Raw genomic sequence first — 72,089 nt, forward strand, 5'->3', positions numbered from 1 at the left:
GGGCTATCGGTGTGAAATCAACTGTCTACAAGGGGCAATATTGGAAAGGAATTACCCAGTTCATAGCTATAAGAGGGGAGACACAGACTGCTTGATACAAACATATAATGGGCGGGAGTAGGCCACTCGGCACTTCGAGCCTGCTGCAACATTCAATAAGATCATGGCTGATCTGAATTCAACCTCAACTCTACATTCCAACACATCCCCGACAATCTTTCATCCACTTGGTTATCAAGAACCGATCTACCTCTGCCTTAAAGATTTTGAATCCACTGCCTTTTGAAGAAGACACACAACCCTCAGAAAGAAAAGAAATCATCTTCATTTTTGTTTTCTACATTTAAAATATGACCCTGTACTTTCAGATATTAATATAGGGACACAAGCTGCATTCAAATAATAACTGTGGTACAGTTAACTATGTCAAAGTGCTTCACATGAACATAATGAGAATTCCTTTAAAAATCACAAGACGGGAGCACAGATTAGGACAGGTGACCAAAGACTTGGTCAAAGGGACAAGTTTAGGGCAATCCTTTAAATAGTTTCAATTTCCCAAACATCAGAGGACAAAGACGTGAACAGCAAACACAAAGTAGCAAAGAATAGGAAAAAACAGTGTAGTCATAATGTCACAGGATGTGTAATCCAGGGAACATGAGTTCAAATTCCACCACAGCAAGAGATGAGATGTGAATAATTCAAATCATAAATGGGGAACACAAAGTTAGTCTCAGTATGGTATCGATGGCACTGACGTCAATTGTCCTAAAAACCCATGTTCACCAATGTCCTTTCAGGAGGGAAACTGCCATCCTTGCATGGTCTGACTTACATGTGACTCCAGACCCACAGCAATGTGGTTGACTCTTAAACTGCCCTCTGAATTGGCACAAGCAAGACACCTTTCACTTTGGGATTGATAACAAACATCAACCTTGTGAAAGTGTCATAACAGAAATGGCTGGAGAAACTCAGCCAGTCTGGCAACACCGGTGGAGAGAGAGAGAAAGAAACAGAAATCAAGAAAAAAAAATCAAAAAAAAAAGAAACTCAAATCCTGGCTTGAGTCCAGAACAGTTGTAAAGATGGGTCACAGCACTTGAAATGCTAACTCTGCTTCTCTCTCCACATGTGCTGCCAGTCCTATTGAGTTTCTCCAGCATTTGATGCATTTTTGTGTTTCAGATCTCCATCATCTGCAGTCCTTCATTACACTGACTTCGGGAAGCTCAAATCCCATAAAAGGGTAGAGCAGAAGGGCTGGAATTACTCAGCAAGTCTGGCACCAGCTATCGAGATAAAAACCATTAGTACTTTGGGTCATTGAATGAACTTATATCAGGGACAAACTTTTGGGGAAGCTGCAAGAGTAAAAGGCACTGGTGTAACTTCAACATCTGGGAGAACTCTCTCAGCCTTGGGGGTCAGGCTGACTCAGCATTCTGGTCCTGCTCATTACCTGTTAAATTATCCATTTGTTTTTCTTGTTATATTTCTACATTGTTGACACATTCCTATGTTTTAACATGAATTTACAAGCAGACAAGAATTTTCCATGTAAGTAATCATACATTAGAGGGTTTGGAACGTGAATGTAACTTTTAAACAGAAAGTATTTATTCATGCATGGGGTGTGGGCATCGCTGGCAATGCCAGCATTTATACCCATCCTTAACCACCCTGTGGTTGGTTGGAAAAGTGCATGAAGGTGTCTGAGATTGTCTTGATCAGCAAAGATGGGTGTGCTCAGGTAGAAGTACCCTCCACTCCCACAGCCAAGTCTGCATTCACTTCAATTATAGATGCCATCTAAACCTCCCAGGAAAGGGCAGCATGGGATGACAATCAGAATAAAGCTTCCTCTATTCTTCAATTGCAAGTGAAGCTACCTCAACACTGTCCCCAACAAACACTGCCAAGACAGAAACAGCATTGGGTTAGAGACAGAGTAAAACTTCTTCTCCACTTCCCCATTCATACAGTCCCAGGAGAACGACAGCAAAAGGTTAAATAAACAGTCGAGCTTCTTCCATTCTGACTGACACTTAGTCCGTTCTACACCAATTCTCAAGGAAAATTCAGAACTGAGACTATTATCTGGTACTCAATTCACACATCCTAATGGGAATGACAGCAACAGAAAATCATGTCGTGACACACAGATAAAACACACACAATGTACAACAAAACTAGACTGTTATTGGGATCAAAGACATAGTCCCTGCAGTGATCCGAATGCGAGCTGAACAAACTTCACACTTGAACAATATTCTATGGGAATGCAATGTCCACCTCACTGCTGTCTGTTCAGTTCCTCTGCTCTCGTTCAGGGCTGAGTTGCGGCTGACCACATTGTGGCGTGGGGGTCAAGAGGTTGGACAGTTAAGGTCAACTTGGATTGAGGGCATCCTTTGTCATGGCAGTGAGGTCGAGGGTCGCTCATTTACTCAACTTATAATCGGGGACAAGGGGATGTCAGGCTGGGCTTGTATCAGTTTGAGTTTAGAAGAAACAGATGATCCGATTGAGCTGTACAACATCTGGAGAGGACTGAATGTAAATGTAATGTCAACTCAATTCTAGCCAGAGACTAGTCTCTCATTTAAGATAGGAGAGTTTTGTTTTTCTCACAAGGGTTCTCGAGTCTTTGAAATTCACTTCTTTAGAGAGCAGCATGTGGTGGTGGCGCGGTGGTTAGCACTGCTGCCTCACGGCATCAGTGACCTGGATTTGATCCCACCCTCGGGCCGACTGTCTGTGTGGAGTTTGCACATTTTCCCCTTGTATCTGCGTTGGCTTCCTGTGGTGCTCTGGCCACCTCCAAAGGACGTGCAGTTGAGGGTGGTTTGACCATGGGAGATGCAGGGTTACAGGGATAGGGTAACGAACTGGGTCTGGGTGGGACGGTCAGTCAATGTTGACTCGATGGGCTGAATGGCCTACTTGCACGCAATTGGCCTATATCAATCAATAGTATGCATTTGCTTTATGGTTACCGACATCAAATTACATAAGTGGTTTTCGTTATTTCATCTCTTACGTTATCGTATTCAACCAACTACAGCATCGAGAAACTTGCTTAATTACAATATCCAATATCTGCAGAGTACTTTTTCTTTTTGTCACGACCATTATCTTGAACTCTGACGTGTGACCTCCTCATTGCTGTCAAAGTTCTTTATTTGTCTCTACATTGTCATGTTTTTACTTTGTCGAATGTCTTCCTGGCATTTGCAGTTAAGACCCTATATTCTGCCCTTGTCAATAATTTCCCCTTACAATTCTCTACTAAGGATTTCATGAAAAACCTCAGAGTGTGGTGAGACTGCGGAACTCACTACCATAGTGAATACTTGGTTTGGAAGACACTACAACTAAGGGTAAGCACCCCAATACAAATGAATGTCACTGTCACCAGATTCACAACACTGAAATTTAAACATGCAATGTCCCTCAATTTCTCAACTCTCCCGAACCAGACTTGATGAAGAACAGATCTTGCACATCAACATTATAATGTAAACAAAAACCAACAATTATAAATATGGCAAATTTTCTAGGGCAAAGTTAAAGAAGATAATCTCATTAATAGTAATGATTTAAACACTTTGATCAAGTCACCCACCATCTCAGAGACAGAGACTTAAGCGGCAAATTAAGAAAGAAGTTTTTTTATACTTACCAATTCAAGCAAACAGTTTCCAACAATGGATTGCCAATCCTTTGTGCAATTTTTGGACTATGACTGTTTTACAGACACGTAACTGTAAATCTAATTTAAAAGTCACTGCTGAATGTGAATACACACCCCAGTATTCAGCCGTTTCTTACAGTCTGGGACTCATTCCCAGAAAGAGCCAACAATTCTTTAACTGGACAGTAGAATCTAGAGAGAACAGCTCCTAATCTCAACGAGCAGCAGCGCCCACTGGAAGCAAAGTTCCAGGGGTGGGGGAGCACGATGGCATAAAACAAAAAAAACCGACCGACTCTCCCACGATAAGCACTGTCAGAATGTGTAGGGGTTCAGTCCTCGCAGTGACCCACAGCAGCTTCACCAGCAGAATCAGATTGTTGGGAGCACTGGTGTGCCCGCTGGTGCTTCTGCAAGGTGCAGAATGATGAGATCCTCCGGTTCCACTCGGTGCAGGTGAACGGCCTCTCCCTGGTATGGACCCACCTGTGCCTCAGCAGGTGGGAGGAATTGCTGAAGGCCTTCCCGCATTCTGGGCAGGGGAAGGGCCTCTCCCCCGTATGGACCCGAAGTGGGATGCCTGGGTAAAACCCTTCCCGCACTTGAGGCAGGAGAACGGGCTTTCCCCGGTGTGGACCCGCTGTTGCCTCAGCAAAGCAGAGGTATCGATGGAGGCCTTCCCGTACTTGGAGCAGCTGAAGGGCTTCTCTAATATGTGGACCCGGCGGTGGATCAGTCGGACGGAGGAATAGCTGAAGGTCTTCCCGCATTCGGGGCAGGAGAATGGCGTCTCGCCTGTGTGGACCCCCTGGTGCCTCTGCAGAAAGTAGGAACTGCTGAAGGTCTTCCCGCACTCAGGGCAGGAGAACAGTCTCATCCCGGTATGACTGCGCCCATGAGTCTCCAGGTCAGATGGGAAACGGAAGCCTTTCCCACAGTCGCCACATTTTCATGGTTTCTCCACGGGACGGGATTCCTTGTGTTTCTCCATGACCGAAGCTTCAGCTACACGCAAACGCGTGTACAGCACCTCCCTGCCGTGAATTCCTCCTCCCAGTCTGTATAACTTTTACTGGCTCCACAATCAGAGTGCTGCAACAGTAGGGTCTCTCTTCCAGTCTCACTGATGCTGAAAACGTACTGAAAGAGGAACCAAAAAGCTTGGTTCCTTCTCACAGAATCATAGTCGATAATTGTTATAGTCCCGATGGATTCAGTGACTGCCAGACATTGACGTGAAATTGAGGACTGCAAATGCTGGAGAGTCAGAGTCAAAGCACAGCAGATCAGGCAGCATCTGAGGAGCAGCAGAGTCAATGTTTCAGGCAAAGCTCTTCATCTATTGATATTTAAACGTCCGTCTTCAGATCTTCAAATAATCTGTAAAAAGAGATTACAAAAGTTATTACTGTCAGTCCAGGTTAGAAATTCCAAACAAGCAATTCTACTTTCCGCAGAACATTCTTTTCTTTTTCTTCAAAATTTAAAGCACCATCCCACCCCCTCTCACCCCTGTATTCTCACTCCGCTCAAACTAATTCTCCCAACGGTGCTGATCCAGGATCTTACAGCGACCGAAAAGTGAAAACATGAAGACAGACACCTCTGAATTTTGGATACCTCCACCTGAAAGTTAGTATCTTTCACGACATCTAGGAGTGAGTAAGTCTGATTTTGGGAAGCAAAAAAAAGTGTTAATTCAGGATGAACCTTCAATGCAGCTTCTTGAGAAACAACCAGACACGAAATGGTTAACATCTGGGGAGGTGGAAGTGGGGAGATGGAGGAAATGAGATATCAAGGCATTGACACCGACACCAGACAGAAACTGAACACACAGGCAGGGCAAACATTACAGGCAAGCCAGAGTCAGAGTGATACACAGCACAGAAACAGGTCCTTCAGTCCAACTCATCCGTGCCGACCAGATAGCCTAAATTAATCTCGTCTCATTTACCAGCACTTGGCCCATGTCCCTCTGAACTCTTCCTATTCATATACCCATCCAGATGCCTTTTAAATGTTATAATTGGACCTACATCCACCACTTCCTCCGGCAGATCATTCCTTACACTTGCCTCCCTCACCCCAAACATATTATCCTCCTGTTCTGGACTTCTACCATCCCAGGGAAATGACCTTGTCTATTTACCCTGTCTATGCCTCTCATGATTCTATAAACGTCTGTAAGATCACCCCTCAGCCTCTGGTATACCGGGGAAAACAGCTGAAGCAATGCGTTTACTTTTAGCTTCACACGCACTGAACTTTACTCCCGTGTAAAACATTGTTTCCCTCCCCCACACTCTCCATGGGAAATGTCAAGAGTGCTGAGACTCTGAAGTTGGGGGAATGCCACGCAGATTTCCTGCAATGTGGAAACACGCCATTCAGCCCAACAAGTCCACACCGACCATCCAAAGCGTAACCCATGCGGACACATTCCCCTATCCCATTCCACTACACTTACTGCACACTATGGACCCATTTAGTATGCCCACTTCTGCCGAAATTGCACATCATTAGATTTTGGGAGGAAACCAGAGCACCCGGGGGAAACCCAGCAGACACGGCAGGGAGAGTGTGCAAACTCCACACAGACAGTCGCACCAAGGCTGGAATCGAAAGCGAATCCCTGGCGCTGTAAGGCAGCAGTGCGAACCACTGATCCATCGTGCGGCCCATGTGTGCAGAAAGAGTTAGGGGCTGGGAACTTTGTTAACTGTACTACACAGTGGATTGTTGAGTAAGATTAAATCTCGCGGGGTCCAGGGACAGCTAAACAACTGGGTACAATATTTAGAAGCGCGTTGTTGTGGATGCTGGAATCCTTCCTGAAAACAACAAATGCTGGAGATCACAGTGGGCCAGGCAGCGCTGTGCTACTCTATGCCTGGACAGTGTGGACGTGGAGATGATGTTTCCACTCGGAGAAGGTTTGAGGATGCCAAGTCATTGAGGGCATTTAGGACAGAGATAGGTTCTTGATTTGTAAGGGGTCAAGGGTTAAGAGGAGAGGGCAGCAGAATGGGATAGAGAAACATATCAGCCATGATCGACTGGTGGAGCAGACTCGATGGGCCAAATGGCCTCATCCTGCTCCTGTGTATTATGGCCTTAAAGCTGGGCAGATGACTTAAGGGGTTCTCACAAACTATTTCAGAATCCCGAAGAGGAGTTGTTGGACTCGAAACTATATCTCTGCTTTCTCTCCACAGATGCTTCCAGTCCTGCTGAGATTTTCCAGTGTTCTCAGTTTTTGTTTCAGATTTCCAGCATCCACAGTTCTTTGTCTTATTTATCAAATTCATTTCTTGCCCTTCCCAAGTGTCTGGAACTTCATCTCCCTGATCTACAAACTGTTCACTTACCCTAGAAATGACCACTACCTCCTTATCAATGTAGACCCCTTTGTTGCAAAATGATTGTTCAATTCTGTGACCAAAATTATTGCATTCGTAATTACTTACACCAGGGACTCACAATATCTCAGTCCAGAACACAGCTAGATTGTTTCTGACAGTACATTTATGTGATTTGATACAATTCCCTATTCCCGACTTTACCAGCGTGTTGCAGGGAATGGAGGGTTTGAGTTCAGAAGAATCTGTGACATTTTTCCAATGGAGCCGAGGAAGTTGACAGTTAACCTTATAGAGATTTTTAAAATCAGAAGGGGTATAGATAAGGTGTCATTCCCAGGAGGCTTAGAATATTTTATTGCTCCAGAAGGTGTAAAAGGGGGTCAAAGCTTCAACAGAAATCGAGCAGAGCTGAGAACAGACAACATTTAACTCTGTGGGAACACCTCCCCAAATGCATTTTAAAAGATGCAATCGTACTAGCCTTCACCACTTCCTCTGGCAGATCATTCAATAAACGTACTATCCTCTGCGTGAAAAAGTTGCCCCTTAGGTCTCTGTTGTATCTTTCTCCTCTAACACGAAACCCATGCCCTCTCGTTCTGGACTCACCCACCACAGGAAAAGACTTTGTCTATTAATCCTATCCATGCCCCTCATGATTTTATACATGTACAGTTACAACGTTTAAAAGACATTTGGATAAGTACATGAATACGAAAGTTTCGAAGGTTTATGGGCCAAACACTGGTAGGTGGGCCGAGTTTAGTTTGAGAACATACTCAGCACGGACTAGTTGGATGAAGAGTCTGTTCAGTGCTGTCAGACTCTGTGACTGATCTGTACTGGTCTTAAAACCATTTTCTTACCTCCCCCGATAAGCATCCACTTCTTTGTTGTTCAAAACTCAGATGAACTTAGCCTTGAATATGTTCAATGACCCCACTTCTGAACTCAATTCCTCTTCGTAATATACTACCTGCCTTGCTCATTGCCTGCTGCATCTGCCCAACAACTGGCATTGACTGGTGTGGAGGGACTCTGAGACCCCTTAGTACATCCATACATCATTCCTGATGAAGGGCTTGTGCCCGAAACGTTCATTTTTCTCCTCCTCAGATGCTGCCTGACCTGTTGTGCTTTTCCAGTGCCACATTTTTCGACTTTCACCTCCAGTCCTCACTTTCTCCACATTCCAATATGTCACCATTTCAACAATGCACTGATTTTTTTTTTTAAACAGCAAAGGCTATAACTTCACATTGCAGCACTGCACTTGCCATGTGTTTGCCAATTGAGACACAGACCTGGACCAACTTCGGGAAGAGGCAAAACACTGAGTTCTGAACAAAAACCGTAGCACACTCAAAACGTCGGCTCTGTTTACCTTTCCACTGATGCTACTCGACCCGTTGGCTTTCTGCAGTATTCGCTGTGTTTGTTCTACACAAATGCTGTTTTCCATTAAAGAACTGCAATCCCTGTCCTCTGGTAACTGACCCTAGTCAGTGGCAATAGGTTCTTCTGATCATTAAGGGAAAAACAATGACTGCAGATGCTGAAAACCAAATACTGGATGAGTGTTGCTGGAAGAGCACAGTCGTTCAGGCAGCATCCAACGAGCAGCGAAATCGACGTTTCGGGCAAAAGCCCTTCAACAGGAATAAAGGCAGTGAGCCTGAAGCATGGAGAGATAAGCTAGAGGAGGGTGGGGTAGGGGAGAGAGTAGCATAGAGTACAATGGGTGAGTGGGGGAGGAGATGAAGCTGAAAGGTCAAGGAGGAGAGGGTGGAGTGGATAGGTGGAAAAGAAGATAGGCAGGTCGGACAAGTCAAGGAGACAGTAACTGAGCTGGAAGTTTGAAACTCAGCAAATGTGGCTGTGGTACCGAGTTTGTTTCACAACATGGTTGAAGACCTTCAGAGCAGAGGAAATGACCTTGGAGTTGCAGTGGGAGAGGGACTCCCTGACATTCTTGTAGAGAGAGGAGGAAAACCTCTTCAAGGCAGGCATCCTTGCAAGAGGATTCGCAGTAGGGTTAAAATCAACAAGGTAAAAACAATGACTGCAGATGCTGAAAACCAAATACTGGATTAGTGGTGCTGGAAGAGCACAGCAGTTCAGGCAGCATCCAACGAGCAGCGAAATCACCACGTCTTCTCTCATCATTGACAAAAACCCCTGGAAATCTCCAGTTAACATTCTTTGCTCCAAAGAGAGCATTTCCAAACTTGGGAATGTCTCCAGAAAATGGAAATTGCTCATCCCTGGACATGATGCAAGTGTGACAATGGGGAAGAGGTTTTGGCAAAATATTGTCAGTTAGCAGGTGGAAAAAATGTTCAGGAAGTAAAACACAAATCCCAGTCTCCAGCTTTGTGAATCTTTAGAAACTCTTTGGGAAGTGGAATTAGAGGAGAATGAAAGATGAACTGTCCGACTGAGCAGAGACAGTCCAGACACCGTCCCCTTGTTTAAGAGGCTGATTGACTCTGATATTCTCGGGAGATGAACTGACCCGAGACATTGAAAAAATTCTCTGCACATCAGGAATTCAAACCCATTCTCGGCTCGGGGCCAATGAGAAAATTCGGGAAGAGGCAAAACACTGAAAGGCTCGAAGGGCGATGGCCCCGGTGTAGGAGAGCTCGTTCCTCGTGACATGGATGTGCCTGCAGATGGTGGGATCAGGCTGTCCCCATGTCTCCATAATGAATGTCCAAGGCTTTATTATGGAAAAGTAAAACTGATAGAAGACAATGGTAATTGTGGGCGGGGCGGGTTGAATTATGAATTGAATAGTAGGTTCCTCAAAGTCACTCTGGGCCGGGCGCTCGGGTTTGTCTCTGTGGTGCAATTGGTCAGCGCGTTCGGCTATTAACCGAAAGGTTGGTGGTTCGAGACCACCCAGGGACGGAGTGTTTCTTGTTCTCGCTCCTACCGCTTTCTTGGCTGCGAACGTGCACGTTTTTAATGGTTTCAGGAAAATGTTTCCCAAACGGAAATCTTCTCCACTGAGGCAGCACAAAGGGGTTTCTGAATTTATTGAATTTCTAACGTAAAGGACTGCGGATGCTGAGAATCCGAGACAGAAAGCGAAACTGCTGGAAAACCTCAGCAGGTTTGGCTGTACTTGGATGAGGCAAAAAACGAGTTCTGAAATATTGTCTCTGATTCTCTTTCCACAGATGCTGCCTGACCTGCTGAGTTGCTCCTGCAATTTCTGTTTTTGACTGAACGTCCATTTCATCTTTCGGGATGAAACACCCAGACTCGCCATTTGCAGATATTTAATCCTTTCAAAACCTGTGAAGTGATTGGATTCAAACAAACTCTGCAATGATTTACTCTTTCGCAGCTCCACAGGCAGATAGACCTGGGAAATGAAGCTGTCAGTGTGGTTCTGTATTGGTGGGCCGAGTGGTGAATGCGATGGACATGAAATCCATTGCGGTTCCCACACGCAGGTGTGAACCCTGCCGACTACAGTTGAGAAACGACATCAAAAGAAAAGGGAGATTGCTCCACGGTTTTTTTAAAAATGCAATCAGTGGACGGGTTGAAATATTTCAATCACATTGGGACTGGTCGGGAATCTGCAACCCACTGCCTGTCAGGGTGGAACAAGCAGATACCCACAGAGCTGCGCTTGAGGCGATGAGCCAAGTGTTTGGAAATGAGACGAGAACAGTGAGGGGCGTGAAGTCGTGATCGAAGTTAAGCAGGCACCTGAGGACAAAGGTGTTTGATTTGCCAGTGAAAGATACTGCTTCACAAAGTTGGGACTGTGGAAGGGAATCAGTGACGGTGATTATCTTTTGTTGTTCACATTGTGAATGTTCCCATTGCTGCGCATGTCCGTGTTAACGTCAGAACTCTGCAGCATGGCGGTGTCAGGTCCGCACAGGGCCAAGGGCGCAATGGATGACGCATCTGACTCCACCGACCTGTTTGAAATGCAGCTCACAGCTTCTTCACACACCCCAATTAATCTTTCTCATTGTCCTGAAGCCGGCTTATGGTTTGAATTCCCGATCTGCAGGAACGAGACTCTTTTCACTGTCTCGCGTCAGTAAGAGTCGCTGAGAACATCAGAGTCAAGTCACAGCCCTGTCAGAGGAGGGGAAGCTGAAATAGTCCCACACGCTGCTCACGGGCACATTTCACTTTCCCCAACTCAACGCCCCAACCACTGCGGCTCTTGTGAGTGGAAAGGAAACAAACACCAAAACCCAGTCTCAGCTTTGTAAGTCTTCAGATTATAAGAAAACTGTTCATCCCTTCGGATCTTCCATCCTGGGCTGACAGCGTTGATTTTAAATGGCTGTCCAGTCAGTGCCGATTCGTTTTGGCTGAAAAAAATCTTCCTTATCTCATCCCAGCATTTCTTGCCAGAGAGACCTGTGTGGCAGAGTTCATGTATATATTTCCCTGTATGGTATTTTGTAAATTACATTCGTTTGCTGGTTGTTTGTATCGGGTATTTCAGGTTCATTCGCCGCTGTTCAAGTGTGTTGGCAGGTTTGTGGGCGACCATGATGCTGAGAGGGTTTAGTTGTCTGGACATCATTTCACAGATGTCTTTAATGTAAAGTAATGTGCTAGGGTTTCTGCAGACGTTGTGTCTGCTTGTGTCAGTTTGTTGATGTGAAATCATCACACTGGGTTTATTGGGTAGGCAAAAGTTAGGACTGCAGATGCTGGAAACCAGAGTTTAGATCAGAGTGGTGCTGGAAAAGAACAGCAGGTCAGACAGCTTCCGAGGAGCAGGAAAATCGACGTTTCGGGCAAAGGCCCTTCATCAGGAACAGATGCAGGACGCTTCCAGGGGTGGCGAGATAAATTGGGGGGTGCTGGGCCAAAGGGAGCAAAGAGTACAATAGGTGAATGGGGGTGGAGATGGAGGTGACAGGTCAGAGCGGTGGGTGGAGCGGATAGGTGGGAAGGGAGATTGACAGGTCCTGAGGACAGCGCTCAGCTGGAAGGTTGGAACTGAGGTAAGGTGGGGGGGAGGGGAAATGAGGAAACTGGTGCAGTCCACATTGATGTCCTGGGGTTGAATGTATCCGAGGCAGAAGGTTGGGGCGTTCTTCCCCCAGACATCGGGTGGGGAGGGAGGAGCGATGGAGGAGGCCCAGGTCCTGCATGTCCCTGGCAGAGTGGGAGGGGAGGTTGAAATGTTGGGCCATAGGGCGATGGGGTTGATTATTGCGGGTGTCCTGGAGATGCTCCCTCAAACGCTGTGACTTGACTCTGCGATGGGGCTCCAGTCTCCCCAATGTAGAGGAGACCGCTTCGGGAGCAATGGAGACAAGAAACAACTTTGGTGGAAGCCTTCGAACTGCCGTGACCCGGGTTCGATTTCCGGACAGGGAAGCAATTTTCAGTAGAGCTGTCGAACTTCACTGCCGTCTCCCTGGTGGTCTAGTGGTTAGGATTCGGCGCTTTCACCGCTGCAGCCCCGGTTCGATTCCCGGTCTGGGAAGCAACTTGCAGTGTATTCTTTTGGCTGCCCATTCTCCTTAAATGCGCTGTAGAGTTACTTATTGGTCTTTGTAGTCACTGGGTGCTGCACTGTGTTGTGGTTCGTTGAAATAGTGCCCTCGTTCAGATTTGTTTGTATACGAAGGGATGATTACTTCTGTACCTAAGTACTTGGTTCGTGTGTGTGGCTTTCCTGCAGAGGCTGTTTTGAATTTATCATTGACTGTTCGGTCTACTGTGACAACTGGAAATGGCACTTTGTTGTTGTTCTCCTCTTTTGTGAATTTTATGCCAGGAAGGAGATTGTTGATGGTGTTGTAGGTTTCCTCTAATTTGTTTCATTTTTTGATGACAGAAGTGTTTCATGGGCGTTTCGTTGATTTGTTTGTAGGGCTTGTTACTGAATATGAAGTGGGTGATAAGGCACAGTTCCACGAGGTTGACAGTGTTATCTTTGCTGCTGAAGTTGGTTCTGTGTTTTTGTCTTTAGTTCTTCGAGTCGTGTCTTCAGTTTTCTTTGGCCACGTTGATGTTAATGGATGTGAACAGGGCTGTTATGTCAAAGGACAACATTATTAAATCCTCTTCTATCTTCCTGTCTTTGGTGTTCAGTAATTCTTGGATGGAGTAAATGGAGTGGCATGAATCTTCGACTTGGTGTTTTAGTCCTCAGTGGAGGCCTTTGACTAGTCTGTATATTGGTGTTCCAAGTAGTGAGACTATGGCCTGAGGGGGGCTCCTAGTTTGAAAAAGAGGAGAACAACAATAAACTGCATTCTTCGATGTCACAGTAGAGCTAACAGTCAATGGGGAACTTCAAACTAGCATCGACAGAAAAAACAACACACACAAACCAAATACTTAACCACAGAAGCAATCATCCCAACACCCACAAACGAAGCTGCATCAGGACATTATTTCAACGAGCCACTGCACACTGCAGCACAAAGAAACTACGAAGATCACAAGAGAAATACGTATATAGTGTATTTAAGGAGAATGCGTCCCCAATAAACCCATTCCGCCGATTTCTCAGTGATGCTTCCAAGCTCACTCTCAAAAATTCGGTTTGTCCCTCCATTCTTTCCTGTTTGTTTTGTGTGGGTTTTGAAAGCGTTCCCAAACCTCTGACTGAGTATTGGAGTTGGGAAGGTAAAAACAATGACTGCAGGTGCTGGAAACCAGATTCTGGATTAGTGGTGCTGGAAGAGCACAGCAGTTCAGGCAGCATCCAATTAGCTTCGAAATCGACGTTTCGGGCAAAAGCCCTTCGTCAGGAATAAAGGCAGTGAGCCTGAAGCATGGAGAGATAAGCTTATCTCTCCATGCTTCAGGCTCACTGCCTTTATTCCTGACGAAGGGGTTTTGCCCGAAACGTCGATTTCGAAGCTGCTTGGATGCTGCCTGAATTGGAGTTGCGAAGTTATGTTGTGGCTGTACAGGACATTGGTGAGACCACTTTTCGAATATTGTGTGCAATTCTGGTGTCCCTCCAATCAGAAGGATATTGTGAAATTTGAAAGGGTTCTGAGGCACCAATGGGTCCATAGAGGTGAAGAGGCCCTTCTGCCGCCCTGAGTGTGGGAAGGCCTTCAGTGATTCCTCTATCCTGCTGACGGACCAGTTGGTCCGCACCAGGGAAGGTTGTTCTCTGGCCCCAAGTGCGAGATGGCCTTCAGCAGTTCTTCCCATCTGTTGAGACACCAGTGGGTCCACACTGAGAGGCCGTTCTTCTGCCGCAACTGTAGAAGGGGCATTGCTCTTTCCTCCGATGTACTGGCCCATTGGTGGATCCACATGGGGGAGATGTCGTTCAGTTGCCCTATGTGCAGGAAGGCCTTCAGCAATTCCTCGGCCCTGCTGAGGCACCAGTCTATCCACACCGGGGAGAAGCCATTCTCGTGCCCCGAATGTGGGAAGGTCTTTACCTGCTCCTCATAAGTGCTGAATCACTAGCTGGACCACACGAGGGTTTGGGGGGGGACAGTGGCGGAGGAGGGGAGGCCATTCTTTGGCCCTAAGTGCGGGAAGGCCTTCAGCAATTCCTCTGCCCTACTGAATCACCAATGTGCCCATACCGGGGAGATGCCCTCCAGCTGGACCGAGTGTGGGAAGAGGTTCATGTTTTCCTACAACTTGCAGAAGCACCAGCGGGGGCACCAGCTCTCCCAGCAATCAGATCCTACCAGTGATGATGCCTTCAGTCACCTCCCAGGACTGAACCTCCTGCCAGTTCTGACAGTGGGTGCAGTGGGAGAGTAGGTGGGCTGTTTTAGTCTTCTGCTGGACTGCAATTGCCTTCCCGACACCCCACAATCACAACTCCATGGTGGCTCAGGGTTAGCACTGCTGCCTCATGGCACTAGGAACCCAGGAATAATTCCACCCTTGGGTGTCTGTGTGCAAATTAAGGAGGGTAGGAAAATGGATCTGAGTGCGTTAGTTTTCGGAAGATCAGTGCAGATGTGTTCGGCTGAAGGACCTGTTTCCACATTGTGGGAGTTCTATGATTCTATGAGCTTTGCCTTCAGTGGACACTGTTGCTCATTGAGCCCGGGACTGCACATTGCCAATGAAATGATCCAGAGAAACCTAAGACCGCAAGACCATCGGAGAAGAAGTTTGGCCTTCTCTGCCATTCGTTAGTAACAAAAGTATTGGATGAGATTAGCTACAGTGTGGAAACAGGCCATTTGTCCCAACAAGTCCACACCGACCCTCCGAAGTGTAACCCATCCAGACCCATTTCCCTCTGACTAATGTACCTAACTCTATGGGCAATTGAGCATGGCCAATCCACATGACCTGCACATCTTTGGTTTATGGAAGAAAACAGGACCACCCAGAGAAAACTCACTCAGACATTGGGGGAAAGTGCAAATTCCTCACAGACTGCCACCCAAGGCTGGAATCAAACCTGGGTCCCTGGCGCTGTGAGGCTGCAGTGGTAATCACTGAGCCACTAAATATTGCAACCCGAAGTTGGCAAGCCGGGGTTGGGAGAATACAGCAAGCCAGGCAGCACCAGGATGTGGAGTAGTCAGCGTTATGGGTATTAACCCTTCTTTATGACTGAAAGAGTGACTTATCTATGAGAAAAGATTTACATGAATGTTGCTGGGGGTTGGAGGGTTTGAGCTGCAGGGAGCGGCTGAATAGCGTGGGGTTGTTTTCACTGGATCATCGGAGGCAGAGAAGGGACCTAATAGCGGTTACAAAATCATGAGGGGCATGAACAGTGTAATAGACAATGTCCTTTCCTTGGGTAGGGGAGTCCAGAACTCGAGGGCATAAGTTTAGGGTAAGAGGCGAAACAAATTAAAGGGACAACTTCTTCATGCAGAGGGTGGCATATGTATGAAATGCGCTGCCAGAGTATATGGGTCAGGTGCTGTCAAATGGGAGTAGATTAATATAGGATATCAGGTCACCGTGGACAAGTTGGACCGAAGGGTCTGTTTCCATGCTGTACGTGTCTCTGACTACTGGTCCTGATGTAAGTTTAAAATAGAGTCCAAGTAACTTTGAATAGTTCAATCTTGTTGAGCTCACCTCCTGAAAATTTTCAGATGAATCCCTCTGAGAGATACTGTTTAAACATGCTGAGTTGGACAAAGTATCCCATCAAGTTCAACACAAACCCAAAGTTGAAGAAGTCAGAACTAAGAACACCAAGGGGACCAAAACTGATCACAATATTCCAGGTGCAACCTCATCAACGTCCTGTATAACTACAACATAACTTGCCAACATCTATACTAAATTCCCTAACTGATGAAGGTCAGTGTGCTGAAACCTTTCTTCACTGCCTTGTGTACCGATGTAATCAGAGATATAGGACCTACTTTAAACTGATCCACGATCCAGCTGCTGGGAGCACAGAAGTAGAGAATTGCTGCGAGAGTGTGCTGGGTAGATAACCCAGAGGTCGATGGGTAAAAACCATGTGATTCTATTGCTCAATGTCTCTGTAAGCTGCTTTCATATACGAAGGTTCTCTGTTCTGCGTCGATCCTTTGCATCTGCTTCACAAAGCTTCTTCAGTGGAGGCGTGGCCGCTGGAGCCCAGGAGTTCAACAACCCCCCGGCGCTGGAGGATGGTCCAAGCTCCAAGAGGCGAGGGGGGGGTGGCGGGGGTAAGGCTGAAAGCTGGATTTTCTCAATGCTTGTATTTTTAACTCATTTAAATGGTACCTAATGTATGGGGCTATGGTTTACATTAAAACCGAAAAATCATATCAGAGTGTTTATATTTAGCAGTGGTAGTTGGTGAAATGCACACTCTGGGGGAGCACTTTCTATGATGCTGCATTTCTCGCCTTCTGCCCTTCCCCCATTTCTTATCTCCCATCTTGATTTTATATTTTTTTTGGTCAAATTTAATTTCAGATTAATCAGACTTGCGATTCACTGTGTGCTATTAATTTGTTTGTTCGAATATTTCAAGTCAAAATTAATGCTGTAATTTAATTTCTGATGTCAGAGTTTGACATTGAATGTGCAGGTGTGAATACCATTAAGTTGTGAAAATAAATCAAGAACTTGTGGTTTTTAACAAAAAGAGCAGTTCACTGATATTCATGGCATCGTCTCATTTGGGAGTGATGATTCAAATCTGACCAACAAACCGTTTCATGCAGTCATCCAATTGAATAAAAATTTTCTTTAATTTAATAAAAGAAAATAATTCTGGCAGGCTAAGACTTATGCAATTATTTATAAGATTATGTACATTGCTCGCAATATGGTCTCAACCACATTGGGGAAACTGGATGCCAACTAACCGAATATTTCAGGGAACAACTCTTGGACTCTAAGTCTAACCGACACACCGCCCTGTGGCTGAACACTTTATCCCACCCTCCTCTTGCTTATCTCTCCACGCTTCAGGCTCACTGTCTTATTCCTGATGAAGTGCTTTTGCCCGAAACGTCGATTTTGCTGCTCGTTGGATGCTGCCTGAACTGCTGTGCTCTTCCAGCACCACTATTCCAGTATTTGGATTTCAGCATCTGCAGTCATTGTTTTTACCACTTTAACTCCCCCTCCCATTCCACCAAGGACATGCAAGTCCTGGGCCTCCTCCACTGCCAACCTCTTGCTACCCGACACTTGTAGGAAAAACACCTCAACTTCTGCTTTAGGACCCTCCAACCACATGGTATCAATGCCGTTTTCATCAGTTTCCTTATTTCCTCTCCCCCACCTTGTCCCAAATCCAACCTGCCAATTCGACACCAACCTCTTGACCTGTCATACCTGTCCACCTTGCTTCTCACCTATTTACTCAACCCTCATCTCTGACCTATCACCATCAATCCCTCCCTCCATCTAACTATTGCACTCCCAGCTGCCTTCCCTCCAGCCCCACTTCCTTCCCATTTATCTCTCAGCCCCCTTGGGCCACCCTTTATTCCTGATGATGAGCTTATGCTCTAAACCCAGACTGTGATGAAGCAACATCCTCAACAAGTAGGAAATAGCTCCCAAGTCTGATTTCATTCCCTCTTCTGTTTCCCAGTTCTTTCAGAAATAAGGAATGTCTTTTTCTTCCACTAGAAAGTGGTCTTCCCCTTTGCGCTGTCTGAAGTGTTATCCCTCACCACTCCTTCAGACACCTTTTAAGAATCCTTTCAACCTGTCTTCCTAACAATTGTGGAGGTGACCAAAAGCAAACATTTCACTTCTCCTCAATGTCCCATTTCTCCTCCTATGAGCCATTTTGTCATGTTGTCTATGTTACAAGCAGCCGAGTGCACTTGGTTTCTGAATTGAAATTTGGCCATTGAAGTGAACAGGATTAATATTTATCGATGGCTAGCTGTGTTTGCACTAACTGTAATTATCCACCAATACGATGTCTTTTGTTCCACCAAAACTGGAAATAATGATCTGTGTTTATATTGCAGTCGGATGTAGAAAATCATCCCAGCGATCTTCACGTTATTATAGTTTACTGAGGCCATAACATCATTACGTGGCAGTTTGATGTTACTAAAACCTGGATGGAAATCTCTAGATTATGTTGTAAAAATATCGGTATAATGTTATTCACACCCCGCGGTCACCAACTGAACGAACCGGCTGTGTCTTTAAATCCCGTGATGAACAGTTTGTATTCGACTTCTCACATTGCGGGGAGCTGAGCATTTACCCAAACAATGGGCACACCGCCTCCCTCACACAGTGTTCACAAATCAAACTGACAGCAAAGATTCACATGTGATCGAAAGTTTCCGCAAAGAACTTTCGATACAACGTACTCCTTCCTTCATCTGAAATGTTAGACGTTGATTGCAGTGAGCTTGATGTGACTTGAACACGCAACCTTCTGATCTGGAATCAGACGCGCTACCGTTGCGCCACAAGCTCACGGATGGACCATGTGCTCTATTCATGCTTAAGGGAAGTGATCGCACTACAATGATTTTACGTTCATGTCTGTTCTGTTTCTCCCCCTTCTCCTTCTGTCTCTCGAAACAATTTCCAACTCTCTCTCACTAAAAATCTGAAAGAACTGCGGATGCTGTATATCAGGAACAAAAAACAGGAGTTGCCGTTGACCCTTCCACAGAACAGATGGTGATTGGGAAAATGTCGTTTAAATGCAGGAGATATTGTGGGAGGAAGGCGGAGATCAGGACAGAGCCCAAAGCGAACGAAGAACTGTTGGACAGAAAAAGGAGTTGATAACGAACTGCGTGGAGTGGGGGGGGGGGGGGGTGAATAACTGTTAACGGACACTGTTCGTGGTTAAGTAGTGTGGAATGACAGAATATGTGATTACTGGGCTTGGCGTGTGCGGCAGGGAAGAGGATACCATGGAATTCCGGCCCTAGAATTATTGAATTCGATATTGGGACCGGAGGGATGCAATGTCCCCAAGTTTAATATTCGGTGCTCTTCGTTCTGCTGGTGCTGAGCTTCGCTGGAACATAACAGCAAACCTGAGACAGAGATGTTGGACAGGGAACAGGGTGGGGTGTGGAATTGGCAGGCAACTGGAAGCTCAGGGTCTTTTTTGCAGGCAGAACGTAGATGTTCTGTGCAGCAGTCATCCAGTTTACGGTTCGTTTTCCCCAATGTAGATGAGCCCATATTGTGAGCAGCAAATGCAGTAGACTGGGTTGTGGGTAGTGCAGGTAAAGTGCTGCTTCACCTGGAAGGTAAGTTTGGCCTTTTGGATAGCGAGGAGGGAGCAGGTAAATCGGCTGGCGTCACACATTCGGCACTTGCAGGGGAAAGTGCAACTCAACCTGCAAGTGTACTTTGAGAAAATCCTGGACTTGAACTCCCAAGTCTCTTTGCATTTCGGATGTCTGCATTTTCTCCCCATAATCTTCTGTTCAAACATTGACTATCTATGTCAGGGCAGCACCAGTGATTTCCTGACATATGGATTGTATTTGGGGATATCAAGGAACGTCAGGAACTGTGAGTACCTCAGGAGCAATCGTTATTCCTGGGGGAGGCAGAGAGGAATGTGGTGTGGTCCTGTAAACTCCAGAACTTTGAAAACTTCATGAGTCAGCAATAACTCTTTCTGGACCAAGAAACGAAAGGGCCAATGAGAAACTGCTACAAGGGTGTTAACAAATAACAGACATTAACTATCGCTGGGAAGGAGGAGGCAAAACAATGAGCTGTTCCTTTGGGCAGATGAGATAATGGTGTTTAATAACTGTGTGACAGAAGGACAATTAATTCTGCCTGTAGAAGGAACGCCTTGGCATAAAGGGGTTAATTGCAGGACAGGCTGTTTCAAACAGGTGGAAAACCCTCAAAGATAAGAAGGCAAGCTACAGACCTGAGGTCTCCAGAGGTGTGGGGAGGTGGTCTCAAAATCTAAAGCCCAGCACGCCCACGCAACACTATTCTGGTTCTCGGCTCTCAGCAGCTGGATTCTGCATCAGTTTAAAGTAGGTCCTATATCTCTGATTACATCGGTACACAAGGTAGTGAAGAAAGGTTTCAGCACACTGGCCTTCATCAGTTCGGGAATTGAGTATAGATGTTGGCAAGTTATGTTGTAGTTATACAGGATGTTGATCAGGCCGCACCTGGAATATTGTGATCGGTTTTGGTCCCCTTGGTGTTCTGACTTCTGACTTCTTCAACTCTGGGTTTGTGTTGAACTTGATGGGATACTTTGTCCAACTCAGCATGTTTAAACAGTATCTCTCAGAGGGATTCATCTGAAACTTTTCAGGAGGTGAGCTCAACAAGATTGAACTATTCAAAGTTACTTGGACTCTATTTTAAACTGACATCAGGACCAGTCGTCAGAGACACGTACAGCATGGAAACAGACCCTTCGGTCCAACTTGTCCATGCTGACCTGATATCCTAAATTAATCTACTCCCATTTGACAACGCCTGACCCATATACTCTGGCAGCTCATTTCATATAAGTACCACCCTCTGCATGAAGAAGTCGTCCCTTTTTATATATTTCGCCTCTCACCCTAAACCTATGCCCTCTAGTTCTGGACTCCCCCACCCCAAGGAAAGGACATTGTCTATTACCCTGTCCATGCCCCTCATGATTTTATAACCGCTATTAGGTCACTTCTCTGCCTCCGATGCTCCAGTGAAAACAACCCCACGCTATTCAGCCGCTCCCTGCAGCTCAAACCCTCCAAACCCCAGCAACATTCATGTAAATCTTTTCTCATAGATAAGTCACTCTTTCAGTCCTGAAGAAGGGTTAATGCCCAAAACGCTGACTACTCCACATCCTGGTGCTGCCTGGCTTGCTGTATTCTCCCAACCCCCGGCTTGCCAACCTCGGGTTGCAATATGTAGTGGCTCAGTGGTTACACCTGCAGCCTCACAGTGCCAGGGACCCAGGTTTGATCCCAGCCTTGGGTGGCAGTCTGTGAGGAGTGTGCACATTCTCCCAATGTCTGCGTGGGTTTTCTCTGGGTGATCCTGTTTTCTTCCATAAACCAAAGATGTGCAGTTCTTGTGGATTGGCCATGCTTAATTGCCCATAGAGTTAGGTACATTAGTCAGAGGGAAATGGGTCTGGATGGGTTACACTTCGGAGGGTCGGTGTGGACTTGTTGGGACAAATGGCCTGTTTCCACACTGTAGCTAATCTCATCCAATACTTTTGTTACTAACGAATGGCAGAGAAGGCCAAACTTCTTCTCCGATGGTCTTGCGGTCTTAGGTTTCTCTGGATCATTTCATTGGCAATGTGCAGTCCCGGGCTCAATGAGCAACAGTGTCCACTGAAGGCAAAGCTCATAGAACCATAGAACCCCCACAATGTGGAAAAACAGGTCCTTCAGCCGAACACATCTGCACTGATCTTCCGAAGACTAACCCACTCAGATCCATTTTCCTACCCTCCATAAATTGCACACAGACCCCCAAGGGTGGAATTATTCCTGGGTTCCTGGTGCCATGAGGCAGCAGTGCTGACCCTGAGCTACCATGGGGTTGGGTTTGTGGGGTGTAGGGGAGGCAATTGCATTCCAGCAGAAAACAATAACAGCCCACCTACTCTCCCACTGCACCCACTGTCAGAACTGGCAGCAGATTCATTGCTGGGGGGTGACCGAAGGCAGCGTCACTGGTGGGATCTGATTGCTGGGAGCGCTGGTGCCCCCACTAGTACTTCTGCAAGTTGCAGGAAAACATGAATCTCTTCCCACAGTCGGGCCAGCTGAAGGGTCTCTCCCCAGGGTGGACACACTGGTGCTTCAGCAGGGCGGAGCAATTGCTGAAGGCCTTCCCGCACTCAGGGCAGCAGAATGGCCTCCCCTCCTCCGCCACTGCTCCCCCCCATACCCAAACCCCCGTGTGGTCCAGCTGGTGATTCAGCAGTGTGGAGGAGCAGGTAAAGACCTTCCCACATTCGGGGCAGGAGAACGGCTTCTCCCCGGTGTGGATAGACTGGTGCCTCAGCAGGGCCGAGGAATTGCTGAAGGCCTTCCTGCACATAGGGCAACTGAACGACCTCTCTACCATTTGGGCACAACAATGGGCCAGGACGTCGGAGGAAAGAGCAATGCCCCTCCTGCAGTTGGGACAGAAGAACGGCCTCTCAGTGTGGACCCACTGGTGTCTCAGCAGGTGGGAAGAACTGCTGAAGGCCATCTCGCACGTGGGGCCGGAGAACAGCCTTTCCCGGTGTGGACCAACTGGTCCGTCAGCAGGGCAGAGGAATCACTGAAGGCCTTCCCACACTCAGGGCAGCAGAAGGGCCTCTTCCCCTCTGTGGACCCATTGGTGCTTCAGAACCCTTTCAAATTTCACAATATCCTTCTGATTGGAGGGACACCAGAATTGCACATAATATTCTAAAAGTGGTCTCACAAATGTCCTGTACAGCCACAACATAACTTCGCAACTCCAATTCAGGCAGCATCCAAGCAGCTTCGAAATCGACGTTTCGGGCAAAAGCCCTTCGTCAGGAATAAAGGCAGTGAGCCTGAAGCATGGAGAGATAAGCTTATCTCTCCATGCTTCAGGCTCACTGCCTTTATTCCTGACGAAGGGCTTTTGCCTGAAACGTCGATTTCAAAGCTACTTGGATGCTGCCTGAACTGCTGTGCTCTTCCAGCACCACTAATCCAGAATCTGTTTTCCAGCATCTGCAGTCATTGTTTTTACCTTCCCTACTCCAATACTCAGTCAGAGGTTTGGGAACGCTTTCAAAACCCACAAAAAACAAACAGGAAAGAATGGAGGGACAAACCGAATTTTTGAGAGTGAGCTTGAAAGCATCACTGAGAAATCGGCGGAATGGGTTTATTGGGGACTTGTTCTCCTTAAATACACTATATACGTATTTCTCTTGTGGTCTTCGTAGTTTCTCTGTGCTGCAGTGTGTAGTGGCTCGTTGAAATAATGTCCTGATGCAGCTTCGTTTGGGGGTGTTGGGATGGTTGCTTCTGTGGTTAAGTATTTGGTTTGTGTGTGTTGTTTTTCTGTCGATGCTAGTTTGAAGTTCCCCATTGACTGTTCGCTCTACTGTGACATCTAAGAATGCAGTTTACTGTTGTTTCCTCTTTTTCAAACCAGAAGCCCCCCTCAGGCCATAGTCTCACTACTTGGAACACCAATATACAGACTAGTCAAAGGCCTCCACTGAGGACTAAAACACCAAGTCGAAGATTCATGCCACTCCATTTACTCCATCCAAGAATTCCTGAACACCAAAGACACGAAGATATAAGAGGATGGAATAATGTTGTCCTTTGACATAACAGCACTGTTCACATTCATTAACATCAACGTGGCCAAAGAAAACTGAAGACACTCCTCGAAGAACTAAAGACAAAAACACAGAACCATCTTCAGCAGCAAAGATAACACTGTCAACCTCGTGGAACTGTGCCTTACCACCCACTTCATATTCAGTAACAAGTCCTACAAACAAATCAACGAAATGCCCATGAAACACTTCTGTCATCAAAAAATGAAACAAATTAGAGGAAACCTACAACGCCATCAACAATCTCCTTCCTGGCATAAAATTCACAAAAGAGAGAACAACAACAAAGTGCCATTTCTAGATGTCACAGTAGAGCGAACAGTCAATGGTAAATTCAAAACAGCCTCTGCAGGAAAGCAACACACGCGAACCAAGTACTTAGCTACAGAAGTAATCACCCCGACACGGACAAACAAATCTGAAAGAAGGCACTATTTCAACGAACCACAACACAGTGCAGTACCCAGTGACTCCGAAGACCAATAAGTAACTCTCCAGCGCATTGAAGGAGAATGGGCAGCCAAACAAATACACTGCAAGTTGCTTCCCTGACCGGGAATCGAACCCGGGCCGCAGCGGTGAAAGCGCCGAATCCTAACCACTAGACAACCAGGGAGACATCAGCCAAGTTTGACAGCTCTACTGAAAATTGCTTCCCTGCCCGGAAATCGAACCCGGGTCACGGCAGTTCGAAGGCTTCCACCAAAGTTGTTTCTTGTATCCATTGCTCCCGATGCGGTCTCCTCTACATTGGGGAGACTGGAGCCCCGTCGCAGTGTCAAGTCACAACGTTTGAGGGAGCATCTCCAGGACACCCGCAATAATCAACCCCATCGCCCTGTGGCCCAACATTTCAACCTCCCCTCCCACTCTGCCAGGGACATGCAGGGTCTGGGCCTCCTCCATCGCTCCTCCCTCCCCACCTGATGTCTGGGGGAAGAACGCCCCAACCTTCTGCCTCGTATACATTCAACCCCAGGACATCAATGTGGACTGCACCAGTTTCCTCATTTCCCATCCCCCCACCTTACCTCAGTTCCAACCTTCCAGCTGAGCGCTGTCCTCAGGACCTGTCAATCTCCCTTCCCACCTCTCCGCTCCACCCTCCTCTCTGACCTGTCACCTCCGTCCCCACCCCCATTCACCTATTGTACTCTTTGCTATCTTTGGCCCAGCACCCCCCAATTTATCTCTCTACCCTGGAAGCGTCCTGTCTCTATTCCTGATGAAGGGCTTTTGCCCGAAACGTCGATTTTCCTGCTCCTCGGAAGCTGTCTGACCTGCTGTGCTTTTCCAGCACCACTCTGATCTAAACTCTGGTTTCCAGCATCTGCAGTCCTCACTTTTGCCTACCCAATAAACCCAGTGTGACGATTTCACATCAACAAACTGACACAAGCAGACACAACGTCTGCAGAAACCCTAGCCACATTACTTTACATTAAAGACATCTGGGAAATGATGTCCAGACAACTCAACCCTCTCAGCATCATGGTCGCCCACAAACCTACCAACACACTTAAACAGCCTCTAATGAACCTGAAATACCCGATACAAACAACCAGCAAACGAATGTTATTTACAAAATACCACACAAGGAAATATATACATGAACTCTGCCACACAGGTCTCTGAGGCAAGAAATGCTGGGATGAGATAAGGAAGATTTTTTTCAGCCAAAACGAATCGGCACTGACTGGACAGCCATTTAAAATCAACGCTGTCAGCCCAGGATGGAAGACCCGAAGGGATGGACAGTTTTCTTATTTCCTGAAGACTTACAAAGCTGAGACTGGGTTTTGGTGTTTGTTCCCTCTCCACTCCCAGGAGCCGCAGTGGTTGGGGCGGTGAGTTGGGAAAAGTGAAATGTTCCCGTGAGCAGCGTGTGGGGCTATTTCAGCTTCCCCTCCTCTGACAGCGCTGTGACTTGACTCTGATGTTCTCAGGGACATTTCCTGACGCGAGACAGTGAAAAGAGTCTCGTTCCTGCAGATCAGGAATTCAAACCGTATGCCGGCTTCAGGACAATGAGAAAGATTATTTGGGGTGTGTGAAGAAGCTGTGAGCTGCATTTCAAACAGGTAGGTGGAGTCAGATGCGTCATCCGTTTCGCCGGCGCCATGCAGCAGAGTTCTGACGTTAACACGGACATGCGCAGCAATGGGAACATTCACAAGAGGAACAGCCAAAGATAATCACCGTCACTGCTTCCCTTCCATAGTCCCAACTTTGTGAAGCAGTAAATTTCACAGGCAAATAAAACACCCTTGTCCTCAGGTGCCTGCTTAACTTCGATCACGACTTCACGCCCCTCACTGTTCTAGTGTCATTTCCAAACTCTTGGCTCATCGCCTCAATAGCAGCTCTGTGGGTATCTGCTTGTTCCACCCTGACAGGCAGTGGGTTGCAGATTCCCGACCAGTCCCAATGTGATTGAAATATTTCAACCCGTCCACTGATTTGCATTTTAAAAAAAAACCGTGGAGCAATCTCCCTTTTCTTTTGATGTCGTTTCTCAACTGTAGTCGGCAGGGTTCACACCTGCGTGGGGGAACCGCAATGGATTTCATGTCCATCGCATTCACCACTCGGCCCACCAAAACAGAACCACACTGGCAGCTTCATTTCCCAGGTCTATCTGCCTGTGGAGCTGCGAAAGAGTAAATCATTGCTGAGTTTGTTTGAATCCAATCACTTCGCAGGTTTCGAAAGGGTTAAATATCTGCAAATGGAGAGTCTGGGTGTTTCATCCCGAAAGATGAAATGGACGTTCAGTTAAAAACAAAAACAGAAATTGCAGGAGCAACTCAGCAGGTCAGGCAGCATCTGTGGAAGGAGAATCAGAGACAACATTTCAGAACTCGTTTTTTTCCTCATCCAGGTACAGCCAAACCTACTGAGTTTCTCCAGCAGTTTCGCTTTGTGTCTCGGATTCTCAGCATCGGCAGTCCTTTACGTTAGAAATTCAATAAATTCAGAAACCCCTTTGTGCTGCCTCAGTGGAGAAGATTTCCGTTTGGGAAACATTTTCCTGAAACCATGAAAAACGTGCACTTTCGCAGCCAAGAAAGCGGTAGGAGCGAGAACACGAAACACTCCGTCCCTGGGTGGTCTCGAACCACCAACCTTTCGGTTAACAGCCGAAAGCGCTGACCAATTGCACCACAGAGACCACCCCTGGCACCGTCTGCACAGTGTCTTTGAGGAACCTACTATTCAATTCATAATTCAACCTGCCCCGCCCAAAATTACCATTCTCTTCTATCAGTTTTACTTTTCCATAATAAAGCCTTGGACATTCATTATGGAGACATGGGGACAGCCTGATCCCACCATCTGCAGGCACATCCATGTCACGAGGAACGAGCTCTCCTTCACCGGGGCCATCGCCCTCCGAGCCTTTCAGTGTTTTGCCTCTTCCCGAATTTTCTCATTGGCCCCGAGCCGAGAATGGGTTTGAATTCCTGATGTGCAGAGAATTCTTTCAATGTCTCAGGTCAGTTCATGTCCCGAGAATATCAGAGTCGATCAGCCTCTTAACTGTCTCTGCTCAGTCCGTCAGTTCATCCTTCATTCTCCTCTAATTCCACTTCCCAAAGAGTTTCGAAAGATTCACAAAGCTGGAGACTGGGATTTGTGTTTTACTTCCTGAACATTTTTCCACCTGCTAACTGACAATATTTTGCTAAGACCTCTTCCCCATTGTAACATTTGCATCATGTCCAGGGATGAGCAATTTCCATTTTGTGGAGACATTCCCAAGTTGCAATGATGGGAGAAGACGTGGTGTGAATGGGAAGGTTAATGATCAGAAGAACCTATTGCCACTGACTCGGGTCAATTACCAGAGGACAGGGATTGAAGTTCTTTAATGGAAAGCAGCATTTATGTCGAACAAACACAGCGAATACTGCAGAAAGCCAACGGGTCGAGCAGCCTCTGTGGAAAGGTAAACAGAGCCGACGTTGTGAGTATGCTAAGGTTTTTGTTCAGAACTCAGTCTTTTGCCTCTTCCCGAAGTTGGTCCAGGCCTGTGTCTCAATTGACAAACACATGGCAAGTGCAGTGCCGCAATGTGAAATTATAGCCTTTGCTGTTAAATAAAAAGCAGTGCATTGTTTAAATGGTGATATATTGGAATGTGGAGAAAGTGAGGACTAGAGGTGAAAGTCGAAAAATGTGGCCCTGGAAAAGCACAACAGGTCAGGCAGCATCTGAGGAGCAGGACAGTGAACGTTTCGGGCACAAGCCCTTCATCAGGAATGATGTATGGATGTACTAAGGGGTCTCAGAGTCCCTCCACACCAGTCAATGCCAGTTGTCGGGCAGATGCAGCAGGTAATGAGCAAGGCAAGTGGTATATTACGAAGAGGAATTGAGTTCAGAAGTGGGGTCATTGAACATATTCAAGGCTTAAGTTCATCTGAGTTTTGAACAACAAAGAAGTGGATGCTTATGGGGGGAGGTAAGAAAATGGTTTTAAGACCAGTACAGATCAGTCACAGAGGCAGACAGCATTGAACAGACCCTTCATCCAACTAGTCCATGCTGAGTATGTTCTCAAACTCAACTCGTCGCAGTGTTTGGCCCATAAACCTTCGGACCTTTCGTATTCATGTACTTATCCAAATGTCGTTTAAACGTCGTAACTGTACGTGTATAAAATCATGAGGGGCATGGATAGGATAAATAGACAAAGTCTTTTCCCTGGGGTGGGGGAGTCCAGAACGAGATGGCATGGGTTTCGTGTTAGAGGGGAAAGATACAAAAGAGATCTAAGGGGCAACTTTTTCACGCAGAGTATGGTACGTTTAGTGAATGAACTGCCAGAGGAATTGTTGAAGTCTAGTACGATTGCAACATTTAAAAGGCATTTGGGGAGGTGTATGAATAGGAAGGGTTTGGAGGGATATGGGGCCGTGTGCTGTCAGGTGGGACAAGATTGGGTTGGGATAGTTGGTCGGCATGGACAAGTTGGACCAAACAGTCTGTTTCTGTGCTGTACATCTCTATCTCAACGTTAAACATACTCAGTGACCTGGCCTCCACAGTTTTCTGTGACAATGAATTCCATAGATTCACCACTCTCTGGCTAAAGAAATTTCTCCTAATCTCCATTCTCCCTTTATGCTGAGGCTATGCCCATGGGTATTAGTTTCTCCTCCCAATGAAAACATCTTCCCAATGTCCATTCTGTCCAGGCCGTTCAATGTTCTGTACGTTTCAGTTAGATCTCCCTTGAATGTGGGCCTGTTAATCAGCATGAACCAAACACTTCAGGATGAGGACATCCGTGATTAGATTCAACAAAGTGAGAATGGAGGGTTAGAGTGTGGGATGGAGATTTTCAGCTTTGAGGGAATAAGGTAGGAAAGAAAGTTTAATATAAATTATAATTGATCAGATGAGCCGATGGGCCAAGGAGTAGTGGATGGAGTTTAATTTAGACAAATATGAGCTGTTGCATTTTGATGAGGCTATTAAGGGCAGGACCTATGTGGTTAATGGTCAATTAATGGAATTCTGTGCTCAAGGAAGCAGTAGAGGCAGCTTCATTAAGACACTGTTGGATGGGTTTTCTGCGTGGTAAGGGACTTAAGGGTAGTTGGGATAATGCAATTAAGAGGAGCTGAGACGATTGATTGATCCGCTATGATTTTAATGAATGGCGGAGCAGGGTCGATGGTCCAAATGGCCTACTCCATCTATTACTTTAAATCGATAACCCTGCGTTTCCCATGGCTAACCCACCTGACCTGCACATCCCTGGACACTAGGCCATTTAGCGCAGCCAATTCAAATCAAGGCCAGTGAGCAATGTAGTGATTTGGAAACCAAATACCAGAGAATGATAGAAAGGGACAAGGAGAATAAATGTACTAGCAATCAAAACTGGATTCTAACCATCACAAAAAATAAAACTAAAAGCTCAGTATGTGAATGTGTGCTGCATTGTTACAAAAGCGACTTAATTGACAGCACACATTGAAGAGAATAATTATGATCTGAGACTCCTTACAGAGATGTGGCTTCAGAATGACAAGGATTGGATCCGGAATATCGAAGGGATACGTGGCATTCAAGTCGAGTGAGAAGCTCAGTAATGGTAGAGGGTGGGCACTGCTAATCAAAGCACTGATAGCATTGTAGTCTGGTGTCAGCTCGGATTTCAGGTCCTGATTTCTCTGTCCTCTGATCTCCCTGTTCCCACAGAGTTAAATGTTGTCTGTTCTCAGCTCTGCTCGATTTCTGTTGAAGCTTTGACCCCCTTTTACACCTTCTGGAGCAATAAAATATTCTGAGGCTCCTGAAAATGACACATTATCTATACCCCTCCTGATTTTAAAAATCTCTAAAGTTATCTGACAACTTCCTCGGCTCCATTGGAAAAATGTCCCAGCTTCTTCTTAATTCAAACCCTCCATTCCCTGCAACACGCTGGAAAGGTCGGGAATAGGGAATTGCATCAAATCACATAAACGTACTGTCTGAAACAATCCAGCTGTGTTCTGGCCTGAGATATTGAGATTCCCTGGTGGAAGTAATTACGAATACAATAATTTTGGTCACAGAATTGAACAATCATTTTGCAACAAAGGGGTCTACTTTGATAAGGAGGTAGTGGTCATTTCTAGGGTAAGTGAACAGTTTCTAGATCAGGGAGATGAAGTTCCAGACACTTGGGAAGGGCAAGAAATGAATTTGATAAATAAGACAAAGAACTGTGGATGCTGGAAATCTGAAACAAAAACTGAGCACACGGTTAAAACTCAGCAGGACTGGAAGCATCTGTGGAGAGAAAGCAGAGTTAAACTTTCGAGTCCAACAACTCCTCTTCAGGATTCTGAAATAGTTTGTGAGAACCCTTTAAGTCATATGCCCAGCTTTAAGACCATAATACACAGGAGCAGGATGAGGCCATTTGGCCCATTGAGTCTGCTCCACCAGTCGATCATGGCTGATATGTTTCTCTTTCCCATTCTGCTGCCTTCTCCTCATAACCCTTGACCCCTTACTAATCAAGAACCTATCTCTGTCTGAAATGCCTGAATGACTTGGCATCCTCAACCCTTCTCCTAGTGGAAACATCATCTCCACGTACACACTGTCCAGTCATAGAGTAGCACAGCACTGCCTGACCCACTGTGATCTCCAGCATTTGTTGTTTTCATAAAGGATTCCAGCATCTACAACAACCATCTTCTAAATTTTGTACCCAGTTGGTTAGCGCTCCCTGGATCCCGTGAGATTTAACCTTACTCAACAATCCACTGTGTGGTACAATTAACAAAGTTCCCAGCCCCCACCTCTTTCTGCACCCATGGGCAGCACGATGGATCAGTGGTTCGCACTGCTACCTTACAGCGCCAGGGATCCGCTTTCGATTCCAGCCTTGGGGCGACTGTTTGTGTGGAGTTTGCACATTCTCCCTGCCGTGTCTGCTGGGTTTCACCCGGGTGCTCTGGTTTCCGCCCAACATCTAAAGGTGTTCAGTTTCGGGAGAAGTGGCCATACTAAATGGGCCCATAGTGTGCAGTAAGTGTAGTGGAATGGGATAGGGGAATGTGTCCACATGGGTTACGCTTTGGATGGTCGATGTGGACTTGTTGGGCTGAATTGCGTGTTTCCACATTGCGGGAATTCTACGTGGCATTCCCCCAAATCCAGAGTCTCAGCACTCTTGGTTTTTCCCATGGACAGTGTGGGGGAGGGAAACAATGTTTTACACGGGAGTAAAGTTCAGTGAGTGTGAAGCTAAAATTAAACGCATTGCTTCAGCTATTTTCCCCGGTATACCAGAGGCTGAGGGGTGATCTTACAGACGTTGAGAGAATCATGAGAGGCATGGATAGGATAAATAGACAAGGTCATTTCCCTGGGATGGGAGAAGTCCAGAACAGGAGGATAATATGTTTGAGGTGAGAGAGGCAAGTGTAAGGAATGATCTGCCAGAGGAAGTGGTGGATGGAGGTCCAATTATTACATTTAAAAGGCATCTGGATGGGTATATGAATAGGAAGAGTTCAGAGGGATATGAGCCAAGTGCTGGTAAATGAGACGAGATTAATTTAGGCTATCTGGTCGCAATGGATGAGTTGGACTGAAGGACCTGTTTCTGTGCTGTGTATCTCTGTGACTCTGGCTTGCCTGTAATGTTTGCCCTGCCTGTGTGTTCAGTTTCTGTCTGGTGTCGGTGACAATGCCTTGATATCTCATTTCCTCCATCTCCCCACTTCCACCTCCCCAGATGTTAACCATTTCGTGTCTGGTTGTTTCTAAAGAGGTTGCATTGAAGGTTCATCCTGAATTGACACTTTTTTTTGCTTCCCAAAATCAGACTTATTCACTCCTAGATGTCGTGAAAGATACTAACTTTCAGGTGGAGGTATCCAAAATTCAGAGGTGTCTGTCTCGATGTTTTCACTTTTCGGTCTCTGTAAGATCCTGTATCAGGACCGTCGGGAGGATTAGTTTGAGCGGAGTGAGAATACAGGGGTGAGAGGGGGTGGGATGGTGCTTTCAATTTTGTGGAAAAAGAAAAGAATGTTCTGCGGAAAGTAGAATTGCTTGTTTGGAATTTCTAACCTGGACTGACAGTGATGACTTTTGTAATCTCATTTTACAGATTATCTGAAGATCTGAAGACGGACGTTTCAATATAAATAGATGACGAGCTTTGCCTGAAACATTGACTCTGCTGCTCCTCAGATGCTGCCTGATCTGCTGTGCTTTGACTCTGACTCTCCAGCATTTGCAGTCCTCAATTTCACGTCAATGTCTGGCAGTCACTGAATCCATCGGGACTATAACAATTTTCGACGATGATTCTGTGAGAAGGAACCAAGCTTTTTCAGCATCAGTGAGACTGGAAGAGAGACCCTACTGTTGCAGCACTCTGATTGTGGAGCCAGTAAAAATTATACAGACTGGGAAATGGAATTCACGGCAGGGAGGTGCTGTACACGCGTTTGTGTGCAGCTGAAGCTTCGGTCATTGAGAAACCCAAGGAATCCCGTCCTGTGGAGTAGCCATGAAAATGTGGCAACTGTGGGAAAGGCTTCCATTTCCCATCTGACCTGGAGACTCATGGGCACAGTAACACCGAGGTGAGACTGTTCTCCTGCTCTGAGTGCGGGAAGACCTTCAGAAGTTCCTACTTTATACAGAGGCACCAGCGGGTCCACACAGCCGAGAGGCCATTCTCCTGCCCCGAATGCGGGAAAGCCTTCAGCTATTCCTCCGTCCTACTGACCCACCGCCGGGTCCACATATGAGAGAAGCCCTTCAGCTGCTCCAAGTACGGGAAGGCCTTCAATGATACCTCTGCCCTGCTGAGGCAACAGCGGGTCCACACCGGGGAGAGCCCGTTCTCCTGCCTCAAGTGCGGGAAGGGCTTTACCCAGGCACCCCACCTTCGGGTCCATACGGGGGAGAGGCCCTTCCCCTGCCCAGAGTGCGGGAAGGCCTTCAGCAATTCCTCCCACCTGCTGAGGCACAGGTGGGCCCATACCGGGGAGAGGCCGTTCACCTGCCCCGAGTGGAAGTGGAGGTTCTCATCATTCTGCACCTTGCAGAAGCACCAGCGCGCACACCAGTGCTCCCAACAATCTGATTCTGCTGGTGAATCTGCTGTGGGCCACTGAGAGGACTGAACCACTGCACATTCTGACATTGCTTTTCAAGGGAGAGTCGGTCGGATTTCTTTTTATTTTATGCCGTCGTGCTCCCCCACCTCTGCAAATTTGCTTCCAGTGGGCGCTGCTGCTCGTTGATACCAGGAGCTGTTCTCTCTAGATTCTACTGTCCAGTTAAAGCATTGTTGGCTCTCTCTGGGAATGAGTCCCAGCCTGTAAAAAATGGCTGAACACTGGGGTGTTCAGCAGTGACTTTTAAATTAGATTCACAGTTACGTGTCTGTGAAACAGTCATAGTCCAAAAAATTGCACAAAGGCTTGCCAATCCATGTTGGAAACTGTTTGCTTGAATTGTTAAGTTTAAAAAAAAATATTTCTTAACTTGCCGCTTAAGTTTCAGTCTCTGAGATGGTGGGGGACTTGATCAAAGGGTTTAAATCATTGGCATTAATTAGATTATCTTCTTTAACTTTGCCCGAGCAAACTTGCCATATTTATAATTATTGGTTTTTGTTTAAATTATAATGTTGATGTGCAAGATCTGTTCTTCATCAAGTCTGGTTCGGAAAAGTTGAGAAATTGAGGGACATTGCATGTTTAAATTTCACTGTGTTGTGAATCTTGTGACAGTGACAGTCATTTGTATTGGGTTGCTTACCCTTAGTTGTCGTGTCTTCCACCCTAACTATTAACTATGGTAGTGAGTTCCGCAGTCTCACCAGACTCTGAGGTTTTTCATGAAATCCTTAGTATAGAATTGTAAGGGAAAATGTTGCCGAGGGCAGAATATCGGGTCTTAACAGCAAATGCCAGGAAGACATTCGACAAAGTAAAACCATGACAATGTAGAGACAAATAAAGAACTTTGATAGCAATGAGGAGGTCACACGTCAGAGTTCAAGATCATGGTCGTGACAAAAAGAAAAGGTACTCTGCAGATATTGGATATTGTAATTAAGTAAGTTTCTAGATGCTGTAGTTGGTTGAATACGATAATAAGAGATGAATTAGCCAAAACCACTCATGTAATTTGATGTCGGTAACCATAAAGCAAGTGCATACTATTGATTGATATAGGCCAATTGCGTGCAAGTAGGCCATTCAGCCCATCGAGTCAACATTGACTGACCGTCCCACCCAGACCCAGTTCGTTACACTATCCCTGTAACACTGCATCTCCCATGGTCAATCTACCGTCAACTGCACGTCCATTGGACCGTGGGAGGAGGCCAGAGCACCACAGGAAGCCAATGCAGACACAAGGGGAGAATGTGCAAACTCCACACAGACAGTCGGCCCGATGGTGGGATCAAACCCAGGTCACTGATGCCGTGAGGCAGCAGGGCTCACCACCGTGCCACCACCACATGCTGCTCTCGAAAGAAGTGAATTTCAAAGACTCGAGAACACTTGTGAGAAAAACAAAACTCTCCTATCTTAAGTGAGAGACTAGTCTCTGGCTAGAATTGAGTTGACATTACATTTGCATTAAGTCCTCTCCAGATGTTATACAGCTCCATCGGGTCATCTGTTTCTTCAAAACTCAAACTGATACAAGCCCAGCCTGACATCCCCTTGTCCCCGATTATAAGTTGAGTAAATGAGTGACCCTCGACCTCACTGGCATGACAAAGGATGCCCTCAATCCAAGTTGACCTTAACTGTCCAACCTCTTGACCCCACGCCACAATGTGTTCAGCCGCAACTCAGCCCTGAACGAGAGCAGAGGAACTGAATAGACAGCAGTGAGGTGGACATTGCATTCCCAGAGAATATTGTTCAAGTGTGAAATTTGTTCAGCTCACATTCGGATCACTGCAGGGACTATGTCTTTGATCCCAATAACAGTCTAGTTTTGTTGTACATTGTGTGTGTTTTATCTGTGTTTCACTACATGATTTTCTGTTGCTGTCATTCCCGTTAGGATGTGTGAATTCAGTACCAGATAACAGTCTCAGTTCTGAATTTTCCTTGAGGATTGGTGTAGGACGTACTAAGTGTCAGTCAGAATGGAAGAAACTCTACTGTTTATTTAACCCTCTGCTGTCATTGTCCTGGGACTCTATGAATGGGGAAGTGAAGAGGACGTTTTACTCTGTATCTAACCCAATGCTGTTTCTGTCTTGGCAGTGTTTGTTGGGGACGGTGTTGAGGTAGCTTCACTTGAAATTCAAGAGTAGAGGAAGCTTTATTCTGATTGTCATCCCATGCTGTCCTTGTCCTGGGAGGTTTAGATGGCATCTATAATTGAAGTGAATGCAGACTTGGCTGTGGGAGTGGAGGGTACTTCTACCTTAGCACGCCCATCTTTGAGATTGCTGTGCTAATCAAGACAATCTCAGACACCTTCATGCACTTTTCCAACCAACCACAGGGTGGTTAATAATGGGTATAAATGCTGGCATTGACAGCGGTGCCCACACCCCATGCATGAATACATACTTTCTGTTTAAAAGTTACATTCACGTTCCAAACCCTCTAATGTATGATTACTTACATGGAAAATTCCTGTCTGCTGGAATTTCATTTTAAAACATAGGAATATGTCAACCATGTTGAAATATAACAAGAAAAACAAATGGAGAAGTTAACAGGTAATGAGCAGGACCAGAATGCTGAGTCAGCCTGACCCCCAAGGCTGAGAGAGTTCTCCCAGATGTTGAAGTTACACCAGTGCCTTTTACTCTTGCAGCTTCCACAAAAGTTTGTCCCTGATGTAAGATCATTCAATGACCCGAAGTACGAACTGTTTTTATCTCCATAGCTGATGCCAGACTTGCTGAGTAATTCCAGCCCTTCTGCTATCCCGTTTTATGGGATTTGAGCTTCCCTAAGTCAGTGTAATGAAGAACTGCAGATGCTGGAGATCTGAAACACAGAAATGCATCAAATGCTGGAGAACCTCAATAGGTCTGGCAGCACATGTGGAGAGAGAAGCAGAGTTAGCATTTCATGTGCTGTGACCCTTCTTCAGAACTGTTCTGGACGCAGGCCAGGAAATTGACTCTGATTCATTCTCTCTCTCTCTCTCCACTGGTGTTGCCAGACTGGCTGAGTTTCTCCAGCAAGTTCTGTTATGACACTTTCACAAGGTTGATGTTTGTTATCCATCCCGAAGTGAAAGGTGTCTTGCTTGTGCCAATTCAGAGGGCAGTTTAAGAGTCAACCACATTGCTGTGGTTCTGGAATCACATGTAAGACTGACTATGCAAGGATGACAGTTTCCATGCTGAAAGGACATTGGTGAACATGGGTTTTCATGACAATTGACGTCAGTGCCATCGATACCATACTGAGACTAACTTTGTGTTCCGCATTTATGATTTGAATTATTCACATCTCACCTCTTGCTGTGGTGGGATTTGAACTCATGTTCCCTGGATTACTCATCCTGTGACATTGTGACTACACTGTTGTTTCCCATTCTTGCTATTTTGTGTTTGCTGTTCACGTCTCTGTCCTCTGATGTTTGGGAAATTGAACCTGTTTAAAAGATTGCCCTAAACTTGTCCCTTTGACCAAGTCTTTGGTCACCTATCCTAATCTGTGCTCCGGTCATGTGATTTTTAAAGGAATTCTCATTGTGTTCATGTGAAGCACTTTGACATAGTTAAATGTACCACAGGTATTATTTGACTGCAGTTTGTGTCCCTATCTTAATATCTGAAAGTACAGGGTCATATTTTAAATGTAGAAGACAACAATGAGGATGATTTCTTTTCTTTCTGAGGGTTGTGTGTCTTCTTCAAAAGGCAGTGGATTCAAAATCTTTAAGGCAGAGGTAGATCGGTTCTTGATAACCAAGTGGATGAAAGATTGTCAGGAATTTGTAGGAATGTAGAGTTGAGGTTGAATTCAGATCAGCCATGATCTTATTGAATGTTGCAGCAGGCTCGAAGTGCCGACTGCCCTACTCCCAACCATGATAGGTTTGTATCAAGCAGTCTGTGTCTCCCCTCTTATTGCTATGAACTGGGTCATTCCTTTCCAATATTGCCCCTTGTAGACAGTTAATTGAACACCAGATGCCCCCCTATTGGGAGCACGCACATTGAAGCAATTGCAGTATTTCTTGTGTTAATTTTGTTGCTTCTTACTCAGTGCTGCTGAGAATCTTCGAAATAAAAACCAAAACACTTCTATTATTATCGCACTAATGGAAGTGTAGGTTTGGATGTAACATTGTTGAATTAGCCATTCCCATCTCTTCCAGAATTTTGAGTATAAAGCCCTCGAGTCTGGTTTCTACCCCTGAAACAGTTCTTATCAAGGTCATGTCTGACATCCTTTGAAACGGTGACAGGGATGAACATTCCCTCGTCGACCTGCGGACAGCCTTGATCAGGGTTAATGACAGTACTGACCCTCTCCAGCATCACTCTATCCTCTGGGGGGGGGGGGGTCTGCTTTTAGCGTCTTCCATTCTTATTTGTTTTACCGTAGCTGCTGGTGTTGGCATCTATACTGATGATATCCAAAAGTGCCTGAACACCACTTCTCTCCCGACTCCTGGATCATTCATAATTAACCAATAATTTCATCTGAATGCCTGCCCAATTTCCATCATTGCATAACCATAAACATTCCCTTAGTTAAGTATTGTGTAGTGTGAATCCATTATTTTCGCCCAAAGTTCGACGTGAGCCCCCCCCCCCCCCCCACCCCAGTAACTCTGTTGACAGCCTTCATGTCACATTTAAAACTAGGATCGATAGATTCGTGAAGAGTCGGGGGATGAAAAGTTACAGGAAAAGGGCAGGAAAGTGAATGTGGGGAATGCCAGATCACCCATAATCCTACTGAATAGAGAAGCAGGCTCAAGGGGCTGAATGGCATATTCCTGTTCCTATTTCTTATTGATCCCGAGCCCTTACCTCTGATACAGGACACTGACTTCAGTGTGCGCCATTACTGAGAGTGCTGATGGTCCCTTGTGTAATGTCAACAACTTAGCAGCTGCTGAAACCTCTTGCTCCTTTATTACCTCTAAACACAATAAGCCAATGTGTTCAGGGGAGGCGATGGCCGACGTTATTGTCACCAGACTATTCACCCAGGTAATGTTGTCGGGACTTGTGTTCAAAACCTACCACGGCAGATGGTGGAATCTGAATTCAATATAAATCTGGAATTAAGAGTCTAATGATGAAATCGTTGTGGTTTGTTGTAAAAACGTATCTGGTTTCCTGCTATCCGAACCTGACCTGATCTACATGTGATTCAGATCCACTGTCAGCTGGTTCAATCTTCACTGCCCTTTCAATCAAAACCTCCACTATAACCTCCCTGCATTTATACTCCATTTAAAGGCCAATCTCCCTTTTGCCTTCCCTATTAGTCACTGTGTTCCCAGAATCAGGATTGTGGATCAGTTTAAAGTAGGTCCTATATCTCTGATTACATCAGTACACAAGGCAGTGAAGAAAGGTTTCAGCACACTGGCCTTCATCAGTTAGGGAATTGAGTACAGATGTTGGCAAGTTATATTGTAGGTACAAAGGACGTTGATGAGGCTGCACCTGGAATATTGTGATCAGTTTTGGTCCCCTTGGTGTTCTGACTTCTACACCTCTGGGTTTGTGTTGAACTTGATGGGATACTTTGTCCAACTCAGCATGTTTAAACAGGGATTCATTTGAAACTTTTCAGGAGGTGAGCTCAACAAGATTGAACTATTCAAAGTTACTTGGACTCTATTTTAAACTTACATCAGGACTAGTAGTCAGAGACACATACAGCATGGAAACTGACCCTTTGGTCCAACTTGTCCATGCTGACCTGATATCATAAACTAATCTAGTCCCATTTGACAACACCTGACCCAAATCCTGTGGCACCTCATTTCATATAAGTTCCACCCTCTGCATGAAGAGGTTTTCCCTTTAATATATTTCGCCTCTCACCCTAAACCTATGACCTCTAATTCTGGACCCCCCATTCCAGGGAAAAGACCTTGTCTATTAACCTGTCCATACCCCTCATGACTTTTTAACCTCTATTAGGTCACTCCTCTGGTCTCTGATGGTCCAGTAAAAACAGTCCCAGCCTATTCAGCCTCTCCCTGGAGCTCAAACTATCCAACACCCAGTAACATTCCCGTAAATCGTTTCTCACAGAGAAGTCAACGTTTCAGTCATGAAGAAGGGTTAATACCCAAAACGCTGACTACTCCACACCCTAGTGCTGCCTGGCTTGCTGTATTGTCCCAACCACATGCTTGCCTACTTCGGGTTGCAACATGTAGTGGCTCAGTGTTTACCACTGCAGGCTCACAGCGCCGGGGACCCAGGTTTGATTCTAGCCTTGGGTGGCTGTCTGTGAGGAGTGTTCATATTCTCCCAGTGTCTGCGCGAGTTTTCTCTGGGTGATCCTGTTTTCTTCCATAGTCCAAAGATGTTCAGGTCATGTCGATTGGTAATGCTTAATTGCCCATAGGAGTTAGGTACATTAGTCAGAGGGAAATGGGTCTGGATGGGTTACTCTTCGGAGGGTTGATGTGGACTATTTGGGGCAAATGGCCTGTTTCCACACTGTAGCTAATCTCATCTGCACCACTTTTGTTACTAACGAATGGCTGAGTAGACTCGATGGGCCGAATGGCCTAACTTCTGCTCCGATGGTGTTGCGGTCTTACGTTTCTCTGGATCATTTCATTGAGCCAGTGACTGCACATTGCCCAATGAGCAGCAGTTTCCAATGAAAGCAAAGCTCATATGATGGTTGAACTCCGACAGTGTGGAAACAGGTCCTTCAGCCCAACACATCTGCACATATGGTCCGAAGGGTAACCCACTCAGATCTATTTATCTACCCTCAATAAATTGCACACAGACCCCCCAAGGATGGAAGCATTCCTGGGTTCCTGGTGCCATGAGACAGCAGTGCTAACCGTGAGCCACCATGAGGTTGTGGTTGTGGGGGGTGGGGGAGGCAATTCAGTCCAGCAGAAAACAAAAACAGCCCAGCTACTCTCCCACTGCACCCACTGTCAGAACTGGCAGGAGGTTCAGTCCTTGGGGGTGACTAAAGGCAGCGTCACCGGTGGGATCTGATTGCTGGGAGCCCTGGTGCCCCCGCTGGTGCTTCAGCAAGTTGCAGGAAAACATGAACCTCTTCCCACACTCGGGCCAGCTGAAGGGCCTCTCCCTGGTGTGGACACACTGGTGCTTCAGCAGGGCGGAGGAATGCTGAAGGACTTCCCGCATTCAGGGCAGCAGAAAGGCCTCCCTCCTCCGCCCCTCATCCCCCCGTGTGGACCTTCTGGTGCTTCAGCAGTGTGGAGGAGCGAGTAAAGCACTTCCCACACTCGGACAGGAGAACGGCATATCCCCGGTGTGGACGGACTTGAACATCAGCAGGGCTGAGGAATTGATGAAGGCCTTCCTGCACTTAGGCAACTGAACGACCTCTCCCCCATGTGGACCCACCAATGGGCCAGCAGGTCGGAAGAAAGAGCAAAGCCCTTTCTGAACGGCTTCTCCTCAATATGGACCCACTGGTGTCTCAGCGGGTGGGAAGAACTGCTGAAAGCCATCTTGCACTTGGGGCCGGAGAACAGCTTTCCCCAGTGTGGACCAACTGGTGCATCAGCAGGGCAGAGGCCTTCCCGCACTCAGGGCAGCAGAAGGGCCTCTTCCCCTCTGTGGACCCATTGGTGCTTCAGAACACTTTCAAATTTCACAATATCCTTCTGATAGGAGGGAGACCAGAATTACACACAATATTCCAAAACTTGTCTAAAAAATGGCCTGTACAACCACAACATAACCTCCCAACTCCAATACTCAGTCAGAGGATTGGAAAAGCTTTCAAAACCCACACAAAACAAACAGGAAAGAATGGAGGGATAAACCGAATTTTTGAGAGTCAGCTTGAAAGCATCAATGAGAAACCAGCGGACTGTGTTTATTGGGTAGCCGTTCTCCTTAAATAGACTATATACGTATTTCTCTTGTGCTCTTCGTAGTTTCTCTGTGCTGCAGTGTGTCGTGGTTCGTTGAAATAATGTCCTGCTGAAGCGTCGTTTGTGGGTGTTGGGATGATTGCTTCTGTGGTTAATACTTGGTTTGGGTCTGTTGTTTTTCTGTAGATGCCAGTTTGAAATTCCCCATTGACTGTTCGCTCTATTGTGACATCTAGGAATGGCACTTTGTTGTTGTTCTCCTCCCCTTCAAACCAGGAGCCCCCCCCCCCCACCCCCCCCCCCCCCCCCCACCCTTAGACCATAGTCTCACTACTTGGAACACCAATATACAGACTAGTCAAAGGCCTCTACTGAAGACTAAAACACCAAGTCGAAGATTCACTCCACTCCATTTACTCCATCCAAGAATTCCTGAACACCAAAGACACTAAGATAGAAGAGGATGGAATAATGTTGTCCTTTGACAGAACAGCCCTGTTCACATCCATTAACATCAACGTGGCCAAAGAAAACTGAAGCCACTACTCGAAGAACCAAAGACACAAACACAGCACCAACTTCATCAGCAAAGATAACACTGTCAAGCTCGTGGAGCTGTGCTTTACCACCCACTTCATATTCAGTAACAAGCCCTACAAACAAATTAACGAAATACCCATGATACCACCAGCAGCATCAGGATTCCTCGCAGAAGCAATAATGCAGAGACTCGAACAAACAGCCCTTCCAACGATCCAACCCAAACTTTGAGTCCGCTACAGCAATGACACTTTTGTCATCAAAAAATGAAACCATTTAGAGGAAACCTACACCACCATCAACAATATCCTTACTGGCATAAAATTCACAAAAGAGGAGAACAACAACAAAGTGCTATTTCTAGATGTCACAGTACAGCGAACAGTCAATGGTAAATTCAAAACAGCCTCTACAGGAAAACAAAGCACGCGAATCAAGAACTTAACTGCAGAAGCAATCATCCCTACATATACAAACAAATCTGCATCAGGACACTATTTCAACGAGCCACTACACACTGCAGCACCCAGGAACTACGAAGATCAATGAAAAAATTGTACAGAGCATTCAAAAAGAACGGGTCGCCGATAATCCCCGGGAAAATAGCTTCCATGACCGGGAATCGAACCCGGGCCGCGGCGGTGAAAGCACCAAATCCTAACCACGAGACCACCAGGGAGATGCTGACACAGTCTGATTGCTCTACTGAAAATTTCTTCCCTGCCCGGAAATCGAATCCGGGCCGTGGTCCGTCGAAGGCTTTCACCTGTGTATCCAACAATGTAATTTCTTGTACCCATTGCTCCCGATGCGGTCTCCTTTACATTGGGGAGACTGGAGACTCCTCGCAGAGTCAAGTCACAGCGCTTGAGGGAAACTCTCCAGGACACCTGCACCAATCAACCCCATCGCCCTCTGGCCCAACATTTCAAACCCCCTCCCACTCTGCCGAGGACATGCAGGTCCTGGGCCTCCTCCATCGCCGCTCCCTCCCCACCCGATGCCTGGAGGATGAACGCCTCATCTTCCGCTTGGGGTAAATTCAACCCCAGGCCATCAATTTGGCCTTCATCAGATTCCTCATTTCCCCTCCCTCCACCTGACCTCAATTCCAACCTTCCAGCCCAGCGCTGTTCTCATGACCTTGCCTACCTGCCATTCTCCCTCCCCACCTATCCGTTCCACCCTCCTCTCTGATCTGTCACCTCCATCCCCACCCCCATTCACCTATTGTACTTTTTGCTACCTTCGGGCCAGCACACCCCACCCCCAATTTATCTCTCCAATCTGGAGGGGTCCTGCCTCTATTCCTGATGAAGGGCTTTTGCCCGAAACGTCGATTTTCCTGCTCCTCGGAAGCTGTCTGACCTGGTGTGCTTTTCTAACATCACTCTGATCTAATCTCTGGTTTCCAGCATCTGCAGTCCTCACTTTTGCCTACCCAATAAACCCAGTGCGCCAATTTCACATCAACAAACTGACACAGGCAGACACAACGTCTGTGGTTACCCTTGCGAAATTAGTTTACATTAAAGACATCTGGGAAATGCTGTCCGGACAACTCAACCCACTCAGCATCATGGTAGCCCACAAAGCGCCCAACACACTTAAACAGCCTCTAATGAACCTGAAATACCCTGTACAAACAACCAGCAGACGAATGTTATTTACAAAATACTATACAAGGAAATATATACATGAACTCTGCCGCACAGTTCTTTTTGGCAAGAAATGCTGGCATGAAATAAGGAAGATTTTTTCAGCCAAAACGAATCGACACTGACTGGACAGCCATTTAAAATCAACGCTGTCAGCGCAGGATGGAAGACCCGAAGGGATGTACAGTTTTCTTATTTCCTGAAGATTTACAAAGCTGAGACTGGGTTTTGGTGTTTGTTCCCTTTCCACTCCCAAGAGCCGCAGTGGTTGGGGCGGTGTGTTGGGGAAAGTGAAATGTGCCCATGAGCAGTGTGTGGGGCTATTTCAGCTTCCCCTCCTCTGACAGCGCTGTGACTTGACTCTGATGTTCTCAGGGACATTTTCTGACGCGAGACAGTGAAAAGATTCTCATTCCTACAGATTAGGAATTGTACCCATATGCCGGTTTCATGACAATGGGAAAGATTAATTGGGATGTGTGAAGAAGCTGTGAGCTGCAGTTGAAACAAGTAGGTGGAGTCAGATACGTCATTCATTGCCCCCATGGTCCTGAAGAAATGTTTGCTTTTGTCTGCTTGAGAGACTTTGGACACTGGTGTGGCAGGGAGAATACTGAGATACCGAGTGAAGAAGATTCAGTGCGCTGACTGTGAAAAGTGCTTCAAACCATTTACTCAGATTGGGGAATTAAAATCACACCCCTCGCGGTGGGAAAGACTATGTCCCCGCTCTGTTTGTAATTTCAAACCCAGAGCAACACAAGGAAAGCTCCACCCAATGGGGAAACCGTGGAAATGTGGGGACTGAGGGAAAGGATTCCCTTCCCTATCAGTGCTGGAAACCCACAGACGCATTCACAACGGGGTGAGGCCGTTCACCTGCTCAGTGTGCAGGAAGGGGTTCAGTCAGAGAGAAGCCATTCACGTGCCCCATGTGCAGGGGAGAGTTCACACAGTCAGCTGCACTGCTGACCCACCAGTGGGTCCACACCGGAGGGAGGCCATTCACCTGCTGTAAGTTCCAAAAGGGCTTCACCTGCTCCTCCCACCTGAGGAGGCACCATCGAGTTCACGTGCCAGCGCAAGGGGATTGAAGGAGCGATGGCCAAGTGCTCGGATCAACCCAGCACTGGGGCTTCCTAGGTTCGAATCCCACTGCGGTAGATTGCAGAATTGGAGTTCGGTCAGTAATCTGGGCTTCATAATCTAAGGATGACACCACTTTTAGGGGGAAAAAACACCATCTGATTCACTCATGTCCTTTTTAGTGAAGGAAACTGCCGTTGCGGGAAAGGGTTCACTCAGTCATCCCAGCTGCATGTTTTACCCGGCTGTACCAGGGATCCAATTACAAACGGACAACTCAGCTGACCAACAAAGAAAGTGGGGTGGGGAGAGTGGGTGCATTTTGAGCTGGAGGTGTTTTCTTTAAAAACTACTTTTTGTATGTCTTTTTCCTGGGGAAATCTGAAGCTGTAACAAAATAGGGTCGTAGTAAAGGTTACCTGAACTTACCGCCAGGATGAGACTCTGTGAGGTCCAACAGGTTTTTGTTTTAAAGCTGCTCATTTCTTTCAGCCTCCAGCACTAATGTCATGTCTCAGAAGGACCAGTGAATGAGTAGCTAATATTGTTACAAATTGTATATTTTTTCAGGACTTCAGGTTCATTGTTTCATTGGCATTGCAAAGTTTACTGGCAACGGTGGGAGGTGTGGGCTGTATTCACTGGAAACAAAGTTTTAAAATCTCACAAACACCAGGGTATATTCTAACAGGTTTATTTGGAAGCACGAGGTTTCGAAGTGCTGCTCCTTCTTCAGGTAGTTGTGGTGTAGAATCACAAGACACAGAATATATCGCAAAAACATGACAGTGTCATTCAACATAAGTGACGTATTGAAGAAACCTAGATTGCTGTTAAATCTTTCATCTTTTAAAATGGGCTGCAGATTTCGGTTCATTAATATGTACATTACAGAACTTCTTTGAAGTCACGTTCTCCAGGAAACTTAATGTTTTATAAAAGAAGGTAACACCTCACATCAAACAGCGCATGAAAGCGGTGAGGTGATTCTGTCTGTATCTCAATCTTGAGTCAGACTGGCTCTGTTTCCAAATATATAATCCTGCAAATGCAAATTCACTCCAAATGTGTGAGTGCATGCATGAGAGAGAGAGAGTGTGTATGTGCGTGTGCATGCTGGGTAAAGTGTGTGCGTGATGGAGTGTAATCATGTGCGAAGATGTATGCGTGGGTGTGAGTGTGGGGGGCGTGTTAGTGTGTGTCTGAGAGAGCGCATGTCTATCGGAAAGTCTCTGCACGAGCGTGTGAGTATGGAAGAGTGTGTGTGTGTGTGTGAGAGTGAGAGAGAGAGAGAGCGTAACAGTGAAGTGGGGTTACCTGTCATGTGACATGAATCCAAGGTCGCGATTGAGGCCATCCTCCTGGTTTCCGAACTTGGCTATCAGCCTCTGCTGGGCCACTAAAAATGATTAAGCAGTTAGACAACACCCATTGGAGAGGGCAGGGTGGGACTTGTCTTTCGATTTGCAGAAGGTGAGACGTTCTGAGTGCTGGAAACGAAGGAATACACATACTGGAGAACCTTCGGCACAGGGAGATGGAGCTGGAAGCCAGGCTGCAGACACGTTGGGGGATTCACTGTGGAAACAGGCCTTTTGGCCCACCAAGTCCACACTGACACTCTGAAGAACATACCCCCACCCCCCGACCCATCCGATAACCCCACAGCTAATCCCTGAATTTAGAATGCCCAATCCACTCTAGCCTGCACATCTTTGGAACATGGGAGAAAACCCGAGCACCCAGAGGAAACCGACGTGAACAGGGGGTGGGGGAGGGGTAGGAAAGTGCAAAATGCACACAGTCACTGTGAGGGTGGGATTGAACCCAGGTCCCTGGCGCTGCGAGGAATCCCATCTTCAACTCTCGGCAATCGATTGGCTTTTCCCCAATCCTGGTGACACTCCAATCAGTTTGAGGAATTCACTTTGCTTCCATAGAGTTTCCACGGGGCAGGGGTCGTTGTTACTCGGCAGATTCAACGATCCAATGAAGGGCTCGTCTATAGCGAGAACACTAGTCTGCATTTCGCTAAAAAGTTAAACCTCTGTCCGCAATTAGAACCCTTGAGCACTCGCACACAGGCTGCGTGTATTCACGGGGATTCTCAATGCATGTTGATATTTGAAATCATTTCCTGCAGACAAACATTTCCCCTCCTGGATTCAAACACTGCTGATATGCAGGCCCTGACTAAATTTCTTGTCCATGCCTGAAAAGCAAATCCTCCTCCGCTAATAACTTCAGACAACAGATCACTGCTGTTAGTGCAGTGCAGAAAATAGGATGAAAGAATTTTGGTTTGCACAGAACAGCCTTCTCTTTCTTCTACCTGAAATCTCTGTCTCTCAAATCCTAAACCTTTCAATGTATTCTAACCCAAATTCATCCTTCCATCCTCCTGCCTTTGCCCAGCTCCCCTCTCCTGAAAATGCTGACCCTCTGTTCAGTTTCTCAGCCACATCTCGCCATCCTTAGTATATAGCCCACATCTTTATTTAGTTTTTAAAACAGAAAGGCAGTGGTTTGCTGATGCCAGGATGTGAGGGAGACTGCACTCGCACAGTGTTCCAGACTCGTCTCCCGTGTCATTCAGAAAAGTCTGCACTGCACATGTGCAGAGAAGGGGTTGCTGGGAGTGGGTGGGATGCATTCTCACCTCCCCATCCAATCATCCCCATAGCGTCCCCTGTCCATTCCCTCACCGCCACCCACAGCATCCCCTGTCCATTCTCTCTCTCTACCTTAACCTACCAGTCCCTTCTCTCTCTCTCCCACACATGCCACTCTCCCCACTCCGTCCATTCTATCTCTGCACCCTCTGCCCTCTGACCAGTCCATCATCCACCCTCTGTCCTCATCCATTCCCTTTATCCCATTCATTGTTGCTCTCTTTCTCCACCCTCTACCCCGTCCATTCTCACCCCAATCTTTGCCCCGTCCATTCTGTCCCCACCCACTGCCACCCGTCCATCTCTCCCCACCCATTAAACCCTTTCCATTCTCTCCCCATCCACTGCCCCATGTCCGTTCTGTCCTGATCTACTGCTCCCCGTCCAATCTCTCGCCATCCACTGCCCCATGAATTCTCTCCCCACCCACTAACGCCGTCCATTCTCTCCCCACTCATTGTCCCCATCCATTCTCTCCCCACCAATTGCCCCTTCCATTCTCTCCCCACCCATTGCCCCCATCCATTCTGTCCCCACCCACTGCCCCGTCCATTCTCTCTCCCCACACTCTGCAACCAATTTCTTTCACATCTCACTTTGTAACTCCGCATTCTCTCTCTCCTCCCCAATCCTCTTCACCACATTCTCTCTGTCTGCTCCCACCCTGTGTACCCCCATGCATTCTCTACCCCCGATGCTCTGCTCTCCTACCCATTTTCTCTCTTTCTCTTCCCCCAGACTCTGCGCCCCCGGTCAAATCTCACTCTGAGTACCCTCCCCCGTCCTTTCTCGTGCCTCGAGCCCTCTTTGATCGCTGTATCAAACCCTTCAAATGAGAGAGAGAGAATGGATGGTGATGGCGACCTGGGGTGGGGCTGGGGAAGGGAAGCGTGAGAAATGGCTGACCTTTAACATTGAGAATAGCTAAAATGATGTATTCAGAAACATCAGTAATGTCTGAAAGCACATTCAAATGTTTTAAAAAAGCTGCAGACATCTTTCTGAAACTTGCTTTGAAATCTGTGCAGTTCGGCCACAATTGAAGACAGCCGGTAAACTTGAAATAGCCTATTCCGAGTCTTGTGAAATTGGTTCAGAATATGTAGAAATACAGTCATAGAGTTGCAGAGAACAGAAACAAACCTTTCGGTGCACGCCGACAACATTTCCTAAATTAACCTCGTGATCCATTTGTCAGCATTTGGCCCATATCTCTCTCAGCCCTTCCTATTCATACCTCCATCCAGATGCCTTTTAAATGTTGTAATTCTACCAGCCTCGACCACTGCCTCTGGCAGCTTATTCCAAACGCATGCCACGCTCTGCGTGAAAAAGTTACCCCGTTCGGTCCCTTTTAAACCTTTTCCCTCTCAGCCTAAACACCTCGAGTTTTGGACTTCCTCCACCCTGGGGAATAGATATACAAAAGTTGAGCTGCCAGACAAAATCATGGAGTCACAGAGATGTCCAGCATGGAAACAGACCCTTTAGTCCAACCCATTCATGCCGACCCGATATCACAACCCAATCTAGTCCCACCTGATAGCACCCAGCCCATATCCTTCCAAACCCTTCCTATTCATATAGCCATCCAAAAGCCTCTAAAATGTGACAATTGTACCAGCCTCCACCGTTTCCTCTGGCAGCTCATTCCATACACGTACCACCCTCTGTGTGATTCAGTTGCTCCATCGGTCTCATTTCTATATTTCCCCTCTCACGCTAAACCTATGCCCTCTAGTTCTGGACTCCCCGATCCCAGAGAAAAACCTTTGCCTATTTATTCTATCCATGCCCCTCACAATTTTGTAAACGTCTATAAGGTCACCACTCAGCCTCTGATGTGCCAGGGAAAACAGCCCCAGTCTGTTCAGCCTCTCCCTCCAACCCTGGCAATATCCTTGTAAATCTTTCTGAACCCTTTCAAGTTTCACAACATCTTTCCGATAGGAAGGAGACCAGAATTGCACGCAATATTCCAACACTGGCCTAACCAATGTCCTGTACAGCCGCAACATGACCGCCCAAATGCTATACTCAATACACTGACCAATAAAGCAAAGCATACCAAACGCCTTCTTCACTATCCTGTCTACCTGCGACTCCAATTTTAAGGAGCTATGAACCTGTACTCCAAGGTCTCTTTGTTCAGCAACACTCCCTAGGACCTTACGATTAATTGTATAAGTCCTGCTAAGATTTACTTTCCCAAAATGCAGCACCTCACATTTATCTGAATTAAACTCCGTCTGCCACTTCTTAGCTCCTTGGCCCATCTGGTCCAGATCCTGTTGTAATCTGAGGTAACCCTCTTTGCTGTCCACTACACCTCCAATTTTGGTGTCATCTGAAAACTTACTAACTTACCTTTTATACTCGCATCCAAATTATTTATGTAAATGACAAAAAGCAGAGGGCCCAGCACTGATCCTTGTGGCACCCCACTGCTCACAGGCCTCCAGCCGGAAAAACAGCCCTCCACCACCACCCTCTGCCTGCTACCTTTGAGCCAGTTCTGTATCCAAATGGCTAGTTCTCCCTGAGATCTAACCTTGCTAATCAATCTCCCATGGGGAACCTTGTCGAACGCCTTACTGAAGTCCATATAGATCACATCTACTGCTCTGCCCTCATCAATCTTCTTTGTTCCTTCTTCAAAAAACTCAGTCAAGTTTCTGAGACATGAATTCCTATGCACAAAGCCATGTTGACTATCCCGAATCAGTCCTTGAATTTCCAAATACCTGTACATCCTGCCCCTCAGGATTCCCTCCAACAACTTGGCCACCACCGTGGTCAGGCTCACCGGTCTATAGTTCCCTGGACTGTCTTTACCGCCCTTCTTAAACAGTGGCACCACATTTGCCTATCTCCTGTCTTCCGGCACCTCACCTGTGACTATCGATGATACAAATAACTCAGCAAGAGACCCAGCAATCACTTCTCTAGATTCCCACAGAGTTCGTGGTTACACCTGATCAGGTCCTGGGGATTTATCCATCTTTAACCGTTTCAAGACATCCAGCACTTCTTCCTCTGTAATCTGGACATTTTGCAAGTTGTCACCATCTATTTCCCTTCAGTCTATATCTTCGATATCCTTTTCCACAGTAAATACTGATCCAAAATATTCATTTAGTATCTCCCCCATTTTCTGTGGCTCCACACAAAGGCCGCCTTTCTGATCTTTGAGGGGCCCTATTCTGTGAGGAGAAAGTGAGGACTGCAGATGCACAGTTGGGCCACAAACAAGGATAGGCTGTAAGAGTGAATGAGTGAATAAAAGACAAATCCCACCTCGCCCATGAGGAGAAAGTGAGAAATGCAGATGATGGAGATCAGAGTCGAGAGTGTGGTGTTGAAAAAGCACAGCCGGTCAGGCAGCATCCAAGGAGCAGGAGAATCAACGTTTCAGACATAAGCCCTTCACCTTGCCCTCTCCAGTGTGTGTTGTGAAACTGCTTAACTGCTTAATTATTTCTAGTGGCCGAGCAGAGGCTGATAACAAGTTTGGAACACACGAGAATGAATTCAGCTGAAACGTTGGATTCATGTCTCACTACAGGAGACCCAGCTACACAATACACACAAACCCTATCTCTCTCTCTGTCTCACACACACACAAACACACACACACACACACACACACACACACACACACATACACACACAGACACACACACAGACGTACTCACACGGTCGTGCAGACCCTCTCTGATCGACAGGCTCTCTCTCAGAAACACATTGATAAACCCCTCACACGAACATTCATGCACACACCTTCTCACACAATTATACTCCATCACACGCACACTTTACCCAGCATGCACACACACACACACAGACGCTCTGTCTCATGAATGCACTCACACATAGAAGCCTTTGGGGTGAATTGCATTTGCAGGATTATATGTTTGGAAATAGAAAAAGTCTGACTCAAGACTGGGATACAGAACGACTCTAACCTCACAGCTCTCATGCGTTATCTGAACTCAGGTGTCACCTCCCTTGATAAAACATTAAGTTACCTGGAGAATGTTACTAAAAAGAAGGTCTAGGATTTACAGATTAATGAACTGAAATCTGCAACCCATTTTAAAAGATGAAAGACTTAACAGTTTTCTTCAATGTATCATTTATGTTGCATGACATGATAATCTTTTACTATCTATTCTGTGTCTTACCATTCTACTCAACAGCGAGCTGATGAAGGAACAGCCCTCCAAAACCTCGTGCTTCCAAATAAACCTGTTGAACTATACCCTGGTGTTGGTGTCATTTTAAAACTTTGTTTCAAGTGAATACAGCCCGCAACTCCCACTGTTGCCAGTAAACCATGCAATGCCAATGAAACAATAAAGCTGCAGTGCTAAAAAATTTACAATTTCGAACAATACCATCTACTCATTCACTGTTCCTTCTGAGACACGACATTGGAAACTCGGTCCTGGTGGCTGAAAGAAATGAGAAGCTGTTGGATCTCCCAGCTTTCAATGACAGTTTAAGCCTGACGGTAAGTTCAGGTAACCATTACTGCGACCCAACTTTGTTGCAGCTTCAGGTCTCCACATCACAAGGCGTACAAATAGTAGCTTTTCTTAAAAAAACGCACCTGAAGCTCAAAGTGCACACACTGACGCCCACTCCTCCCACCACACTTTCTTTATTATTGGTCAGTTGAGTTGTCCCTTTGTAACTGGATCCTTCGTACAGCCGGGTAAAGCATGCAGCTGGGACGACTGAGTGAATCCTTTCCGGCAACGGCAGTTTCCATCACTGAAAAGGACATGAGTGAATCAGATGGGTTTTTGCCCTCTGAAAATGGTTTCATCCTTAGATTCTGAAGTCCAGATTACTGACCGAATCCCAATTCTGCCATCTGCCGCGATGGGATTCGAACCTGAGAGTCCCCAGAGCTGGGTTGTTCGCGGCACTCGGCCATCGGTCCTTCCATCCCCCCTGCGATGGCACGTGAACGCGCTGGTGCCTCCGCAGGTGGGAGGAGGAGCAGGTGAAGCCCTTCCGGCACTGACAGCAGGTGAACGGCCTCTCTCCGGTGTGGACCCACTGGTGGGTCAGCAGTGTAGCTGACTGAGTGAACCCCCTCCCGCACATGGGGCACGTGAATGGCTTCTCTCACTTGTGGACCCACTCGTGCATCTCTGGATGGCTGATCCGACTGAAGCCCTTCCTGCACACCGAGCAGGTGAATGGCCTCTCCCCGCTGTGAATACGTCTGTGGGTTTCCAACACGGATGGGAAAGGGAATCCTTTCCCTCAGTCCCCACATTTCCACAGTTTCCCCATTGGGGGAGCTTTCCTTGTGTTGGTCTGGGTTTGAAATTACAATCCGAACGGGGACATAGTCTATCCCCACTGTGAGGGATGAGACTTTGATTCCCCCAAGCTGAGTAAATGGTGTGAAGCACTTTTCACAGTCAGCGCACTGAATCTCCCTCACTCAGTGTCTCAGTATTCTTCCTGCCACACCAGTGTCCAAAATCTCTCAAGCAAACAAAAGCAACCATGTCTTCTTAATTGGAATGGTTGCTGATATTCAGGTCCCAATGAATCAAGTGGCTCTGTCAGAAGTTGATGTATCATTTGTTTTCAGATTTCTTTCGGCACGTCTTCCTGCAAAAAAAAGTCACAAAATAAGTGATCATTGTCAGTACACTGAAACGAACATAACATCGGTGGCAGTTCCTGTAGTTTGCCAGATGCCTGCTGATCACATAATACCCAGCACACAGAAACCTGAAATCCCTCATGCAGCCAGATAGGCTCAGGTGTGTTTAGAGGAAAACTTCATTCAAATCTAATCTAATCTTAAACTAAATACGTGTACATATATATATCAATATGCCAATCCTTTCAATGCGGCTCAGTTCCATGAGAAACTACACTTTTAATTGTGAACATGAGGAAAAAAGCAATCATTTTCCAGGGTGCAAACTGCATATGTGACAAACTGAGGGAATACACAAGGAAAATACCTAAAAGGGAGATAGAAAGTATTTGAGCACCTTTGCAGAATCTGCTCCATCTCTGGATTCACTCCAGTTGCTACAAGTAAACCTCCCTGGAGGGTCAGGCAGCCCTGCATCGGGAAGCACTGGGATGGTCAACTACGACCAGTTTACATGGAGAACACATCTCCACATTAAACAGCCTCGAGGCAAACTTCCCTTCCTTCCACTTAAAGTTCAAGACCCCTCAAAGCGAAATTCCCCAGGTAAGTTTGGAAGAATTTCTTCCAGGTGTTCACTAATCATTTCTATGAGCAATTTGTTAAAGTTTGAATATTGCGAGTTTTGAAAATTTGTGATTCTGAGCGATATCACAGTTCGAGAAACAGAATGTGGGAATTATACCGACTTTATTTTTGCACATCGACGATATGTCTGCACAACAGCATATGACACGACAGCAGTGAAGATCTTCTGACGTCATTCTCAAACGTGTCTGCCACACGCCAGAGGAAAAGCTGAATACTTCTCTGAAAAAACTGCCGAGCAATGCAGGAGAATGGCAGAACGGGTGTGTGTTGGGACGGTAACCCAAAAGAGAAACCATTCTCTCCTATTCATCCAACGTCGTCTTTAGCAGCTTTCCCGTATAACGGCGCTCTGTTCTGCACCTTGCCTTCTCATCCGCTTCCCAAAAAAGCTTCGACATAAATATTTCACAATGATATACTGGCCCAATGTGCACAGTTGAGGTGACAACCTCTGAGTGGTCTCCTGTTCTCTGTATCCTATGTTAAGGAGGGCAATGCTTGTCACTGGCCACTCAGGTGTCAGAGAAAAGTTTCGAAACAGTGGAAGTAGCCCGGTTTCTGGGAACGGGGCGAACAGCAGCAGGGAGACAGTTAGTCCATTTCCTGCAGGAAAGAAACCAACAGCCGTGTAATAAAAGACTTTCTGCAGGATTGCTGTGTCAAGACAAATTCTGAACACCAAGCAGGCTGCACAAAAATGCACTCATATCAATTTACCTGAGGGAAGAGTCTCCGGTGTCCATTTCTCTCTGTCCCGACAGCACACCATCTTTCTGTCTCTCCGTTAACAAGACCTTTGGAACAAGTTCAAAGTTGCCCATTTCCTACGCATGACTGTAACTGACATCTAATGCCTCACATAATAGTGAGAGAGAGCAGAAGAGTGAATGGGCTCTGCCTTCCACCAGCACAGGTTGTAAGTAGAAACAAAATGGTTCAATTATCCACCAGTGGAGACAGCCCGGTCCCTGGGGACGAGACAAACAGCAGCGGCTTGGGAGTAGGGAGACAGATTGAGAAGGAGATGTTCTTGAAACTCCTCCCTGCTTGCAATTCTGGGAGCAATGTACAATGTATTACATACTGACCAAGTCTCAACTGCTTCAGGAGGTGGCTGCACCCATGGCTGGTGGCTGGTTAGTGTGGGATATGATTCTAGCTTTGAGTCTTCGAGCATATGCAGCTGTGTGAGAGTTCCCGGGTTCCAATCCCAGGCGAACCATCATTCCTGAAAGTGACCTGAGCGAGAAAGTCTGATGGCACAGTGGTTAGCGCTGCTACCTCGCATTGCCAGAGTCCAGGGTTCAATTCCCGTTTCAGGCGACTTTCTGTGTGGAGTTTGCACATTGTCCGCGTGGGTTTGCTCCGGTTTCCTCCCATGCTCCAAAGATGCGCAGATCTGGTTAATTGGCCATGCTAAAATTGCCTGTAATGTTAGGTTAGGGGTCTGGGTGGGTTGCGCTTGTTGGGCCAAAGGGTCGGTTTTCACACTGTAAGTAATCTAATCTAAAAACACCGCTTCCTTAAATAAGATCGGACTGCCTGAATTTGGGACGGTGCAGAGCTGCCATTGCAGTGAACATGGCGAACGGAAGCACTTGTTGAAATTGAGAACAAGTATTGCAGATTTTTCGCCCGCGCAATCCGAGTCTGACATGAGTCCTCCACCTGTATTACAGATTTTGGGAGGTCATGTTGCGGCTGTACAGGACATTGATTAGGCCACTTTTGGAATACTGCATTCGGTTCTGGTTTCCTTGCTACAGGAAACGTGTTACGAGCCTTTGCAAGTATTTGGAAAAGATTTATAAGGCTATCGCCAGAGTTGGAGGGTTTGATCTCTATGGAGAGGCTGAATAGGCTGGGCTGTTTTCTCTGGATCATTGGGGGCTGAGGGGTGACTTTATAGAAGTTCATAAGGAGCATGGATAGGGTGAATAGCCAAAATCTTTTCCCCAGAATAGGGGAGTCCAAAACTAGAGGGCATAAGTCTGAGGTGAGATGGGAAAGATTTAAAAGGAACCTTAGAGGCACCTTTCTCATGCAGAGGGTGTTGCGTGTATGGAATGAGCTGCTAGAGGAAGTGGTGGAGGCTGGTATAATTACAGCATTTTTAAAGGCATTTGGTAATAGGGAGAATTGAGAGGGATATGGGTTATGTGCTTGCAAATGGAACTATGTTAATTTGGGATATCTGGTCAGCACGGACAATTTGGACTGAAGGAAAGCAGAAGTGTCGTTGTGAAAACTGGACGTTCAGAGCAGCTTTCAAAGATGCTTTGTCCTTACTGGGAGCAGAAGCTACAATGAAATCTTTCATTTGTGAGACAGCAACTGAGTGAGGGCATTCGGGATATTGGTGGAAAGTGGGAGTTTGTTGCAATGTGGAGTTGAAGCGATTAAAGTAATGTGTGGTGAGCAGGGAGCCCAGTGAAGGGTTTGGTGAGTTTTTGTTTTAAACTGCTCATTTCTTTCAGCCTCCAACATTGTATTTCCAATGCTGTCCATCAGTGGGAGTGGTGAATCAGTAACTGGTATCGTTAGAAGCCTTACAATTTTCAGTACTGCAGGTATTGCATTGTTTCATCAGCATTGTAAAGGTTACAGGCAGCAGTGGGAGGTGTGGGCTCTATTCACTAGAAATGATTAAGCAGTTACAGAACACACATCCGAGAGGGCAGGGGGGGACTTGTCTTTCGATTGCAGAAGGTGGGCGGTTCTGGTGCTGCAGTCCAGGGCAAACCCAACTATGGTAAATCATAGAATCCCTACAGCGTGGAACCAGGACATTCATCCCATCAAGTCCACACTGAACCATTCAAAGAGCATGCCATCCAGACCCACCCTATCTAGTAGTTTCTGCCAGTGAGTGAGACTAGGTCACAAGATTAGGAGGAGTAGGCTTAAGACAGAGGAGAAGGAGCTGCTTTTCCCGGAGAGTGGTGAATCTATGGAATTCTCTGCCCAAGGAAGCAGTAGAAGCAGGCATATTCAAGACGCAGTTCGATGGGATTTTGTATGGTAGGTGAAGTTAGGATAGTCAGGATAATGCAGGTAAGAGGAGCTGAGACGATGGATAGATGAGCCATGATCTGAATGAATTTCGGAGTACCTCGATGGACCAAATAGCCTACTCCTCCTATTACTGTGAATGTATAAAGCTGCATTTCTCATGGCCAATCCGAATCAAGACAGGTGAGCAATGTAGAGATGTGGAAAATGAACATTGGAGAATGATAGAAAGGGACACGGAAAGTAAATGTCCCAGTCCAAAGATTTTCAGGTCAGGTCAAATGACCATGCTAAATTGTCCATAGTGTTAGGTACATTAATAAGAGAGAAATGGGTCTGGGTGGGTTACTCTTCAGGGTGTCGGTGTGGACTTGTTGGGCCGAAGGGCCTGTTTTCACACTGTAGAGAAACTAATCTAATCAAAACTGGATTTACAGATCACAAAAATTGAAAGTGAAGACTGTATGGCTGAATGTATTGTATGTGCTGCATTGTAACAAAACTGAATGAATTGACTGCATACATTGAAGAGAATAATTATGATCTGAGACTCCTTACAGGGACATGACTTCAGGATGACAAGGATTGGGTCCTGAATATTGAGGGGCTACGTGGCATTCAAGTCGAATAGGAAGCGAGGTAAATATAGAGGGTTGGCACTGCTAATCAAAGCACTAATAACATGGTACTGTGTTGCAGCTCGGATTTCAGGTCCTGGTTTCCCTGTCCTCCTCTCCCTGTTCCAACAAAGTAAGATGTTGTCCGTTCTCAGCTCAGCTGGCTTTCTGCTGAAACTTTGAGCCCCTTTTACACCTTCCAGAACAATAAAACATTCAGTCAATCAAGGCCCAATCCACAATATTCCCAGCCTGACAACCATCCAGACTGAGAGAGTCATCATAACAGGGAAAAAACAAGAAAAATGAAACAAAATTAGACATAAATCACATTTGGTGCTCACGCTTAACGTTTATTCATTAGATAGTAAACCAGAATTTGGATTGTCCCAGGATTCTTATCGTCCCCTACTTGAGGAATTCTCTCTCCCTAACAATATTTACATCAACAGAAATAAAGCATCGACTATCAAATAGACATCGAGCTACACATCACGGAAATAGACTTTTTGATCCAACACATCCATGCTGACTAGATGTCCTATATGAATCTAGTGACCCATTTGCCAGCATTTGGCCCATATCCCTCCAAACCTTTCCTATTCACACACCCATCCAGATGCCTTTTAAATGTTGTAATTGTACCAGCCTCCACCACTTCCTCTAGCCTATTTACCCTATCCATGCCCCTCATGATTTGATAGATGTCTATAAGGTCACCCCTCAGCCTCCGACACTCCAGGGAAGCAGCCCCATCCTATTCAGACTCTCCTTGTACTACAAATCCTTCAACCGTGGTGACATCCTTATGAATCTTTTCTGCACACTTTCAAGTTTCACAACATCCTTCCTATCTTATAGTAGGGAGACCAGAATCGAATGCAATAATCCAAAAGTGGCCGAACTAATGTCCTGTACAGCTACAACATGACCTCCCAACTCCTATACCCAATGCATTCAATGGGTCAAATGGCCTCATGTTGCACTGCAGTGATTTAATGTTTTGATTTTGTATCAGAGTCAATTTCAGTCACTATCTCTGGTTTACGGTGTGTCAGGCTGGGATAACTGGTACCGGAATTACATGCAATACTCCTAACGTGGCCTAACCAATGTCTTCTACAATCGCAACATGACCTCCCGACTCCTGCACCCAGTGCACTGACCAATAAAGGCAAGCATATCAAACACCTTCTTCACTATGCTGTCTATGTGCGACTCCCCTTTCAAGGAACTATGAACTTACCATCGAGTCACGGGCCTTTGGTCCAATCAGTCCATGCCAACCATAATCCCCAAATAAATCAGTCTCTCCTGCCTTCTCTTGGCCTGTATCCCTCCAAACCTTTCCTATTCATGTACTTCAATAAATGTCTTTTAATTGTACCCGCATCTACCGCTTCCTGAGGTGGTTCATTCCACACATCAACCACCAGTGTTGGATTCACAGAGGTGGGGGTTTTCTGAGAGTGAAAACCTAAAATTAAACCCTGTGCTTTGCTGAACTCAAACCGCATTGACGTGGAAGAGTGTGAAAGGAGTTTGCAAAGTGTCCTCCATTCAACACATGCCTCAGCTGCAGGGCAGCGCGGGTGCCCCTTCCCCTCTTCTACTCCCCGCCCCCCAACCCATTGTGGACGTCAGAATGTGGAAGTAGTCCTGTCAATTTCAGAGTGAAACTCCCTCCCTCTGGACAACAACTGGGAGCAAAGCAATGTCTCCCCCTTTCCATTCCTCATCTTGGGAGGGGGAGAGAGAGAGGCGGGGAGGGTGGTGGGGGGGATGGTGGGAACACTGTTCACTTGTAGCAACTGGAGTGACTCCATGGAGGGAGCAGGCTCTCCCAAGGTGCTCATATGATCTCTGTCCCTCTCAAAGGTATTTTCCTTGTGTATTCCCTCAGTTTGGCACGTATAGAGTTTGCACCATGGAAAAGGTTTACTTCTTTCCTCATGGTCAGAATTATAATGGTAGTTTCTCATGGAACTGAGCAGTATTTAAGGGATTGGCACATTGATTTCAAATGTAGACATATATTGCTTCATATGGTGTATATCTGATATTGTTGGCTGTTATAAAAACTTTGTGGATATGATTTTTTACCTTCTAACGCAGTAATAGAGTTACGTCCTATATTTCTTGTCTTTTTTTATTTACTAGGTCAGCAGGAAGCCATTCAGTATTTTCACTGGCTTTTTTTTTCCCAAGCAACCTTGACATTTCATTATCATATTCTTGATTCAGCTCCATTTCCAGCTCCTTGGTCGAAAGCTTGTTCCAGGTCATTGCGATCTAAATTAAATTTTCCTCCACACACACCTGAGGTTATCTTGCTGCATGAGGGTTTTCCGTGTCCTGCATAATATATGGTTAGCATTCATCTAGAGATCTACAGGAATTGCTACCGATGTTATATTCATTTAACAGTACTGACAGTGATCACTCAATTTGTGATTCGTTTTGCAGGAAGACATGCAGAAAGAAATCTGAAAACAAATGATTCATCATCTTCTGGCTTGAATATCAGCACTCATTCACAATGAGAAGAAATACTGATTTTGTTTGCTTGAGAGATTTTGGATACTGGTATGGCAGGAATAATACTGAGACACCCGAGTGAGGGAGATTCAGTACGCTGTCTGTGAAAAGTGCTTCAAACAATTTAGTCAGCTTGCGGGATCAAAATCTCATCTCTCACAGTGGGGAGAGACTGTGTATCCATTCTGTTTTTAATTTCAAACCCAGCGCGACACAAAGAATGCTCCCCCCCATCGGAAAACCATGCAAACGTGGGGAGTGTGGGAAAGGGTTCCCTTCCGCATTGGGGCTAGACACCCACAGACACGTTCTCACTGTGGAGACGCCGTTCTCCTGCTCAGTATGTGGGAAGGAATTCAGTTGGCTGTGCAGCCTGCAGACACACCAGCGAGTTCACACCATGGAGAGACCGTTCATCTGCCGCCATTGTGGGAAAGGATTCATTCAGTCGTCCCACCTGCAGACACACCAGCAGGTTCACACCGAAGAGAGGCCATTTTCCTGCTGTCAGTGTGGGCAGCAATTAAACGATGTATCCCACCTCCTGAAACACCAGTGGGTCCACATGGGGGAGAGGCCATTCACCTGCTCTGAGTGCAGGAAGGGATTTGGCGATTCTTGCACCCTGCTGACCCAACAGCAGGTCTACACTGAGGATAGGCCGTTCACCTGCCCCAAGTGCGGGAAGAGCTTCAGTCATGTGGGCAACGTGCGGAGGCACCAGCTGATCCACACCAGGGAGAGGCCGATCTCCTGCTCTGTGTGCGGGAAAGGATTCACTCAGACATCTACACTGTAATCTAACAAAGGGTCCATATCATGGAGAGGGCGCTCATCTGCTCTCAGTGTGGAAAGGTCTTCACCCACTCCTCCCACCTGCGGAGCCACCAATGAGTCCGTGTGCCATCGCAGGGGGATTGAAGGAGCGACTGCCAAGTGCCATTATCGACTGGACTATCAACCCAGTTCTGGGGATTCCCGCGGAGGCAGTTGGTGGAATTGAAATTCGGTCAGAAATCTGGAGTTCTGAATCTAATAATGAAACTTTTTTTGAGGGTAGAAACTGCCATCTAATTCACTCATGTCCCTTTTAGGAAAGGAAACTGCCATTGTGGGACAGGATTCACTCAGTCATCTCAACTGCATCCTTTATCCGATCTGGCCTACACCTGACTCCAGAGGCACAGCAGCATGGTTGACTCTTGACTGCCCCCCTCCTTGGCAAATGAGTGGGAGTAACTTAAATGGATACAGTGTGTGGGTTGAAATTGCTGAGTGAGGCAATCCTTCCTTCAGCTTCAGGCTGTACCAAGGATGCAATTATAAAGGTTACTCGGTGCTGACCAACAGTAAAGGAAGTGGAGTTGGGAGGAGTGTGTGACCTTTGTGCTGTTTTTTAAAAAAAAGCTTCTTTTCATACACTTTTATTTTTGCTGGGGAGATCTGAAGCTATAACAAAGTTGGGTGGCAATAAAGGTCACTTGAACTTAACCCCGGTCTCAGACTCTCAATGAAAGCTATGAGATCCAATAGGTTTTTGTTTTAAAGCTGCTCATTACTTTCAGCCTCCTGCACTAAGTTTCCAATGTCGTGTATCAGAAGGAGAAGTGAATGAGTAGCTAGTATCGTTAAAAATTGTAAATTTCTAATCTCTGCAGATGCTGCATCACTTCATCGGCATTGTATAGTTTGCAGGCAGCACCAGGAGGTGTGGGCTGTTTTCAATAGAAACAAAGTTGAAAATCACACAACACCAGGTTATAGTCCAACAGATTTATTTGGAAGCACTAACTTTCGGAACACTGCTCCTTCTTCAGGTGTTTGTAGAGCAGGATCATAAGAGAATTTACAGCAAAAGATCACAGTTTCATGCAACAGAAATTGTAACTGAACAAACCTCGATTATTATTCAGTCTTTCATCTTTTAGAATGGGTTGCAGGTTTTTGGTCATTAATGTGTAAATTCTTTGAAGACACATTCTTGAGACGACTAAAGGTCTGTATCCCAATCGTGAGTGGGACTGGTTCTATTTCCAAAGTAGGAATGTATAAAATATCACATGGATTGGTTGCCTGCAGATTGTGCGCTTTTTGAGCAAAACATCATGTTATCTGCAAATATAATTCTGCAAATTCAAATTCACCCCAAAGCCCTGTATGTAAGTGTGCATGCACGAGAGAGAGAGAGTGTGTGTGTGCATATGCGTGAAAGTGTGTGTGCGGTGGAGTATCAGCCTGTGAGAGGGTGTGTGCGTGGGGGTGGTGTAGTTGTGTGTGCCTGAAAGAGGGGTCTGCATATATGTGACAGTGTGTGCTTTGTGTGTGTGTGTGTTAGAGAGTGACAGTGAAGTGGGGTTACCTGTCAAGTGACATGAATCCAAGGTCCCAGTTGAGGACATCCTCATGGGTTCGAAACTTAGCTATCAGCCTCTGCTGGCCAGTGAAAAATGATTAAGCAGGAACACAACAGACGTTGATTATGGCAGATTGTCTTTCGATTTGCAGAAGGGGAGAAGTTCTGGATGCTGGAAACTAGGGAAAACACATACTGGGGGACCTTCCGCTCAGAGATGGAGCTGGAAGCCAGGCTGCAGACACGTTGGGGGAATCATAGAGCCCCAGCATTATGGAAACAAGCCCTGTGGTCCAACAAGTCCACGCTGACCCTCCGAAGAGCATCCCACCCAGACCCACCGAGTGAGCCTGACCTCGGTGGTGGACAAGTTGTTGGAGGGAATCCTGAGGGACAGGATATACATGTATTTGGAAAAGCAAGGAATGATTCGGGATAGTCAACATGGGTTTGTGCGTGGGAAATCATGTCTCACAAACGTGATTGAGTTTTTTGAAGAAGTAACAAACAAGGTTAATGAGGGCAGAACAGTAGATGTGATCTATATGGACTTCATTAAGGCATTCGACAAGGTTCCCAATGGGAGATTGATTAGCAAGGTTAGATCTCAAGGAATACAGAGAGAACTAGCCACGTGGATACAGAACTGGCTCAAAGGTAGAAAAAAAAGGGTGGTGGTGGAGGGTTGATTTTCAGACCGGAGACCTGTGACCAGTGGAGTGCCACAAGGATCGGTGCTGAGCCCTCTACTTTTTGTCATTTACATGAATGATTTGGATGCGAGCATAAGAGGTACAGTTAGTAAGTTTGCAGATGACACCAAAATTGTAGGTGTAGTGGACAGCGAAGAGGGTTACCTCAGATTACAACAGGATCCGGACCAGATGGGCCAATGGGCTGAGAATTTGCAGATGGAGTTTAATTCAGATAAATGCGAGGTGCTGCATTTTGGGAAAGCAAATCTTAGCAGGATTTATACACTTAATGGTAAGGTCCTAGGGAGTGTTGCTGAACGAAGAGACCTTGGAGTGCAGGTTCATCGCTTCTTGAAAATTGTGTTCGCAGGTAGATAGGACAGTGAAGAAGGTGTTTGGTATACTTTCCTTTATTGGTCAGAGTATTAAGTACTGGGAGGTCATGTTGCAGCTGTACAGGACATTGGTTAGGCCACTGTTGGAATATGACGTGCAATTCTGGTCTCCTTCCTATCGGAAAGATGTTGTGAAACTTAAAAGGGTTCAGAAAAGATTTACAAGAATGATGCCAGTGTTGGAGGATTTGAGCTATAGGGAGAGGCTGAACAGGCTGGGGCTGTTTTCCCTGGAGCGTCAGAGGCTGAGGCGTGACTTTATAGATGTTTACAAAATTATGAGGGGCATGGATAGGATAAATAGACAAAGTCTTTTCCCTGGGGTCGGGGAGTCTAGAACTAGAGGGCATAGATTTAAGGTGAGAGGGGAAAGATATAAAATAGATCTAAGGGGCAACATTTTTGTGCAGAGTGGTACGTGTATGGAATGAGCTGCCAGAGGGTGTGGTGGAGGCTAGTACAATTGCAATATTTAAGAGGTATTTGGATGGGTATATGAATAGGAAGGGTTTGGACGGATATGGGCTGGGTGCTGGCAGGTGGGACTAGGTTGGGTTGGGATATCTGGTCGGCATGGGCGGGTTGGACCGAAGGGTCTGTTTCCATGCTGTACATCTCTACGACTCTATAATAACCCCCACAAGCTAATTCCTGAATTTAGAACACCCATCCACTCAAACCTGCACATCTTTGGACCATGGGACGAAACTAGTGCACCCCCCACGGGAAACACAGACACAGGATTGGTGTGGGATGAGTGGGTGAGTGGTAGGAAAGTGCAAGCTCCTCACAGACAGTGACCATGAGGGTGGGATCAACCCCAAGCCCCTGGCACTATGAGGCATCAATGTTAACCACTGAGCCACTGTGCTGCCCACAGTCTTGGATTGAAGGAATCCCCTCTCCAGCTCTCAGCAATTGATTGGTTTCTCCCCAATCCTGGTGATTTTCCAGTCAGTTTGAGGAATTGAATTTGCTTCCATATACTTTCCACTGTGCAGGTGTCATTGTTACTCAGCAGCTTCAATGATCCAATGGAGGGCTCGTCTACAGCAAAAACACTCGCCCATATTTTGCTAAAGAGTTAAAGTTCTCTCCACAATCAGAACCCTGGAGCACTCCCAAGCAGCTGGGATTCTCAAATCACGTTGATGTTTGAAATCATTTCCTGTAGACAAAACATTTCCTCTCCTGGATTCAAATGCTGCTGATATTCAGGCCCTGGGTAAATTTCTTGAGCCTGCCTGAACAGCAAATCCTCCCCTGCTGATAACTTGAGAAAACAGGTCACTGCTGTCAGTGCAGGGCAGGAAATAAGATGAGAGACTTCTGGTTTGTAAGGAACAGCCTTCTCTTTCTTCTACCCGAAATCTCTGTCTCCCAACTCCTCCACCTTTTGATAGATTTCAACCAGAATTCATCCTTCTATCCTCCTGTTTTCGCCCAGCTCCCCTCTCCTGAAAGTGCTGACCCTCAGTTAAATTTCTCAGCCATCTTACCATCCCCAGTAAATCACCAATATCTTTATTTAGTTTTTAAAACAGAAAGGCAGTGGTTTGTTGATGCCAGGGTGCGAGGGTGACTCCGCTCACACAGTTATCCAGATTCTCTCTCGTGTCATTCACAAAAACCTGCACTGCACATGTGCAGAGAAGGGCATGCTGGAAGTGGGTGGAATGCATTCACCACCTCTCCATTCAATCAAGATCCAATCATCTCCACAGCATCCCCTATCCATTCACCCACCGCCACCCATTGCACCCCCATCCATTCTCTCTCGCTATCCCTAGCTTCCTGTCTCTTCTCTCTCTCTGTCTCTCGCTCTCTCTCTCACATACCACCCTCTGCACCATTCTTGTTTCTTTCCCCACCTTCTGCACCCCAGTCCATTCTATCTCCACACCCTCTGCCCCAGTCCTGCTCCTCAACCACCTTCTGACCTTCTGTCCCCCAACCATTCCCCTTCTCTCTTTCCCCACCCTCTGCCTTCCCCATCCAGTCCCTCTCCCCATACTCATTCTCTCTCTACTCCTATTTTCTGTCCCTTGGCCATTCCCTCTCTGTCCTGCCATTCATTATTTCTCTCTTTCTCACCCCACCCTCTGTCCCCTCGCTCATTCTCTCCTCAACCACTGACCCCTGTCCATTCTCTAGTTTCGCACTCTGCACCTCCCCCTCGCCCATTCTCTGTCTCTGCCAAACCCTTTGCCCAACCCTGTGCACCACCAGGCTTTCTCTATTCCCAGTGCTCTGTCCCCGTGTGCATTTTCTCTCTCTCTCTCCTCCCCAACCTCTGATTCCCGTCTAATCTCTCTCCCACTCCCCCACCCCCGTCCTTCCTTTCTCGTGCCTCTAGCCCTCTTTGATGACTGTATCAATCCCTTCTAAGGATTGAGAGAGAATGGGATGGTAATGACTCTACGTGGGAGACGGTAGGGGGTGGTGTGAGAAATGGCTGATCTTTAACATTGAGAATAGCTACAATGATGTATTCAGGAACATCGGTAAAGTCAGAAAGCATATTCAATTGTTTAAAAAAAAAGCTGCAGCCATCATTTTGAAACTTGCATTGAAATCTGCGCAGTGCGGCCACAGTTGAGGACAGGCTGGAGGGGTGCAATGGCCTATTCCTAGTCTTGTGAAATTGGTTCAGATTATGTAAAAATAGAGTCATAGATTTGCAGAGCACGAAAACTAACCTTTCAGTCCACGCCGACCACATATCCTAAAGTAATCTCATGATCCATTGCCACTATTTGGCTCATATCTCTCTCAACCCATCCTATTCATATATCCATCCAGATGCCTTTAAAATGTTGTAATTGTACCAGCCTCGACCACTGCCTCTGGCAGCTCATTGCATACATATAACAAGCTCGCGTGAAATTGTTACCCCTTCGGTCCCTTTTAAACCTTGTCCCTCTCAAATTAAACCTATGACCCTCCAGTTTTGGACTTCCTCTACTCTGGAGAAAAACATACAAATGTTGAGCAGACAGGCAAAATACTGAATAAAATGTTGAGCACCGGGGAATCAAAAGAATTGTGGCTTCAGCCTTTTCTTTCCTTCTGTTGGCATTTGGACACTTAAAATTTGTCAGTCACGCCAGGATCTCCAAGGGGCATACTGCGCATGTTTCTCGGTGACGGCAACACTGCGCATGTACGCCGGTGTCAGGAAAATATTGTCTGTCAGCGGAAACGGCGCGCGACATTGTTTTTTTGGCCCAATGGAAAGCGCTGGAGGACCGAAAAGAATGCGGTCCTCCTGCCAATGAGAGCCCCCATTGTCTGAACGCGGAAATAGGACCATGAGTTTCTGTTGCTTCTCTCGTTCTCTGAATGAAGATTGAGGTTCTCCCCAGACTGCAACCTCTTTCCTTTGTCTAACATCTTTGAGTATTACACACTCTTTTTTTACCCCCTTTTCTATTTCATTTTTCATTCTGGAGTTCAACTCGACTTGAAGCAAAGTTGGTTCAGGCCTGTGTCTGAATTGGCAAACACGTGGCAAATTCAGTGACGCAGTATGAAGTTATCGCCTTTCATATGAAATAAACACAGGAAGGAGGTGCATTGTTTAAATGATGATATATTGGGATGTGGAGCAAATGAGGACTACAGATACTGGAGATCAGAGTTGAAAAGTGTGGCGCTGGAAAAGCACAGCACAGCAGAGCAGGTCAGGCAGCATCCGTGGTGCAGGAGAGTCAACATTTTGCGCACAAGCCCTTCATCAGGTATGGTGTGTGCATGTGCAAAGGTGCCTCAACTACTTTCTACTCAGGCTTTCTACTCCAGTCAAAGCCATTTGTCAGACAGGTGCAGCAAGCAATGAGCAAGGCAAGTGGTATATGAGCAAGAGGAATTGAGTTCTTAAATGGGGATCTTCCTGCAGTTAGTTGTCATTGAATATATTCAAAGCTGAGTTCATCTGACTTTTGAACTTCAAAAGTAGTTATGGGGGAAGTCAAGAAAATGATTTTAAATAAATATTTTTATTAGAAACTTTTTCAAATCTTTTACAAAACATCTATAAACAAAAGAAAAATACAGAAAGAAAGAGGCAGGACAACAATGTCATATCGCTATACTATTAATAATGAACTACCTAATATCTACCAAAATTATTGAATCTACATAGCTTAAACTAAACTACAATCAAATTAAACAAAAATTAAATTAAACTGAATTCAAATTAACTTAAATCACATTATTTTATTCTATTTCACTCACCACATCTCCAGTGAGGGTCTCGTCCCTGGGTGCAACAGTTATTCTACCCCTATTCATTTCCCCCAGCCTCCTCCTCCCATGACCTCACGGATGCCCAAACCGATTCCCATGGCTGTACCACGGCCCTACTTAATATTGCTGATAAATCTGCATTAATATAATTTAGAAACGGCCACAATGTCTTGTAAAGCTGCTCTGCTTTGTGGTGCACCAAATTCGTGTGGTAATCTTGGGGGAGATGCTCCATCGCCAGCCTACGCCACCCCATAAAACCTAGGGGGTTTTCCAATGTCCAATTCATTAAAATATTCTTCCTTGCACAGTGGGTAAGAAGGTTACAGAGTCTCCTCCCGTGTTCCCCAGAGAGGGCAACCCCAGAAGAAGAAATGCCGGATCCAGTTTAACTTCAATCCCCAGGATGTCTTTCAGCTCCCTTACTATAGCACTCCGGTATGTCTGGATCTTGCAACATGACCAACAGCAGTGTGTGAGAGTGCTTATACTAATTTTATATTTGGGACACCCTGGTGACACTCCTCTCTTGAACCTAGCCTCTCTGGCGCCATGAGTCCTCTGTGAAATTTTCAATTGCATGTTTTGCTACATATTGTAATTTTCCTTACATTTTCCCATATGTCTTCCCGTACTTCCAACAAAATATCCTCTCCTAGCTCCCGATTCCAGAGGAGCCATGCTTGTGGGGACAATTAATGGGGGTGCCTGATCTGAAGGATGGAACGCAGTTCCCTTCACTTTCCCCAAGGCACATCACTTCTCTAAATGATACAAAGTACGAACTGGAAGAGCACCCATACACTGGAATACACTTTTCTCCATGTATGACCTGTAAAGTTGAGCCAGGAGCATTGACTTGCTCTGTACGTAATCCCTTATCTGAAAGTACTGGAAAAGGTTCCTATTATACAATCCATATTTCTGACCTAGCTGGCTAAACGACATCAAGACCTCCCCCTCGAATAATTCTCCCAGACAAGAGATTCCCTTACTCTCCCATGACTTAAAGCCGGAGTCCATTGCCCCAGGTTTAAATCCTTGGGCTCGCACCAATGAAGTAAATGGCAAGGTCTTAAGCCAATTGCCCTCATTATGCCTCATTGTCCTCCGGGCTTTCATTGTATTTAAAATGATTGGACTCTTACGCTGCTCGGTCATGGATTTCATCTTATCCATGAATAATAGATTGACTAGGGGACATCTCGACTGAGAGGCTTAAGCGTCAAGTCAAGTTGACCCTGTATTCCCCCGTGCCCAGTAACCCACATATGCCAAGAAAGCACTTACTTGATATCTCTTCATGTCTGAAAGATCCTTCCCACCCCCTCACCCTGGGAGAGCTGCAATTTAGTAAACTTAATTAGGACACCAAATAAAAGAACCTAGCCAACCATTGAGCCTCCGTAATACTCATCTGGGTAGCAACAACAATGGGGTTCAACAGGCAAGGAAGAACATGCATTTTAATCAGGGCTATTTGGCCTAACCATGATAACTGTAATCCCTCGCACTCCTGCAAATCCTGTTTTATCCTCCCCAGTAATTGTACACAGTTAGCTTTATACAGCTGGTGGAAGGCAGGAGTAATAAACATTCCCAAATAGAAAAAATCCTTTTGAAAACCATTTAAACAGGAACTGCATTCCATCCTTCAGATCAGGCGCCTCCACTAATCCCCCTACCGGCACAGCTTCTGATTTTGTAAATTGATCCTGTAGTCCGGAAAACTACCAAATAAATTAATTGTTTGAATCAATCGAGGACCGGACTCCTCCTGATTGGCAAAGAACAAAAGGACTTCATCAGCATATAGGGTGATCATATTCTCCCCCATTCCCACTCCTGGCCCCAGTATTTCAGGATCCCTCCTGATAGCCTCAGCTAATGGCTCAATTGCCAAGGTAAATAGCAGCGGTGAATATTAAAGTTAACTGACTTAGTGCCATTTGTGATGATTGCTGTCTTCGGATCATTATACAACACCACCACCCATCTCGCAAAGGATCCCACCAAACCAAAATGCTCGAGGACCACAAACAGGTACGGCCATTCTATCAAATGCCTTTTCTGCGTCTAGGGAGGCCACCAAACCCGGGACCAATCTTTGCTGGCATACCTGCACTATGTTCAGTACCCTCCTGATGTTGTTGGAGGAGCTACGGCCCTTAACAAAACCCATCTGATCTTCTTTGATAATATAGGGCAACACCTTTTCCAACCTCAGGGCCAGCATCTTGGATAGAATTTTAAAATCTACATTCAACAATGAAATGGGTATGTATGAAGCACATTCTTCGGGCTCTTTCCCCTTCTTTAAAATGAAGGAGATATTAGCCTCCCTAAGAGAGGGCAGAAGACAATCGTGTATATGAATAGTAATACATCCCCAGAGGTGGTTCCACCAACACATTTATGAATTCCTTATGGGATTCACTTGGGAATCCATCTGACCCCAGTGCTTTGCTACCCTGGAGATGCTTTATTGCTTCCTGCACCTCCTGTATCTTCATAGGCACATTTAACGTGGAAACAAGTGCTGCGTTTATATTGGGGAGGGGCAGATTCTGCAAAATTCAAACAATCTTTGTTTGGCAAAGGAGACCCTTTTTTTGCCACCTGTGTGTGCAATGAGTCGAGAGCAGCTCGGAGAGCTGCAGCTTGACCAGTGAAGGCCTATTATAATATACTTCCTCAGCTATCTGCAGCCGGGTTTCCAGCATCCGTTGTTGCTCCTCCCTCTGCCTGTTTCTAGTCATAGAGATGTTCATCACGGAAACAGACCCTTCGGTCCAACTCGTCCATGCCGACCAGATATCCCAAGCCAATCTAGTCCCACCTGCCAGAACCAAGCCCATATCCCTCCAAACCCTTCCCATTCATACAACCATAATGCATTATCTGAGCTGTCACCTTTTGTTTTAAAACCTTAAGTTATCTCCAAGAAGGTGACTTCTCTGCTCAGATAATGCATGTTAATGATACGTGCAACCCATTCTAAATAGCGAAAGACTAAACAATCCAGGTTGTTCAATATATCATTTCAACGGCATGATACTGTGTAACGTTTTGTTGTAAATTCTGTATCCTATGATCTTATACTCCACAACCACCTGATGAAGGAGCAGTCCTTCCGAAAGCTAGTGCTTCCAAATAAACCTGTTGGATTGTAGCCTGGTGTTGTGTGATTTTTAACTTTCTCCAGGTTAGGGTGGATTGGCCATGATAAATTACCCATAAGCGTTCAGGGTTGTGCAGATTAGGTGCATTCGTCTGAGGTAAATGTAAAATAATAAGAGTTGGGGAATGGGTGTGGGTGGGTTAGTCTTTGGAGGGTTGGTGTAGTCTCGTTGGGCCGAGTGGCCTGTTTCCACACTGTAGCGATTCTATGAAGTTCTGCTGTAGAGCAGTGCAGACGCACTGCAGGTCAACCGGAGCAGACGCAGTGAGGGGGACAGCTGTTGACGTTGTTCCGCCCCAGACCCATTGTGACGTCACAACGCGGAAGTGGCTCTGTTGGTTTCAGAGTAAAACTCCCTGCATCTGGGCAACTCCACATTCTGGGAGGGAGAGAGATTAGATTTCAGAATCCTTACAGTGTGGAAACAGGCCCTTCGGCCCAACAAGTCCACACTGACCCTCTGAAGAATAACCTACCCAGACCCATTTCCCCCTCTCTCTAATGCACCTAACAATGTGCAATTTAACATGGCCTATTCACATGACCTGTACATCTTTGGACTGCGGGAGGAAACCGGAGCACTCGGTGGAAACCTTGGCAGACACGTGGAGAATGTGCAAATTCCACACAGACAGGGATGGAAGAATAGAGATTGGGAAAGGGGAAGGGTAGATATCTTGTTTGTTTTTATTTTTAAAATTCACTTGATTCCCACAAATAAATGGAACAGGTACAAGTACAGCACACGCAGTATTCCTCATTGCAACTTCAAGGTTTTGCGTCCTCTTCTTCTGCGTTGGTTCCAGCACATTTGGCTTCCTTGTCCTCTCCCAACTCCCACCCTGAGCCGTTGGTGGTTCGATTGTTTATAAAATCAAGAGAGACATGGATATGGTAAATAGACAAAGTCACTTCTCTGGGAGTACAGAACTAGAGAGTAATAGGTTTAGGGTGAGGTGGGGGTGGAGGGGGTGTGTGTCTAGAGATTTAAAAGGAACCTAAGGGGCAATTCATGCAGAACATGGTACATGTAAGGAGAGAGCTACCAAAGGAAGTAGTGGATGCTGGTATAATTATGATATACCCATTCAGATGTCCTTTAAATGTATGAATAGGAAGGGTTTAGAGGGATAAGGGCCAAATGCTGGCAAATGAGACTAAATTCGTTGAGGATATCTGGTCGGCATAGACCACTTGGACCAAAGGACCTGTTTCTGTGCTGTATATCTAAATGACTCTGGTTTGCCAAGTCAGTATGTTCAGTTTCTCTCTGGTGTCATTGCCTTGATGTCTCATTCCAAACTTCACCCGCACCCACATGGGGGCACATTAACCAGTTTGTGTTTGGTTGTTTGTCAAGAAGTTACATTGCAGGATAATCCTGAATTTACACACTATATTTTTGCTTCCCAAAATCAGACCTGCTCACTCTCGGCAGTTTCCCAATGCCATGGAAGATATTAATTTTCAGATGGAGGTGTCCAAAATTCAGAGAGATGTCAG

At 46.2% G+C, this 72,089-nt stretch overlaps 4 non-coding genes across 4 annotated transcripts; 1 reads left to right on the top strand and 3 right to left on the bottom strand.

Moving 5' to 3' along the window:
- The first annotated feature begins 9,904 nt into the window (after nucleotides 1-9,904).
- On the top strand, nucleotides 9,905-9,978 carry trnan-auu (transfer RNA asparagine (anticodon AUU)). The gene has a single exon. It is a non-coding gene; the product is annotated as a tRNA-Asn (tRNA).
- Nucleotides 9,979-18,846: 8,868 nt separating this feature from the next.
- On the bottom strand, nucleotides 18,847-18,918 carry trnaw-cca (transfer RNA tryptophan (anticodon CCA)). The gene has a single exon. It is a non-coding gene; the product is annotated as a tRNA-Trp (tRNA).
- Nucleotides 18,919-24,317: 5,399 nt separating this feature from the next.
- On the bottom strand, nucleotides 24,318-24,389 carry trnae-uuc (transfer RNA glutamic acid (anticodon UUC)). The gene has a single exon. It is a non-coding gene; the product is annotated as a tRNA-Glu (tRNA).
- Nucleotides 24,390-26,871: 2,482 nt separating this feature from the next.
- trnan-guu (transfer RNA asparagine (anticodon GUU)) lies at nucleotides 26,872-26,945 on the bottom strand. Its single transcript has one exon. It is a non-coding gene; the product is annotated as a tRNA-Asn (tRNA).
- Nucleotides 26,946-72,089: the final 45,144 nt, after the last annotated feature.

Source organism: Chiloscyllium punctatum, chromosome 36 (assembly GCF_047496795.1).
Source record: "Chiloscyllium punctatum isolate Juve2018m chromosome 36, sChiPun1.3, whole genome shotgun sequence".
In the NCBI taxonomy this organism is placed as follows: Eukaryota; Metazoa; Chordata; class Chondrichthyes; order Orectolobiformes; family Hemiscylliidae; genus Chiloscyllium; species Chiloscyllium punctatum.